The sequence below is a fragment of the Phodopus roborovskii genome, unplaced genomic scaffold, assembly GCF_943737965.1.
Source record: "Phodopus roborovskii unplaced genomic scaffold, PHOROB, whole genome shotgun sequence".
Taxonomy (NCBI): Eukaryota; Metazoa; Chordata; class Mammalia; order Rodentia; family Cricetidae; genus Phodopus; species Phodopus roborovskii.
In genome coordinates, this window is record NW_026126448.1 from 9,056,522 (window position 1) to 9,128,610 (window position 72,089).

Sequence of the window (72,089 nt, forward strand, 5' to 3'; positions counted from 1 at the left end):
TGAACAATTCCATTTCCCTGTGCTCTGTGTTTAGCAATTGTGTAGTGTGGTGCCTTTGCAGGTTGGAACACTATAAAATGACATGCAAGCTCAACTTCTGTTCAGTGGCATGTTTTGCAAACATGACATTGGCCATATGAGTGTATTCACCTTAGTAATTGGCAATCAGCACTAATCAGAAGTGCCTGGGCTTCAGCCCAGCCTCTGCAGTGCCGTCGCTAACCATTGTTCCACAGTTCTGTGTTATGAGGAGTTTTTCCTCGCCGCCAGTCTTGTCCCACTACCATGCCAGCCCCAATTAGCACCGAGACTCTGTATTTGATATAATGCTGTCGGTCAGGTACTAGTTTCTTATTGTCTAGCTCTGTCTTAATTACTAACCCATTTCTATTAATCTAAGTATTTCCACATGGTCTCATCTTACCGGAGAGTAGGGCTGGCGTTCACTCTCTCCGTTCTCTCCATGCTGACTCCTCCTTACCACTTCCTTGAATCCTCCTTGTCTCCTAATCCCGCCTATCTTGCTTTCCTATTGGCCAACAGTGCTTTATTCATTAACCAATATGAGAACCATATTTACAGAATGACATCTCCCATCAGCTCTAACCCCAACTTTTCTCACTCCTGTTGTTGATCTTCATTAGCTCCAGAGAAGCAGTCAAGGCCAGGCAGAGATTCTTCTCCACCAAGATAGATAAGGAAACAGAAGTTCAAAGAGAAACAGACAGAAGCAGTTGAGTGTCACATATAGAATGGCACAGCCACCCTGGCTCTGTTGTTTTTTGTCATGGAGATTTTATTATAGATTTATAGGGAGGAGCTCACAAGGGACAGAAAGACACACAAACACACACCATTTGCGTTAGACATAGATGTCATCAATGTGGCAGAAAAAACAACTACATGATGGAAATTAGGACTCAAAAAAGTAGATAGACTTAACAAAGCCACATAGCTACTCCAAGAAACAGTATTTTAAATAACTGCAGCCCCAAGAGATTCCCAAGCATGATCCTACCTGCCATTTGCACAGACAAATGAGCAGTGACCCAGAAGACATGAGAAATTTGGTAGGTGTTACCTATATAGTGAATGGTAGAATCAACTCCAGGGCCTGGCCACTTGTCTCTGGGGTGAGGCTGAATCTGCCATGTCTATCACATGCTTAATGTGTAAGTTCAAGATATGGGCTGTATCTGGGGTCTAACAAAAACTCCTGCTGCTCAGAGCCTGGCCTACTCCACAGTGGTCATATGACTACCCCAGAGGCCAGCATGAAGGAAAGTTAAACTCTAGAAGTTTCATTCTGTACCAGGAGAACCCACGAGCCTGAGGAGAAGATGGTGAAACTGAAGAAAGGAGAAGGCAGAACTCACAGCTCTCACAACCAGGGACACCTTAATTGGACCCCAGCTGACAATGCCTCATTAATGGACCATGTGAAAATTGGCTCATTTGGTAAGATGAACACTTCAAAAAGTTTTCAGGTTTTGTATCTGGAGACAGAAGTGATGATTACCATGACAAACAGTGAGAAGATACAGCCACAGGAAGGGACTGGCAAGTGTATTCAGAGAATGCTATCCCATCCACTCAATTCTTCATAGCCTTTCCTGCTGATGATACCTTTGATGTGAGTCCACATAAGACAGAAACATCTTAACATTATTTCCCATTTCTAAGAAGGTTACCTACAGATCTTTTCCATACCCCTTTGCTCTAATTTTACAATTATATTCCACAGATGTTCATGATCATGTAACCAACCACTGCACTCATAGACTCTTACCTAGAAGACATCTCTCCTTCAAAACCAAAGGAACAACAAATGTCTTCACCGCTATCTTCAGGCACATCCCAGAAACAAGGCACTGTGCTCTGCTATCCACTTTCAAGGGAAGCAGGCCTGTCACTCAAACCCATGTGTAACCAGCATGTTTGCTCCTCCTCTTCCAAACACCACATGGACTGCACATGGGGACCACAGGTGCAGACTGTGGAAGGGATGTAGCAGGAATAGACTTGGATTTCTTCCTTGTATAATCTATTTGTGTCTTCATGGATTACTAAAGATATCTGTGAGTGCACAATGATGGTGCATGTCTGCTATTCATGCCAGCTTTGTGACCAGTACATCAGATAACACTTAGTTCATTGGGCATTTAGGCCACATGGTAGTTTGTAGTCTTCTGGTTCCTTTATCAGAAGACTTTCTTTTGTTAAGATGCCAACACACCCTAAGCTGTGCCTCTACCACAGTCCTAGTTCCCACTTTACTGAAATTGCCAAATGGATCCTAAAATTCATGGAAAGTGAAAGGGACTCAGAAGAGGTCAAACAGTCTAGAATAAGAACAAAGTAGGAGGAATTCTGTTTGCCAATTTCAAAACCTACCACAAAGCTGTAGAAACATGTAGGTAAGCAGACCAGAACTGACTGTTCAGATTTTAATCATGGACATACAGAGCATTCAATAAAGAAAAGAGTGTTTTCAAACATGGTCTTGAAACAAATGGATGTCCACAAAGAGAATGAAATTGAGCACCTGTATTCTACCATAACTACCAAGGCATATATTTTGTTTGTTTGTTTTAACCACCTTACTACAAAAGTCTTTATGTCAGGCTCTCAGACTTGGATCTACATTCTTTAAAAATACTACAAGTTTCCTGTCCCTGTGGTATGAAGAGTTAATGTGGTGTTTTGTTGCAGTGTGTGTGTGTGTGTGTGTGTGTGTGTGTGTGTGTGTGTGTGCTTTAAGAGTGTAATATGGTTTATTAATATAATTAAAAGGAAATCTGAATTCCTGTAGAATTCAAAGTTGTATCTAAAGGCCTGTGTATTTTAAGTTATTGTTAGTATCTTTGAGACAAGAGTCCCATTGTGCAACACAGGCTGTCTTCAAGTTCAGAATACTCCCACCTCAGGCTCTGAGTTTGGTATCACAAGCACACACCATTACACCGGGTTAGACTCTTTAGTCACTTCTAGCCTTTGGCATGTTTCCTGTGCTCTTTTCTATACCTGTGTTCATGTCTTCTAACATCATATATTTTTACATATTGGTATCATCTCATATTCATTTTTATAGTTCAGAATTATAAGCAATTCTTCATAACATTAAATGTTTTTAAATGCTTCTTTGAAATATTCAACAAATACCAAAAAAAACTAAATAAATAAAGTAAATGAAGCATGCCAGCATCAAGAATGAAAAATGGAACAATACCATGGATCTTAGCCATTTAAAAGATGAATCAAATGCTATAAAAAGCATTAATTAGGGGCTAGAGAGAGGGCTCAGCAGTTAAGAGCACTGATTGTTCTTCCAGAGGACCCAGGTTCAATTCTCAGCACCCACATGGTAGGCAGCTCATAACTGTCTGTGTCACTGATCCCAGGGGATCCAATACCTTCACACAGGCATGCATGCAGGTAAAACACAAATCACATAAAATAAAAATAAATATAGTTTTTTAAAAGCTTTAGGCTGGTAAGTTGGGGGGTATAAATGAAAGAGAAAGGTGTCCTCACAAAACACAAATTACCAGAGCTCACACAAGAGAAGTCAGAGGAGCCCAGTGCCACCTTTAAAACAAAACTGGAAGCTTAAACTTTCCTAAAAACAAAACTCATTGGTAATTTAGTAAATTCTTCTTATGCTTAAAGAAAGAAAAAAAAAGCTGTTCATTATAACATATTTCCTAAAGAATAGGAAAAAACTGAAAACTACTTACTCCATGTGACAAAATTACAAGAATATTACAAAAAAAATATGTTTTTTCATATAAGCCATGTTGGAAAAGTAGAAAACATAGTTTTAGAAAGCTAGACTCAGGGCTGGAGAGATGGTTCCATGGTTAAGAGCACTGGGTGCTCTTCCAGAGGACCTGGGTTCAATTCCCAGCATCCATACGGTGGCTCACAACTATCTGTAACTCCATTTACAGGGAATCTGATGCTCTCTTGATGTGATAACACTTGTCTCTCATCAAAGAAAGATGATAGCAAATGTTGAAATGAATGATGAAACACAAATTCCCTTTCCACAAGAATTCTTACCCAGTGAAATAAATCAATAGAAAGAAATAAAACACTAAATGTTAGAAAGTAAGAAGGAAAAAATCACCTATAGATTCTATGATGGTGTAGGTAAAATAAATAAAAAAATAAATACAAAGAAAAACTGAAATGAATAAGCAAGTGTCTATAAAAAAAGAATTTACCATTGCATTCTTTTGCAAATAAAATAAAATAAAAATGGGCTGGTGTAATGACCCAGCAGGCAAGGGCACTAACCATATCCTGATCTCTGAATTCAACCTCCATTACCCACATAAATATGAAGGAGAAATCTATCTGTACAGAGATGTCCTCTGACTCCTCATTTGCACCTCTCTCTCTCTCTCTCTCTCTCTCTCTCTCTCTCTCTCTCTGCCTGTCTGTCCCTCTGTCATGTACACACACACACACACACACACACACACACACACCAATAACAAATTAAATATATAAAAATATATAAAAACAAATCTAATGAAAGACACACATGGAAAAAAAACTTTAGATAAATTATTGAAGACCTCTATAAATGATAGGATAGGTCATAATATAATGATGTAAATGTGATTTTGTAACTTTGGTATACCTACAGTCAAAATCCAAAAGCTTCTATTTTGGGAGTTTGTTGGTTTTGGCAAAAATCAACACCCCTGGTTATAAAACTAATATGGAAAACTGGAGAACCTTTAAGGAAAAAATAAAAGAATAGAGACCTATTGCACATTGAGACTGGAGCTGGGGAGGCTAAGTAACAAGGAGAGCTGGGGGGGATGCATGGATCTGGAAGGGGGAAGGTGACTGGACACAGAGGTGGGGATGGGAAGAGGAGGGATCCGGTGTGGGGCAGGGAACAATGGAGGGAGAAAGTATCCAGAGATACTATTGGAATTGGAGGACATTTGGGGGGTGATGTGGACTAGTGCAGCTGACTTCCTGGAATCTACAAGGGTGGCCCTAGGGAAGAGTCCTAACAAGAGAGGATATGGAACCTGAACCAGCCATCTTCTGTAACCAGGCAAGGCTTCCAGTGGTGGGATTGGGACACCAACCCAGCCACAAAACTTTCAACCTACAACGTGTCCTGCCTGCAAGATGCACTGAGATAATAGTGGTGAAGAACCGGTGGGAATGGCCAACCAATGACTGACCCAACTTGAGACCCATGCTGTCCATGAAAGAGAGCCCATGCCTAACATTGCCTGGAGGGCCAGGAACCAGAAGCTAAATAGCCCGGAGACCTAGGATAGAACCAAACATACCGGCCAAAAAAGGTCAATGAAATGATTCCTAAAGATACTCTGCTATACTCATAGACCAGAGCCTAGCCCAACTGCCATCAGAGAGCTCCATCCAGTAACTGATGGAAGCAGATACAGAGACCTTCATCCAAACATTGAGTTTGGGGAATCCTGATGGAAGAGGGAGAGAAAAGATTGTAGGAGACAGAGGAGTCAAGGACATCACAAGAACACAGCCTACAGAATCAACTAAACAGGGCTCATAGGGGCTCACAGAGACTGAAACAACCATCAAGAAGCCTGCATGGATCTACACTAGGTGTTCTGCGTGTATGTGATGATTGTGTAGCTTGGTATTCTTATAGGAACCCTAACAGTGGGAGTGGAGGTGTCTCTGACTCTTTTGCCTGCTCCCAGGACCCTTTTCCTCCTACCAGGTAGCCTCATCCAGCCTTGAGATGAAAGTCTGTGCCTAGTCTTATTGCATGTTGTCATGCCATGTTTGGTTGATATCCCTGAGAGGCCCACGCCTTTCTGAAAAGAAACAGAGAAGGAGTGGATCTGGGTGAGAGAGGAGGTGAGGGGAGTGGGGGAAGCAGAAACTGCGGTTGGAATGTAATATATAAGAGAAGAACATTTTTAAAAAAGAAAAGACGAGCTGAAGGTGCAGCTCATGTCAGGGCCCGTGCATGCACACAGTGTCCTGGGTTCAATCCCTGGCATCCTAACAATAGCAAGAAGTAAGCAAGGCTCGCTGTGAAGTTATAGTCATTGAGCAAACGTGAAATTTACATAAGAAGAAACAGATCAGTGGGCAGAACAAGGAAACCTCAAGCACAGGCCCATGTATAGGCAGTTGAATGATTAATGACAAATTTCATTCTACAATGCACAGGGAGAAGATGGGATTCTCCATAAATGCTGCTGAACCATGTGGATATTCCCATAGGAGAATTCTTTGTGGCCTGTCCCTACCGCAAGTGCACATGAAAGACAATTCCAGTTTTACTTTAGATATAAGTGGTAAAAGTAAAAGCAGCCAGTTTTAGGATCAAAGTCAGGAAATCCCCTTATCCTCTTAAAGAGGATTTTTTTTAAAAGATTTATTTATTTTTAACTTATGTGTGTGTTTTTAACTTATGTATATATGTGCACTACATACATGCAGTGCCTCTGGAGGCCAAAACAGTGTGGTGAGTCTCCTGGAACCGGAGTCACAGATAGTTATAAGCTGTCATGTAGGTGCTGGGAATTGAACTCAGGTTCTCTGGAGGAGCAGCTGGTGCTCTTAACTGCTGAGCTATCTCTCCAGCCCCAGGCGAAGATTTCTTAAACAGGACATACAAAAAAGTACCACCAAAAGAGAAGTCACAAACCAGAACATATAAACAAGAAGTACTAAAAACATCGATGTAGCACAAATAATAAAAACCCATTGAGAGATACTGGGCTTCAAGCTGAAGATCAGAAAAGCAAAGCAGCCAGCCACTACAGAGTTCTTACCTCTACTAAAGCTCAGACCAAAACAGGCGATCCTGTCCATAGACAGACTACAGCCTGCAATCTCTCCACCAAAAACCTCAACTGCTCTGAGCTCCTGCCTTATATTCCTCTCTAGTGCTGGGATTAAAGGTGTGAGCTCTGTTTCTCTTTTATACTGATTCACTCTCGTGTAGCCCTGGGTGGCCTTGAACTCACAGAGATCCATCTGCCTCTGTCTCCCGAGTACTGGGATTAAAGGTGTGGCCACCACTGCCTGTCTTCTGTGGCTAACTAGTAGCTTAACTCTGCACTCTGATCTTCAGGCAAGCTTTATTAGATCATAAACGAAACATCACCACAGATTGATACTCATTTTAAAGATCTCCCACGTATTAACAAGCACACAAATTCTGCAATAGAATAAGAGGGAGAGGTAAAAGACTTTTCACAAAAGAGATCATCTAACTAAGCAAAACAGTGCTCAGCATTTGGGATCTGTAAAAGAAGACTACACTGTAACCCTAGTCCTCTCTCCTCATCCTTCCACCCCCATAGACACTCAACTACCAGAAAGACCACAGTGAAATATACCCAATACTGGAAAAGGCATCTAGGACAAACAGGAGACTAAAACTTAAAAGCCATGTGTTATTCTACTCATTTTAGCTCCAATTCTCAAGAACTCATTGAGGAAAGTGTGCTTGTCTGCATCACCAATAGGTGGAAAACTAAGGCACAGATAAATAGGTGGTAAGTGGTGCAATTGCTTAGTGGATAAAAGCACTTGCTGTGTGTGCACCTAATGACCTGCGTTCAGCCCTCAGAGTGCACAGTGGAAAGAACCAAAACCCAAAAGTTGTCCTAGGACTTCAATGTGTGTGCAGTATCCAGATCCAAACTCACACAATACATATTGCATGCTTACAGAGAGAGGGGGGGATAAATTAATTTTAAATTATTTTTTCATTAAAAAAAAGGAGAATCAGGAGCCTGGCTCAGTTACCTTCCCTGCTTCTGGCACACAGGCTCCTACGTGGGATGGTGAAGAAGGCAAAGTCTTCACGTTGTCCATCTAGTAGAGCTATTGAGATCACTGAGGTCCACTGAGCACCATGGAATCACACCCTGTGTAGAATTGGAAGCAGAAGTAATGTCACCACACAAAACTGGACCAAAACCTTCCCAAGTGAGAGGGGTGAGATGGGAGGCACAAAGTACATCTCATCATAATGTGTCCTCCATCTACGCTCATACATGAAGGTTGTGAGGCCGTGAAACTGGATTGAAAAAGCGGGGGAAGTCAATGGAAATTGTGTTGGGAAATTATGAGCAATCTGGTGACATGCTGGAATTCTCAGTAAATAATTATTGGAGGAAGGAAGGAGGAAGTAATGAGAGAGGGTTGACACGGTGGCCAGCTGGGAAAGAAGAGTGGTAATGAGCAGGTGGCTAGCATGTACACACCAAAGCTTGGATGTAGTGTCCTAGCTACTGCTGGCCACCAGCCTCACAGATACCTAGATCTTACCAACAGGCTAAAGATGAGGTGCCACTTCATACCTAGTGGGTCCACAGGACTGTTACTGGGTGGCTCTTAATGGGAAAGGATCAGATCAGGAAGCCCCATGGGCAACCAAGGATCTGATCAGGAAGCCCCTTGGGCAGCCAGTCCAGGGAGTCAGGATTCCAGGCAGCTCCTTCTCCAGAACAGCCACAAGGTTTCTGAGAGTTCTCCCAGACAGCAAGCCAGCACTGCCCCTGAAGGCCTTACCCAAAGGATCCTGGGATGCAGACAAAGGAGACAGACATCTCAGCCTCCTCTAGTGGGACAAGTTGCTGAGGTTCTACAAGTCTTGCCTCCACCTACCCAACCCCAGCCCTGTGCCAAATGGAGTTCCCCGAATACTGTCAACAAGAACACACACACACACACACACACACACACACACACAAGCCTCTGGGGACAGAGAAGAAGTAAGCAAGCCATCAAGCCACAGAGAGAGGGTTGTTGAGGGATGTGAGCAGCTCAGAGCAGAGGGTATAGGACCTGGACACTGGTGGACTTACTGGTGGATTAAATCTTCATTCTGATTTCTCTTTTGATACCTAAACCCTATTGTGTCAGTTATATCATGTTTGAGTCACACTTCTACCCCTTCCTGAACTGCCCTGAGCAAATCAAAGTCCTCCATTCTCCACCTATAAAATACCTACACAGTCTAAAGATGAGAAGCCAACAGCCTCATAATAATTAGAGCACTAATTAAGAGTCTGCCGACCTCATGCCAGGTCTTGAATCAGGTTCTGGCAAGAAACATCCAGAGGTCATCAGCATCACCCCAGGTGAAAAGGCAGAATTTGAACCTAGAAAGTTCTGTTGCATGATCTCTTACCTTCCTTGTCATTCAGACTCAGTTGTTGCCTCTCTGAAATGTTGGTCATAGCCTCTACCCTCTGTGGTTGCTGGGAGAGTTAAATGTGACAGTTGAGCACCCTGGTACACGTGCTGGCCCAATTCTACAACTGTGAATAGCCATCCCAGATTGATCTGTGCTCTGTTTCCCAGCTATTCACAAGGAGATTGAACTCTGAGGCCCTTCCCAGTCAGACCATCAGAAGAAAAGTTTAGAAATTATACAATATTTCAATAAACTACACTAAAAGCAAAAGCCATGTGCCCGGAAATGTGGCTCAGAGACAAAGCACCCAGCTAGAATGCTTGAGCCTTAGCTTTGATCCCTAGAACTAACAATCAAACAAACAATAAATCAATAATGCAAAAAAAAAAAAATCACAAAAGTCCCAGCACTCTGGAGGCAAAGAGGTGGGAGGTTGTCTATGATTTCAAGGTCAGCCTGGTCTATAAAGGGAGTTTCAGGCCAGCCAAGGCTACATAGTGATACCCTGTCCCCTCCCCCAAAAACTCAGTGACACTAAATGCTCAAAACTGTTTCTATGCCAAAATGTTTTAATACTTTTTACTTAGCTTGTGTCTAGGTGCTTAACAGATATTTGGTTTACTGGATTTGTTTGGTAATGAGTCAAAATTCAAACATTCAGGGATAGAATGTGAATGCCTTGACTTTGGCCATGATATGTATATTTATACTACAGAATTTGGGAACAATTCAAATTAAAGGAAAGAAAAGAATGGAGGGAGAGAGGGGGAGGGAGTGAGGAACGGAAGGAGAAAGGGAGGAGTGGGAGAAGAAAGAGAGGCAGGGAGGGAGGGAGGGAAGGAAGGAAGGAGAGAGGGAGGGAGGGAAGGAGAGAGGGAGGGAGGGAAGGAAGGAGAGAGGGAGGGAGGGAAGGAAGGAAGGAGAGAGGGAGAGAGAGGGAGGGAGGAAGGAAGAAAGCAGAGAGGGAGAGAGGGAAGGAGAGAGGAAGGGAGGGAGGGAGGGAGAGAGGGAGAGAGAGAGGGAGGGAGGAAGGAAGAAAGCAGAGAGAGAGAGAGGGAAGGAGGGAGGAAGGGAGAGAGGGAGGGAGGGAGGAAGGGAGGGAGGGAGGGAAGGAAGGAGAGAGGGAGGGAAGGAAGGAAGGAAGGAGAGAGGGAGGGAAGGAGGAAGGGAAGGAGAGAGGGAGGGAGGGAAGGAAGGAAGGAAGGAAGGAGAGAGGGAGGGAGGGAGGGAGGGAAAGAGGGAGGGAGGGAACCAATCCTTTCCAGCACTAACCTAACTCTTTATGCATGTCACTGCCCCTCACTTCCGCATTTTTGTTTTGAGCCGGTCTCACTAGGTAGCATGCAGCACACTAGGTAAACCAAGCTAGCCTCAAACTCACAGAGCTCAGCCTGCCTCTCTCTCTGCCTCACTTGGGCTCTTAAGAGGCAGTCCAGTCCAGAACAGGATTCATCTCTCCTCAGACAGATGGGGAAACTGAGATTCAGAGAGACGGAATCACTTGCCTCGGGAAAGAAACAATCTAGGGCTATAGAGAGGATGAAATGCTAGCCACCTTGATTTTTAAATATTAGGAATATTTCAAGATAATCAAGTGTGGGCCTACCTTCCTGTTTTTCAGATAAATGAATCCAGAAGATAGGAGGAATCTGGCAAAGATCATGCAACTAGACAATGGAAAAATCAACACTAAAACCTGGCCACTTGCCTCCTGAGTCAAGGTTGAATCTGCAAAGTACATAATAAGCTTAATTACCTAAGTTTATGATAATGGCTGTACATGAACTTGGACCAAAATGTCTCCTGTTGCTGAGAGCCGTTCCCACTCCACTTTGGGTGTGGGGCTGCCAGTCCAGAGGTCAGCATGAGGAATAAGGGAGACTCGAGAGGTTTCTTTCTTAATAATATGAGCCCACAGACTCCATAGAGATGGTGAGCCTTGAGAAAGGAGAAGCTAGATGCTAATTACAATCCTAACAACCAGGGACTCCCTACCTGACCCAAGCTGTCAATGCCTCATTGAGGGATCAATGCGAGAGTCAGCTTATTTCGGTAAAATAAGCACTTCGGAGCATTTTCTGGTTAGTGTCTGGGGAGGGGAGATGAAAGGGACCCAGGAGGCTGTGAGGATCATAGAGTCTGAGAGCACTGAAGTGGTCCCTTCACAGCCCGTAAAGCACTTCCATGTATGTTTTCTCACCAGCAGGCCTAGGAGAGAAGAGATATGCTTCTCTTTTCACATCACTGTGATGATGGAGGAGGAGGAGGATTTGATGATGATGATAATGATAATGATGATGATATTAATCACTTACCATAGACAAAGAATGAAGGAGATACCAGTGCTGTGTTTGGTCATTTTACTATCTCTCAGTCAGCAAATGACTTCAAGGTCAGTGTATCCCTACTCTTGCAAAGTGAAGTCCCTCCCACAAAAGAAATATTGTCCATAGCAAGGTGTGTTAAAGTTGGAGTCCAGAGCCTTGATGACCTGGCTCTCAACTCTATGCCCCATCCATCACCCCTGGATATCCCTGACACCTTGCTTTCTAAAAGACTGAAGTAAGCAAGATCTGTCCAGCTGCCCAGCAACAATTGTCCAGTCATGAGGATCTCACCCTGTATGCCCTCATTATCTTGAGTTCTGGATTTTTACATTCCCAAGGCTATGAATCTTATAATGATCCAACAAGGAACATGGAGCTCTAAGCTGGCAGAACTGCAATCTCAATAACAATAATGACAGAAATATCAACCAAAATTATACCATAATAATGACGATAACAGCAAAATCTCATAGTGTGTCTCTTCCCGATTGCCTAATGTTTTTTTAAGTGTCTACTTGCAATAACTCATTTAATATCCAAAACATTAGCTATGAAATATGGTGTGGGTAAACTGAGTCATACTCATTAGCAGTCTAGGATTTAGCATGTGGAAATTAATACTGTGGCAAATTGCTTAATAACTAACTCTGTCTATAAAGAGTAAAGGTAAAATTAGGTCACAGTCTGTATCACTGAGCCCAAGCACTACCTGTATCCCTGATGTCTTAGCTGCTTTATGTGTGATATCATTGGGTGGTGCCGAGGGAAAGAAGCTGATTGATGTACACAGAGAATGTCATCCTATCCAACTAATTAACCAACTCTTTCTTTTTAGACTTTTTGTGAGCATTAATATGAGACACTTTTTTTTAACTTTTTCTAGTTCAAGGATGGTTATCTACAGCTCTCTCCCCATACTCATGGTCACAAAATATCTAATCAAGTTCTATCCAAGTCCCCAACTAGCCACACATCCAGCCAACTCATGGCCAGTGTGCATTAGTCAATATAGACTTTTGCCTGTAAGCCATTTATTCTTCTAAACCAAAGGAACAAATAAATACCCTGCTTGATGTCCTGTCCCCTGGAGGGTTTCTCTTTGCCATTGTCCTCAAGCATGTTCCAGAAAGACACCTGGTGTTCTAGCAATCAACTTTCGAGTAGGATAGGTACATCACATAGAACTATCTGTAACCAGTATGCACTTATTCCTATGTAGTCAGTCACAAAGAACTCATCAGGGAGACTTTAAGTCCAGGCTGTGGAGGAGAAAGTAGCAGGCCACTTGGGCCACTTCCTCATGCAACCTGCTCCTGTTTTCAGAGACGACTTGTGGTAATCCTGAAGGCAAACTGACATTTGGTGGTGTGTACCTGCTGCACATGCCAACTCTTAAAGTCAGATAACACTGGGTTTATGATGTGTGTGTAATAACTTAGTCATGTGTCAGACTTTAAATTGTTTTTAAAGGCTTATTTTATTTTTAATTATGTATATTTGGGAGATATCATGTGCATTTGTGATTACTGGTGCTCATAGCGTCCAGAAAAGGGCTTCAGACCTCCCAGAGCTGGAGTTACAAGCAGTTGTGAGCCACCCAACATAAGTTCTTCATCTTTTTTGTTTTGTTTTGTTTTTTGTTTTTGATTTTTGAGACAGGGTTTCTCCATATAACCTTGGCTGTCCCAGAACTAGCTCTGTAGATCAGGCTGGCCTCGAACTCACAGAGATCCACCTGCCTTGTCTTCCCAAGTGCTGTGATTAAAGACGTACACCATCACCTCCCAGTCAGTACATATTCTTAATGACTACCCATCTCTCCAGCCCTAACTTCAAACTGTTAAGATGTCAATATGTCTTAAACTGATTAATCAGCAGACCCAATCAATGTACTTCTATCATAATCCTAGCTACTACTTCTCTTCAAAACAGTCAAGGGACTCAGAATAGGTCAATCAACCTTGAGAGATAAGAATAAAGCTGGAGACCTCTTGTTTCCCAATTTCAAAACTTACTGCTAAGCTATAGCAGTGTGACCTGGCATAAGGACTAGCATGTAATGTAATAGATTACAACTGACAGTCTAGACACAGCCTTAAAATTTATTGTCAATTAATTTTCATCAGGGACATAGAGATTGTTCAATGAGTAAAGAATAGTTTTCAAAAATACCACTGAGACAAATGGACACCCATGTGCCAGAGAATAAAACTGGACCCTGTCATATACAATACAGAAAATTATTTCAAAATTAATCAAAGACCTAAATGACACTTTTAACATAGGAGTAAATTTTGATGCTCTTGATTGAAGCAATCATTTCTTAAAATCTATTATAAAAGTATGAAGAGAAAAAGATTAATTGAACTTTATTGAAGTAGAAACCTTTATAAAAAGAATACCACCAAGAAAATTCAACCAAGTGTGGTGTCACAAGCCTGTAATTCGAGCACCTGGGAGATGGAGACAGGGAACTCAGGAGTTCAATTCCAACCTCATCTACAAAGCCAGCCTGAACTTGGAAGTTTGACCATGCTTCAGTGGATGATCTGACAGCTGCAAGTATAACTAACAGCATGCTATGGATTCAATGGGTTATTAAATAAAAGTGTTTAAAAGAAGACACAAAGTCAGGGAGCTACAGAGGCAGAGACGGATCTGAGAAGAGCTAAAAGAGGAGGAGGTGAGGGTGAATATGATCAAAATACATTGTATGAAATTGTCACAAAAATATTTGCACATTAAATATCTGATTAAAGGCTTGTGTCTATAATGTATCTTTCACAGTCTTAAAGCTCAGGGATGAAGAAATGGTTCAGTCAGTAAGAGCACTTGCTGCTCTCCCAGGGGACCCAGGTTCAGTTCCCAGCATCAACATGGGTACTCACAAACATTAGTAACCGCGGTTCTGAGGAACCAGACCCTCTTCTGGCCTCCAATGGCACTGCACACATGTGGTGTGTAGACATATATGCAGGCAAAATAAGAATACCCATAATATAAAATAAGTATTAAAAATAAAACTTAAAGCTCGATAATTTAGACAGCGATAACTCATTGGCAAGATGGGTAAATGATTTGAATAAACATTTCTCTGAAGGGCATATATGACTGAGCAATAAGCATGTAAAAGAAGTTTGTGATGGCTTGAAAGAAAATGGCCCCCATAGGGAGTGGCACTATTAGGAGGTGTGACTTTGTTGGAACAAGTGTGGCCTTGTTGGAGGAAGTATGTCACTTTAGGGGTGGGCTTTGAGGTCTCCTTTGCTCAAGCTATGCTTAGTGTTACACACAGTTGCCCCTGCTGCCTGTGGACCAAGATGGAGTCCTTCTCCAGCATCATGCCTGCCTGCCACTATGTCTAGCCATGAAGATAATGGACTAACCCTCTGAAATTGTAAGCCATGCCAATTAAATGTTTTTCTTTATAAGAGTTGCCATGGTCCAGTCAAACACTGGGCATAGCTCAGGGAGTCCTATTGAGGAGAAGGAGGAGGGATTTTAGGAGCTGACGGGGTCAGGGACATCAGAGAAAAACCCACAAAAATGACTAGCTGAATATGAAGGAGGGGTGGGCTGGGGAAGATGGGGGAGAGTGGGTGGGAGGGGAGGCTATGGTCAGGTTGTAAAACTAATTAATTTTTAAAAAGAATAAAAATGAATAATAATAATGATTATGACGAATTTAAAAAAACAAGAAAGAGTTGCCATGGTCATGGTGTCTCTTCACAGTAATAGAAACCCTAATACAATATTCCTCATTAATAGCTGTTGGGGAAATGGAAATCAAAACCATAGAAAGGTACCATTTCACACTCCCAATGTGCTATGCTAGAATTTTCATACACTGATGGAACAATTACTTACAGGAATATGGGTAACTCATGTTCTACCGCCAAAGTCCCATCCCAACTCAACTGTCTGCTTCATACATCTATCCTACCAACCCTTAAGATCCTGTGCAGCTGGGTCAGGAGGGAACGGTGACTGGAATCTCAGATGAAGGACTAGAGAACCTCCCAGCTCCTTCCACAGCGAGTGTTAACAGCCTCGTTATCCTGGGCTTAGCTAGTAACTATGTAATAGTTACAGTGGGATAATAACAGTATAATATGATTATAATAGGGCAATTAGGTTATCCTAGAATTAGCATTGTCTGATTATTTTATTGTCTTGCCTATGGGCACGGTCTTTCTTCCCAAGTCACCACACCTGTTCTGCTTCAAGATGGTGATGCTCATGTCAAACCTAAAGAAAACAGCTACACTACACATATCACCTCAGATCAGCCTTGAAACCGTTTGAAGCATGTGGTGATATAATCCAAGCAATCGGGAAGCTGAAGCAGAAGGATCTGGTGTTCAAAGTCATCCTACTCTATACAACAAAACATTTCCTTAAAAAAAATGTCAGGCAGTGGGGCACACACCTTTTCATGACAACACTTGGGAAACAGACGAGTGGGTCTCTGAGTTTGAGGCTAGCCTGATCTATAGAGCAAATTCCAGGACAGCCAAGGCTGAAACATCAAATCAAATTCCTAGGAAGAAAGTATTATTGGCCTGTCAAAAAGGCATCCGTTCCATATCCCAAGATACACAACTCTGCCCGTACAAATCAGGACTCAAGCCCAGTCTGTCGATTCTATTGCTATTACCCTTCCCCCATACCACTCCTGATGCCAGGATCCCAGGCTTGGGCTCTGGATACTATGTGCCCTACCTACCCCCACTGCTGCCCTCTCCCAAGCCCCATGCTGCTGGTTGGGTTCAGACTTTCTGTTCATTTCCTTTGATAGCCAGGCTGTGAACAAAAGCTAATCTTGGCAGAACAGCTACCTGGCTCCATTCCTTATGGGAAGGAAGTCCATAGCCAGAGAAGTACATTGTGTCTAAGGAAGCCCCAGAGGTCCCAGGGGAAGGGACAGAAAATGCTCTCCTCTGCTAATGGGTCAGGTCAGAGACATCTGCCTACCTGTCTACCTGCCTACCTGCCAGGGACCCTTAGAGGGAGGGGCAAGAAGAGCATGATCCTTGCACAGGAGCCCATGGCCAGATCCTATCCCAAACAGACATCAGAACAAAGGGTTGTTGTGGAATAGCAGTGGGAAAGCAGGCATTCTGTAGTGGAGCAGTCCGGAGCTCTGAGGGCTAGGCTGGGAGAATGGGATTTTCCTAGAAAAGACTATCTGGGGGGAAAGGTGGGATGAAGAAGATGAGGGGAGTGGCGTCAGTTGTCACTGTCATCTCACCTGACAGGTCAGGCCTTTGTGCAGGGCTGCCTTGCTTGGCTGAGTCAATCAAGCCAGAGGCGGATTGGTGGGATAAGGGCCAAATATTGCCAGAGTGGTGCTGCTCCTTCATAAAGAGAGGATGAGCTGCTCGGAGTTCAGCACGAAGTCCGGAGCCATGGCCAAGAGGAGCGGTAAGTGGGGTCCTCCTCCAGGTCTGGGAAAGACACTGAACTAGGCATTAGGTGCAGGATGCAGGAGAGACATGGGTCAACGGACTGGGTGTAGGTCTGAGGACACCTCAGTCGGGGATCATATAAGGGTGAAGAATAAAAACTGAGACAGGGATTCAGCTTCACCAGGAGCTGGCGATGGGTCAGGGTGTTGAAAATGAATTCAATGGGGGAGGCATCTGGAGGATGGGTCTGGAGATTGTATCCATCCAAGGGAAAGTACAGAGGGACCAAGAAACAAATGCGGATAGCTTAGGGGAACTGTAAGGGCTGGAGACTGGATAGGAACACTGAGGTAGATCTGTGGAGTGGGGAGAGGGATGGAGACTTAGGGGTTCTCTCGCTTGGGCCTGGTGATGTCTCTCCTCTTTTCTAGTGAGCTATCCCAGTTGAAGGCTGTCTTGGCATTGGGAAGGGTCTGGTGCTCCTCCTCAGCTGGTAGTCCCTAAAAGTCCTCTTCCTTGGAGGAGCTTCAGTTGCCTTGACATTACAAAGACCAAAGTAAGGGGTCTGTCACCAGCCAACAACTCATCTTCTGGATGAAGCGGAGAGTGACAGCCCTTGCCTGGTCTACTTGAGAGCAGGTGACACTGAAGAAACCACAAGGCCCTTCATGTCAGACAAGACCAGCTAACTGAAAAAGAGAACCAAGTCACTCAGGGCTTGTTTTATGGTAGTCATTGACTATCTGAGTGATGAGTCCCAATCTTGACATCACATTAAATACCTGGGAAGCCTGGAGAAACCATAGATGAGGTTATAGAAAACATAGGGACTGCCTGCTTCCCACTCAGAAAGCTGAACCTTCCCCCCTCACACACTCACCTGTTCACAAGTGTACACACACCTCTCACTGGCTGGCTCACTCTCTTCCCCGCACAGCTCCACTTTCCAGAAGCACTCACAGAACCCACACAAGCACCCACTTTCTCATACATCTCTCACAATAGATCCAGCCTAACTCACATGCCAGTTCTCATACATCTCTCCCTCACTCACAATAGATCCAGCCATGTTCTCAGTCCATCTCCCTCCCCCCATGGGTTCGTACACACTGAGACAACCACACTGTTCCACAGAGGCAGCCCTCACATACAGTCGTGAACTATGCAGTCATACGAAGCAAGAGCAAACTACAACCACACTCCCACCCGCAAAGTCAGTTATACACAACCATATTCCTTTACACACAGGTGAGCACACATGCACACTCCCCATGGGGAGCAGACACATGTAGCGTCACCTATGAATCTCCCACATCCATGAGCTTCCAGGGTGCAAACTGTGTTCACACTCAGAACACTACACAAATCACACAAATAACACTACAGTTCACAATGGCTTGCACAACACAATTGCCTTCATATAGACATAACGCCAAACATTCGTATCTATAGTCACACACTTGTCAGACACTGCCCTCACATGACTGCCCTGCGCCAGCTCCCACAGTCAAGCTCATCCTGGATAAACAGGTCCCAGAGCCTGGGCTCCAGAAAGACCACTTCCTTGCTTTCTCTGCCCCCCCAGGCATCTTTATTTTGGGTATCCTGCTATCCATCTCCAGCTGCCTTGCCTTCTATGAGGACCTTGACAAGTGTTTCCAGGACCCGGATTATAACAACATCCTCCTCACAGCCCAGAATGGGCTCCATACCACCCCACTGCCCAAGAGAGTGGTGGTAGTGGGAGCTGGCATGGCAGGCCTAGTGGCAGCAAAGACCCTACAGGATGCTGGTCACAAGGTAAGAAGGTCTTGAAAGGCCTCGAGCATCAGCCTCCAGTTTGCCTCCTTGGGTGGAAAAGGGGTGAATGACCTCACAGGGAACGATGTACAAGTGCATGTAGCCACTAGTCAGTGTAGCCCGTGGCCCTTAGTCATTGCTAACTGCCATTCATGTTCTTATGGAGACAAGAATGAAGACACATGCTACCAGGCAAGGGCCTCAAATAACTCTGGATCCTCAGGAACAACAGCCCCAGTGAAGTTATCCTACATGTTCATGGCCTCCAAGCCAGAGCCTATGGCTACTGGGAGGTGAGAGCAGGATGGGGAGAAAGGACAGCATTTCCTAAGAATGACAGCAGCTTCTCTGAACGTCAGGTAACCATCCTGGAGGCCAGCAACTACATCGGAGGTCGGGTCCTCACAATCAGAAACAAGAAGGAAGGCTGGTACTTTGAATTAGGGGCGATGCGAATCCCAGAAAGCCACAAGTAAGTCCTATACGGGAGAAGGAGCAAAAGGAGCATAGTGGGGATGAGCAAAAGGCAGAAGGGACCGCGAGGCCATGGTGTCTGAGAACTTTCAGACTCACTGTGTCATGTGATCCAACACGTGGGGGATGATACTCAACTCCCAGTTCAGAGAGAAAGCAGCTGTCACAGAAAGCCCTGGTCACGGGAAGTGATAGATCCCAAACTGACAATGGCAGTCACTGATGCCAACTCATCAAACTGCAGAATGTAAATATGGGAAGTTTCATATTTGTCAGTTACATCAAAACAAGCTGAGAAAGTATAACACATTATTACTAATAATATCTACTTTGCTCTAGATCCTATCTCCACAGATGTTTCTGTTTTCTTTTTTATTTTTTGCATTTAATATAAATTGAGTCAGCACTCGCCCTCCAAACCACCAAGAACATAAACAACTGCACCAGCCCCAAGTGGAGCCATTAATTACTGCCTCAAAGCCACTTAGAAGTGCATGGCATTGTCGCAAATGCTGCTGAAACAGAGGACAGTTGTCTATACTTTTGAGTCCTATTAGCTGGGACTTCATAAAGGGCCTGAATTCAATGAACTTCTAGCCCTCTGTAGCCTTAGGAGGTGGGGAGCTAACACCTACATTAAATGAGATTACAATTGGACACGCAGTCAGTTTGAGCTTCCTAGGCACAAGGTTACTGTAGTTTCACCAGAAACAGTTGCTAATATGGGACCGGAAGGAACAAGGATATTATTCTGCCTATTTCTGCTCCAGGCTAACCCACACCTATGTCAAGAAGCTTGGTCTGAAGCTGAATAAGTTCATCCAGTATGATAACAACACCTGGTACCTGCTCAATGGACGGCGTTATCGTGCCTGGGAAGTCAAAGCTAACCCCAAGATCTTGGGCTACCCCGTGAGCTCCACAGAGAAGAGCAAAACTGCCCAATACCTCTTCCATCAAGCCATCACTGAGGTGCCTGATGCCTTTCCCAGCTGGGATCAAGTAGGAAAGGGGTGGTGCCTAAGGTCCCACAGCAAATCAGTTCATGGGTTCAGGTCATTTGACCCCACCCAACATTGTTATGATTGGTCCACCTGCCTTATAACAACGATTAATGATGTCACCGCCCTCAACCCTTCTCTTCTGTCTTCAAGAAATCTACAGAACATGACTTGGTCAGCAGCAGTGTAAAGAAAGGGTTAACTAGATTAGACAGCCCTTGGTAGTGAGTCAGTCATCCTAGATGACAATGAAAATCTTACCTTAAAGTGTCTGTGTGTATGCATGGGCGCATGTGTGCACATGCGTGCCTGTGTTTGTGTTCAGGTAAATGTCGGTGCATGTGCATATTTGTGTAGAAGCCAGTAATCAACAACAGCTATCTTCTTCGTTTGCTTCCTACCTTGTTTTATTTTATTTTTGGCAGAGTTTTTCCACTGAACTGACCTTGCTAATTCTGCTAGACTGGCTGACCAGCAAGCCCCAGGAATCCCACTGTCTCTACCTTCCCAATGTTGCCATTGCAGTCATGTGATATCGCACTCTTTTTTTTTTTTTTTTTTTTTTTTTTTTTTTACATTTGATGTGCATTGGTGTTTTGCCTTCCTGTATATCTGTGAGAAGGTGTCAGATCCCTGGAACTAGAGTTGCAATTGTGAACTGCTATGTGGGTTCTGGGAATTGAACTCAGGTTCTCTGGAAGAACAGCCAGTGCTCTTAACTGCTGAGCCATCTCTCTAGCTCCAACACACCCTACTTTTATATGGGTGATGGGACTAGAACTCAAGTCCTCAGTCTCATCCAGCAAATGCTCTACCAACTGAATATTCACCTTTAATTTTTGTCTTGAATACGTCTTTTGTTTCAAGTCAGGTGTGGTAGTACAAGCTTTAATCCCAGTTCTTTCGAAGCGGAGGCAGGAGGAGCTAGAATTGAAGAGCAGCCTCAGCTGTGCAGTGAGTTTGAAGCCAACCTAGGTTTTGTGAGACCCTTCCAACAAAAGCACGAGTGTCTTTAAATGAAGGGAAGGAGCAGCAACCAAGTGCTCTGGGAACTGCCCTTTTCTGGCTTTTTCCAGCCTTTCCAAGGGACATCCAAAAAAAACCTGACTCTAATCTAAAGTCATGGGAGGCATCTGTCACTCTGTGACCTTGTCTATGACAGCCTAGGTGTCCTGGTCACCTGGAGGCCCAGCTTATTAGTATCTCTCCTCCCCTTCTGCAGATCAAACAACGGATGAAGACATTCAACTGCAGCCAACTGATATCCCTTTATGACTCTTACTCCACCAAGGTAAGTGAAATAAGAGGCCCCAAGATGGAGGTGGAGTGATGGGCTCTGTGCTAGGCCAAGGCTCTGTGTCAGTGTCCAGCCCACAAAATACCCTCTTCCTACTGCCAAAGCGTTGTCTCCCTCAAGCCCAGATATAACCTTGCTGGGCTGAGGCCCCTGCTAAAGCTTTCCTATACGTTAGACCCTCTGGACCATCCTTGCATCTATGGTGCCCCCTCCCCACAGGCTTATCTGACGAAGGAAGGAATGCTGAGCAAAGGAGCTATCAAGATGATTGGGGATGTGATGAACGAAAACGCTGGGTACTACAAGTCCTTCCTGGAGTCCCTGAGGAGTGCTAGCATCTTCTCCGGAAATAATGAGTAAGGCTGACTTGGGGCTGGGAAGAACCTGGTCCCCAGCATTGGTTTATTGGGTATTCACTATGCAAGGGGCACTCAAGTAGCAATGCCTGCCTGACACAGGGCTGTGTATTCATAAAGACAAAGTTTATAAAGTGTCTCACACAAGAGTACAGGGAGGTAGGTTTTTCCCTTTTCAGACCAGAGGAATGGCCAGTACTGGGACACATAGGTCTGCTAGCATCTCCCGACTCATCTTCCCCTCTCCACCCCTGCAGATTTTCAGAGATCATCGGTGGCTTTGACCAACTCCCCAGTGGCCTCAGTGCCAGCCTAAAGCCTGGCACCATCCATTTGAGGTCCAGAGTGGAGACCGTGGTGAGAAAGGGGCCTACGGTTGAGGTTATGTACCGCACCGATGGCCCCACCTCTCCGCTGCACAAACTCACTGCTGACTATGTCATCAACTCAGCCTCCGCCAAAGCCACACGGCTCATCACCTTCCAGCCACCCCTGTCCTCAGACAAAACACACGCCCTGCGCTCCGTGCATTATACCAGTGCCACCAAGGTGGTTTTGGTGTGCAACAAACGCTTCTGGGAACAGGATGGCATCCAGGGAGGCTACTCCATCACAGACCGTCCCTCACGTTACATTTACTATCCCAGCCACAGACTTCCAGGTGGCAAGGGTGTCCTACTGGCCTCTTACACTGTGGACGATGATTCCTTCTTCTTTACTGCCATGAAGCCCAACCAGGTAGTGAATATAATCCTGGATGACCTGGCTGCAGTGCACCACATACCCAAGGAGGAGCTAAAGCACATGTGCCCAAAATCAGTGATCAAGCATTGGTCTCTAGACCCCCTCACCATTGGTGCCTTTGCTGAGTTCACACCCTACCAATTTGTGGACTATTCGAAGAAGTTCTTCCAGCCAGAGGGTCGTGTCCACTTTGCTGGAGAGCATACCAGCCTGCCCCATGGCTGGATAGACACTGCCATCAAGTCTGGCATCCAAGCTGCCAAGAACATTCAGGCCATAGTGGACAAGGAGGCTATTCATGGACAGAGGCCTCTCTAGAAGCCTTTTACAAACAACTGGGGTTCCCCCCCCAAGAACAGTCTCTAGGAGAATCTGGCAGAGTAGGCTGGAAGATGAAAGGCAGGAGAGGGGTCACCACTGGTCCCTTGGTCTCCAATCAGGAATCCAGCTGGGAAGCTGGCAAGAGACATCTCTTTCCTATCTCACTCTCTGCCTAGCTCTCTACAGGAAACCACAGAGCTGCAGTACATGGAGGCATGGGTGGAGGTCAAGCTTGGAGAATCCTAGAATCAGCCTTTAACATGTCTCCTGCTTCGGAACAATAACAAACAAGAAAGAAAAACTTCTGTGCCTGATTTGTGTCACTCACAACTAGAGTTCCTAAACAAGCAGACAAACCCCAAGGTACCCGCAAATTGAACAGCAGACTGACACATTCACTCACAACTACATACACGCAAACTCCATTGCTGTGTGCCTTAGCCAAGGGCCTCTCATCTTGGCCCAATGTGGGTGGAAAAGGAGGCAGGATTCTTAACTGCTTTTTTTTCTACTATGCATTAGTGGGATCTCAGCTACCCTGAGATACTCTCTCCCCCTCACCCCTACCCATTGCTATCATAGTCTATACACAGTCCTGAGGGGACACCATGCTCCTTCTTTACTTGTTCCCTCACTAAAACTCACTTGTCTTTACAAGACCAGCCTACATTATCCTTCCTCCCCTCTGAGCCACAATTCTCCCTCTCTAGAATGCTAAATGGACTGAGAACCTTACTGAGATCATGTCCCCAACCAGCCTTGGAGAACCCCTAAGGGCTAAGACCACAAATATTTTATGGTGTGTGTGTAAGTAAGCTATTCCCTTTAGCCTGCCAATACTTACTGAACATGCCATGTACTGGGTACCATAGGACACCTGGCTGAGAAGCAGAAACACAGAGAGTATGAAACAGTGAAAATCAACCCTCTCCACCTGCCCCCCTATGTGGTCAAAGATCAGTTCCCAAATCTGACTCAATTTTTGTCCCAAATTCTTAGAAACAAAGAATCATTCCTGAGTCTTGGAGGATCGACCTAGTAAAAAAGAAAGGTAAACTGAGTCACAAACACTCCTCATTTGACAGACCCTGGGGGACCCGGGAGGCAAGCATGGTGAAGTGCTGGTTGGAGTTTTGTGGAAGACTGGCATATGATATGGGAGGGAGAGGGAAAGAAAATGCACATGTTCTACAGCAACCCAGCCCATTGTTAAATCTAAACATCTCTTTTCAGATACCCAATTGTCAATGACAGTCAGGACATTTTTAGTTCCAAGTGACAGAAACCAAACTGGGGCTTTCGGTGGTGCAGCCTCATGTCCAGAAGTCCAGGAGGAAGCTGCTTTTATCAGAACAACTAGACTCCAGATTAGAAAAAAAAATAGTGTGAAGGGCCCACAATCTAGATCTAAGTGTGCCCTGCCCTCTTCTCCAATGCAAACACCTGTGGTATGACACAAAGACACAAAAAGTGTGCAAACAGTCAGAAGATGCACACCTGGTTACTGCAAGCAAACCAGGTACTCTCTGTGGCCTGGAAATACACTCAGACACCATGCCTGGGGTTATGCTGCTGTACCTGGCTGCAGGAATCTGAACAGGGGAACTCTCTAGGGGGTATCTTGGTGACATTAAGCAGTCACCCTTCCTTTGAAAGTCCCCCAAGGTGAGCTTAGGCTGGTCCGGTCCCTTTTACAGATGTTAGGGTTGGAAGTGGAGCTTATTGTTTGATTAGTTCTAATCCCAACATAATATGTGGATTTAAGTTTATGCATAGCCAGAAGTTTCTATCTATGTCTGGCTGGGAATGGTTAAGAAACAGATACTCTCCATCTAGGATAACAAACTCCAAAATGCTAGCTTCTGCTGCCCCTTGACTTATCCTTAAGGTTACTGAGGGAGTTCCTGGGCTAAGTGGGGATTTAGGGCTTATTCTTACCACCTTGGAGGGGGTTGTATCTCAGGGATGCCAAGATGGGCTGGTTCAGGTCAATGGCCCATTCAGCCCAATAGGCCAGATGACCCTGGGAGCAAGTTTCTTTTGAATAGTACATTTCTGTCTGGGTTTGGACTTTTCAGGTATAACCTGACTCCTCAGGTTCTACCAGTTTCCCAAAAACGGGCTCCTGCCAAGCCCTAACCTATATGGATATGAGATTGCATTGCCAGTGGCCACAAGAAGGTGATGACGGTTTTCTCACTGATCTATTAAGAGATCTGTGAGCCCCGAAGAGGACTTGGTTTTGCAATGCTGAGCACAATAGCATTTATTCTCCTGACTTCTGGCAGCTGGGGGGGGGGCGGGGGTAGGCACCATGGGCATCAGCCAGGCAGGCATGGTACTGGATAGATCAGTGTTCCTGCTCTTTACCAGCGGACCCACAGCCTCAGAAGTGAGTGAACCATCCCGCAGGAGCCTCTGGTTGAACAGTTTACAGAAATATGCCTGGAAGGTGGGTTGGGTCTCAGTGGATAGATTGGCTATGAGCTCCCCAGTCTTGGTCGGTCAGTCCTGGCTTATGGGGGTTTGGAGCCTTTCCCACAAAGAAACAAAGAAAAATGGACAGCCATAATTGTAAGTAACACAGCAGTCATATCTTTGGGGGGTCAGAGAATGTAGTGACCCATCTGTGGTTATCTTCTATAGCCTCCTTCAGCTGGGTCTGGTATATTCACGGGGTAACCAGCAGCCTTCACCACTGTGGGGGTGGTAAGGACCAAAGGGCAAAGGCCTTTCTACACTGGCTTCAGGCTCTGAGTTGGGATCCTCTTTACTCACACAAGGTCTCCAGGCTGGAACTTGTGGGCAGGCTCAGTCTTGGGCAAAGGTGCAGCCTCTTGAACCATCTGATGAATAATCCTCTGGGTCTGCTGCAGAACCTGTAAGAACTCGAAGAGGAGATAGTAATATCTGCCTTATAAACAGCTTAAGGAGGGAGAGGGCGGCCACCCAAATGATTTCAAATAGGATGATGGGGGCCCTTAGAAGGGCATATGGTAGGAGGTTGGTCCAATTTTAGCTAGTCTCCAGGACACACTTAATTAAAGTCTCTTTTAAGGTCTTAGTCATCCTTTGTTCCTGCCCTGAGCTTCGTTTCAAATCAACATTTAGGACCTTTGTCAGATTTGGAGAAACTTTGGTCATGAAGGCCAGACCATTGCTGGACCCCAGGGAGAAGGGCAACCAAAATTAACTCTTGGAGGAATTTCTTGGTGACCACTGAGACCACTTCCATTCAGGTGGGATAAGCTTCCACCCATTCGGAGAATTATCTATGACAACTAAGAAATATTTATGCCTAAGAACCATGGGTATATTCCACTTCCCCATGTTCTCCAGAAGTGCTTTCTTGGGTGTGGATTCCTTCCAGGACATTTTTATTTTCTTTCTTTGGTGTTCACTTGCACACAAATGGTCCATCAGGACACCGTGTCTTTGAAAGGATTTCTAGTTGAGGGTGTAATATATGGGCCTGAGTAACTCAGCAGATTTTTTATGCCCCCTGGTGGGTGGCTTGGTAGAGTTTGACAACCACTTGTCTTCTGAAAACAGCAGGGAGTTGAGGTCTCCCGTCCCATAAGAACCAACACCCATTTGTGTCCTGCTTGACATCTTCCCTTTCTGCCATTTGGTTTCTTTCTATGTGCAATTTGGGCATTGGAACAATTCAGGTTCAGACAGGGTGACCAAGATCTGGAGAGGACCCACGGGTTTTAGGGCCACCTTCTGGGTGGCTATGTCTGCTATGTCTGCTGCCCTGGGCCTCCTGGGTTCTCCTTTTTGATGCCCTTAGCAATGGGCAGCATTGAGCTCTTTTGGCAGCTTGGGGCCTTTAGTAGGGCCAGCATTTCATCTTCATTTTTAATTTCCTTTCCGACTAAGGTAAGGAGTGCTCTTTCTCTACAGAGGGAACTATGACCATGGGCTATGGCAGATGATACAGACCGTGTACCTTGCCCTTCTCCCAGTGAAGCACCTGGGTTAATGCCAAGAGCTCAGCCCTTTGAGCTGATGTCCTTCAGCTAATAGACAGGGCGGGCCCATACTGTCCTGTCCAAGGTGACAACTGCAGCCAGCATACCTGATTTCATCTTGAATAAAATTGCTCCATTGGTATACACTGCCTCTTTGGTTTTTCAAGGGGGCATCTGTTTGTTCAGGTCTGATGGATTGGACCATATCAGACACTGCCATGCAGTTGTGAAGAGGCTCTGCAGGGTTATTATCTGGCAGTGGGCTGGCTGGGTTGAGGCTGAAGTTTTCAAGAATTGGATACTAGGCTGGTCTGCAAGAAGTGCTTGATAATGTGTTATTTGGCCATTGAACATCCACTTCTCTGGAGTCTCCCTCAAGAGTGCCTCTACAGAGTGCAAGGTGGTTAAGAATAGTTCCTAACCCAAAGTACATCTACCTTCTTATAGCTTCTTATAGCATGGTGCTAGCAGCTAACCGACAGAAACAGGATCAAGTCTTTTGGATAAGTAGGCCACTGGCCTCTTCCATGGTCCCAGTGCCTGGGCAAGGACCCCCTTTGCAATAACTCATGTAGGAGAGGGCATCTCCTCTTCCTTTGCAGGGTTTGAAGCTCCCCCATGGGATCTCTTTTACCAGTCTCCCTGAGACTGATCAATCTTTTGTTTTATCTCCTACAGAGTCAAGGTTATTATGAGCTGTCTGAGAAATCTCCAAAAGTTGTGACATATTCAAACCTTCAACCCCTTCTAACTTCTGAAGTTTCTTCTTTATTTTTATTTCATGTGCATTTGGGGTTTTGCCTGCATTTATGTCTGTGTGGGGGTGTTGGGTTCCCTCGAACTGGAGTTACAGACAATTGTGAGCTACCATATGGGTGCTAGGAATTGAACCCAGGTCTTCTGGAAGAACAGCCAGTACTCTTAATAACTGAGCCATTTCTCCAGCCCCCTGAAGTTTCTTTCTAATATTTGGGTCTGACTGCATAACAAAAGCAATGCCAGTTGCTTGTTAGGGTTTTTGTTTGTTTGATTGATTGGTTTTTTGTTTTGTTTTGTTTTGTTTGTTTGTTTTGTTTTGTTTTGTTTTTGTGTGGGTGTACAGAGATGGGCACTGGGTAAGTCTCACAAAGGTGTTCCAGGAACCAGCAGGTGATTCTTGAGATTCTTGTATTACCTCACCCATCTTAGAAAAGCTGGGGGGTTTTCCACCAGCTGCCTTTGATCCTCCTAAAAGGGCCTGATGAAAACTGTCCAGAACCTCCTTACCTTGGTCAATGTTGGGGGTCCCAGTCAGGTTTGGCAAAGGGGAATCCACTCTATCTGGGCTACACTGTTGGGCATACATCCCCTGCCCAGCACCAGGACAGCTTTTCTACTCTCAAGCTGGATTCTGTCCCACTCCTTGGACATGAAGAGATGGCCAAGAGCTTTTGGCAATCATTCCAGTTTGCCTTGTGGGTATAAAAGACTGTCTTCGGGTGACTGATGAGAGCCTGAGGGTTTTTAGAGAATGATGGGTGCTGAGTTTTCCAGTTGTACAGGTCACTGGCTAAGAGCAAGACAAAAACCATAAAGGAGATGAAGGGTCCAGGTCTTGGGCCCTCTGGAGGCAATTCCTTTAGGTGGACAGGGATTGCCTCTGACCAGGGGAGTTCCTTACAGAGCTCCTATAACTACAGCCACTCTGTGTGTGTGTGTGTGTGTGTGTGTGTGTGTGTGTGTGTGTGTGAGTGTGAGGAGGGGAGAGGGAACCCAAGGTATGAAAAACTACCTCTCCCCACACACACACACTGCAGCACATCTAGAGAAACTATCTCCCCCTCCCCTGGTGCAGCTGTCTACTGGAGTGAGCAAATGGAGTGTGGGGGCTGGGAACTATTTCCTCTTCCCTGTGCACACTCCACATAACAGCCACACAGATGGCAAGAAGGGTCCATGTAGATGCATTGAGGTGCCAGACTGTGAAGGGCTAGAGGCCCCAGATGAGAGATCAGGTCTCTCCCCACCTTCACACGGGAACACTCGACAAGGGACCATGATGTGGGATGTCCTTCTGTATGCTTTTATTGGTTGGTGGATAAAGTTGTTTTGACCTATGACAGGGCAGAATATAGCTATGTGGGAAATCTAAACAGAGATAGAGAAAGAAAGAAGACAGAGTCAGGGAGACACTGGGTAGCCACCGGAGAAGCAAGATGTGAGGTTAACAAACCATGAGCTTCGTGGAAAATTCCAAACTAAAGTTAATTAGTTTAATTTAATTAATTTAATTTAATAATGAGAGCTAGTGAGTAATATGCCTGAGCCATTGGCCAAACAATTACAATTGATATTAAGCCTCAGAGTGGTTATTCAGGAACTGGCAGGCAGGAGAGAAACCTCCATTTACAGGACCATGAGCAGGTGTGTAGAGAAAGAACCAGCAAGTGAGACAAAGAGAGAACCCACTCAGGCATTCTTGGAGTCAAGACAAGGGAGACAAGGGTGAGGGCATATGTCCAGCACCGTTCCAGGGAGCAAACACAGCAGGAGTGAGAGCAGAAGGAAGAGCTTCGCAGTGGTGTTGGAGGGAAGCTGAAGGGACTATTCACCCCATCATGGGCATGATCCCCACTGGGGCATATGGGAGGGGGAAGTAAATGTTCTCCAGTGTGGCTGGCAGAACAGGTGGACATTTGGGGTTTCTCTGTTTGACCTGGAGGAACCAAAAGGAAGGAGGATCAGATCTTAGGCCAGGGGTGTGGTCCTAGTCTGTAAAACCTCCCTTGAAGAGTTTTAACATGCACGTCAATGGTGGCTTGAGACTGCTCACTTCTCCTCCCACTTAATTCTGTCTCTCCAACCAAAGTACTGGCAGAAACACGGAGGCAACAATTGAGACAACCAGGGTGGCCACCACACAGACTGAAACCAGTGACATATCTCAGGATCCCAGACACTGGGATTAGGGGTGCATCCAGCCGTCCCTAAGTATGCTATTCAAAAGGTGCCAAAAACAGACTCACCGCTGGAGAAGACAGATCCAGATGATTTTCTGTAGTTTCCCATTTAGGGTGGAGGCGTCATGAGTCTCTGGATTGACAGAAGCAGAGACAGAATCCTGGGATTCTGGAACTTCTCAGGGTGTGCATCCCCTAGGAACTGTCGGTTCCTAGTGCTCCGTCCCAGGAATCCAAGGTCTCCAGTGTCCTGGAATCTCAGTTTCTAGTAATCAAAGAAAGTTTGTATTGCTGGCTGGCAGCTACAAGAGACCTTGCCCAAATCATGCAGCCCCAAGCCTCATTGTCCTTGGCCCTTTATGCACAAAATCCACCTCCTGGCTGACACACTTCAGTTAGCAAGAACAGTTAGCAAAAAAACCAAAATACAGAATCCAAAAGGCAAAGGTAGTACATTTAAGTGCTTTCCTGGATCTTGGAACTATGGCTAGGTCTTTGATGGATTCAGGTGCTGTTGTTGTTGTTGTCCTTTTGGCAGGAACTGGGTCTGTGTGCTGAGTTCTAAGGTCAGACTGGTGCTACCAACATAGCATCAGTTTTATAAAATCTGGGGACCTGTTAGATCCAGCCCAGTGGTCATCAAAGATAAGGAAAGAAGCAGTTTTAAAGATTGTGGGTAAATAAAATCAACAGACACCCAATACAGATTGCATCTCCCTTGGATCTCAGGGTAGAGCCAAGGAAATCAGCTGAGCCCCTCCAGGGCTTGAGGGAGTCAGCTCTCTTGGGTTTCCAAGGTCAGCCAGTTCACCATAGACAAGGCCACATGACCATGCAGGACCAGAAACCAAATAAATGACACCCTATGATCCACCCCATTGAGGAAGGAGTGTAGGTGAACTTTTCTGTCCCACCAGCCAACTCCCAAATAACCACACAGAGACTTATTATTAATTATAAATGCTCAGCCGATAGCTTAAGCTAACAAGCTACTAGCTCTTTTAACTTGAATTAACCCCTATTTCTTATCTACAATCTCCTACATGGCAGCACCTTTTTTCAGCATGGCATCTTCATCTCCTGTTTCCTCTTAAACCAGAGAGTAGTACATATTCACAGTATACAAAAGGATTATTCCACAGCAAAGGAGTCTTTTTCAAATCATGTCTTAGGCTGTTCAGATTTGGCAAGCCCTCACCTACAGGCTCATGTCAAAGGCAACGTTTCCTTGAGATGCTCAGGTCTGTTTGGTAGGAATTCTGATTCAGTAGAGTTCAGCACAAGAAAGAAGCATAAGGCAGGACAGAGGAGAAAAAGGACCTTAGGGAAGACCTTGTATCACTCTAAATTCCTAATAATTCACAGTGTCCAGAAGAAACAGGTCAGGAAGCAGTACCAGTACAGACTTGGGTAGCAGGATGTTCACAAACAATTTTTCTCCACCCACTGGACCCAAGAAGCACAGACTCAGCTGCACAAAGAAGGAACAGGATGAGGGGAGAATGGACAGAAGAATATTATTCAATCAGCAACTTGGAGGCAAATGACTCAGGCATTTGTATGGAAACTCGGTGACAGCTGGAACTCTCACAGGGACACAAACCCGCCATGTGAGGCTCTTAACTACAAACAATGGAAACAGAATATAAAAACAGAAAGAAACAGGAATACCAAGAAGCTTTGAAAATCAATAGGAAGGCTCAAAGTGAATCTTAGAAGTGGACATGTGTCAAGCCTGAAAGATAATGTCATAGTCATTGAGCACTGGGTGTGGACTCCTTGCTCACCACCATAGGCCAAAAAAATGCTTCCACTGCTAACATAACTGATTATCAACTGTCTGCTGCTTTTTTAGGTCATTTTTCAGATAGAAATATATAAACAGCTAAGTCTGGACTGGTGCCTGTAGTTATTTGAATAAAATGGCCCCCGTAGGTTCATGTAGGTTCAAAGCTCAAGTCTGCCCAGTGTAACACAGTACCCTCCTTCTGTTACCTGCAGATCAAGATGCAGAACTCTCAGCTCCTTCTCCAGCACCATGTCTGCCTGCATGCCACCATGTCCAGCCATGATGATAATGTAATAAACTTCTGAAACTGTAAGCAGGCTACCCCAGTTAAATGTTTTCCTTATAAAAGTTGCCCTGTTGGCAGCCAGGAGCACACCTTTAATCCCAGCACTCAGAAGGCTAGGCAGATGGATCTCTGTTAGTTCAAGGCCAACCTGATCTACAAAGCAAGTTGCAGGACCCTGGCTGGGGCCAGGGGAAGATGAAGTTGCCATGGTCATGGTGTCTCTTCACATCAATAAAACCCTAACTAAGACATTGACTGGGGAAAGATTAGGGGATGCAGCCTTGTTGTTGGAGGAGGCATATCACTGAGAGTAGCCTTCGAGATTTCAAAAGCCCATGCAATGCCCAATCTCTATCTCACTGGCTCACTCATTCCCTCCCTCTGTATCTCTATTTCTCTCTCCTTCCCTCTCTATCTCTATCTCTCCCTCTCCCTCTCTACCTTTTCCTCCTACCTACCCCTCCTTTCTTCTGTCTGCAAATCATGATATAAAGTTCTCAGCTAGCAATCCAGTGCCCTACCTGCCACACTCACCGCCATGAGAGTCATGGACTTGCCCTCTGAAAATGTAAGCAAGCCCCCAATAAAATTCTTTTCTGTTATAAGTTGCTTTGGTCATTGAATCTCCTCATAACAATAGGAAAGTGACTAAGACAGTTCCAATGGAATCAACCAATAACATCTTTTAACTTTAGATGTGTAGGGTTGTTAGTTTTCTATCCTATAACAAGATACCTGACAAAAACTACAAAAGGAAGGAAGATTCACTTTGGCTCATGGTTTCAAAGGTTTAGTCCATGTTTACTTGGTTCTGATGTTTCTGGGCCACTACAAAGAAGAATGACATGGTAAGGTGGGATCATATAGCAAAACAAACTGCTTACCTCATGACACAGAGAGTATGAAGAAAGGGCCCAGGGGTAAAATATATCATTTAGAAGCATGCTCGCATGATGCACTTCCTCTAGTTCCCTCTGCCCAGCAAGCCACTCTGCTCTAAAATCATCAATGATGAAGAGCTCTAGCAGGCCCAAGCATGCCAAACATGAGTCCTCTCCATCCTCACTACCTTGCTGAACCATTAGATTACATTCCTAAAGCTAGCTACCAAGGTCTATTCCTTTATTTAGCTACTTCCTCCTCCTAACGCTGACCACCAATGTCCAGCTATCAAAGTATTGAAGTTCAGCTACCCTAACTAACATTTAATTGGCTACCCCGATTAAAATTAAACACCTCATCCAACACAGGGTCTCCCTTTATAAACTTCCTTTTGCCTATGGACCATGCCTGTCTCCTCTCTATCCAGAGGCAAATATTTGTCCCTCTGGGACAAATACCCCTTCCTGCCTCCTTTGTCCTTTTCCCTTCTCCCCTGTCTTCTATTTCTTGTCTTTGTCTTTTATTTTCTGCCCTGTGTCCCTCTGGGGCAAATAAATCTCCTTTATGCTGAGAACTTGATCTTGGGGTGTCTTGTACCAACGTCAAGGTCCTTTCAAATGGATTTTAACCATTTGTGCTGTTAGTGCCCTCATGATGTAATCATCTCTCAATAGGACCACCATCTTAGGACAAACCTTCAACACTTTAGCTTTCTTGGGAGCATCTTCAACAAACTATAACAAGGAGTGAGGGAGCAGTTTCCATGAAATCCACAAGCATAGAAAACAACTATATTGATGCTGAGAATATGGTGTATAACAAGGTAAGACTTGAAATGATGGATACAGGCTACTTTTGGTCCATTAACCTTTTAAATCCTCTGAGTTTAATGTATCATCTGAACAATAAGAAAAACATTATGTTGCATTCAAGAGAGTTTGAGATCCTGTAAAAACACATCCAGGAATTATGTCATAGAGCATTTGATAGGTCCTCAACCTCTACTCTGAGAGATGGATTGTTCTCCTTTTACATGACTTGACAATGAAGTCAGGGCTATCTGCCTCTCTAGCTCACTCCACAATGTAATGCTGCTTCTAGTTATAGACAAAAAAAAATACTAGCCTAAGGAAAAAGAACAAATTCCAGATTTGGGAAAAAATTCTTTATAATATTCCAAATTTTTTAAATGGAGTCTCACTATTATTCCTGACTGGAATGAAATTCACATAGACCCACCTGCCTGTGCCTTTCAAGTGCTGGGGATAAAGGTATGCATGATCATGCCTGGCAAATATTCTAGAAAATTTTAAAGCTAACTGGGCACACCAAAAAGACAAAGAACTGTTACCCAAAATTAAGCCAACATTCCATGCTGCTCCTAGACCCTGACTCCTAAATTTAATGCCAGGGTCTGGTTCATATTTGAGCAAAATTCTCAGGGAACTGAGGACAGAAGGCCCTTCTATGTTCTGGGAAATGTGACACAAAACAATTAGCCTTGCCCCGGGAAACACATGAACAGGGAAGACTCTGGAAGTTTCTATAAACAAGCTAATGATTAGATCAATAAAAAACATTCGAGAGAAACACTGTGTATTCAAACAGGCACCATGGTACAAATAAGGAAATGGGAGAGAAAGGAAATTCACAGTTCTAGAACATAGTGAAGCCCACTGTCCAAACTCAGTCTGCTTCCTCAGTACCTCTACTGGCTCTCAGAATTCACTCCTTAACCTAAGCAACAAAGTGAAGCCTTTCTCAGTCTTACTCAGCTCAGTCCCCTCTGAGTCTCCAGAGTACAAATGGGTCACTAGATCAAAAGCTAAAATAATAATAATAAGTACATTTGCCAACAGCACAGTTTTCCAGTCACGTTTCTCTGTCTTTTACATCTACATGGGTGACCTTCACACACCTCCTTCAGGAGGGTGCTTGCCCTGTCCTTCCTTAGGGTGATGAAAATTGAACCACAAAGAAAAATTAGTAATTCTCACTGTCTTAGTCATGGTTCTATTGCTGTGACAAGACACCATGACCAAGACAACTCTTATAAAAGAAAGCATTAATTGGGGGCTTGCTTAGAGTTAAGTCCACTGTCATCATGGCGGCAGGCATGGTGCTGGAGCAGTAGCTGAGAGCTACGTTGTGATTTTCTGGCTGAGAAAGAGAGAGAGAGAGTAAGCCTAGTGTGGGCTTTTGGAACCTCAAAGCCCATCCCCATTGACACACTTCCTCCAACAAGGCCACACTTCCTAACCTTCTAACACATTCAAAGAGTTCCATTCCCTGGTGACTAAGCATTCAAGTACATGAGCCACTAAATTCATCAAGCCACACAGTAAGAACATGACAGCTTTATAGTTCAAGCCAGATAGTTATCTATAAAATCTGATCCTAATCATATATATAAAGATAAAACTTATAATAACAAAAATAATAACAACAAGCTGGGTATGGTAGCATATGCCCTTGATTGTAGCACTTGGGAGGCAGAGACAGGTGTATCTCTATGAGTTCGAGGCCAGCCTGGTCTACAGAGCGAGTTCCAGGACATCCAGGGCTACCCACAGAAACCCTGTCTCAACCAAAAAAGAAACAAGAAAAACCAAGTTAATAATGATAATAAATAGATAACAAAAACTTCTAGAACTCTCTGATAGAGATATCAACAAGATTGAACAAAAATATCAGGCCCTCATTCCCCCTAGAAAAGTAAACAACAGATTGACTGGAAATAGCCTTGTGGGGGTTCTAGAAGCCAGCAAAGACTTCAAGAAACCAAGCTGTGATTTGTTGTGGGGAATCCCTGGCAGTGGACCAGGATTTATCCCAGGTGCATTGTAGAACCCTTTTCCTGTGGAGGGGGGTGGTGGTACCTTGCTCAGCCTTTATACTGAAGGGAGGGGCTTGGTCCTGCCTTGACTTGGTATGCCAGACTTTGTTGACTCCCAAGGGAGGCCTTTACCCCCTCTGAAGAATGGATGGGGGGTTGGGGAGAGAGTGAGAAAAGGGAAGGGAGGGGGAACTGGGGTTGGTGTAAAATTAAAAAAAAAAATTAAAGGAAAAAAAACTGATGTTCAATCAGGAAAAGCAACAGCTTTTTATTCTTCTCTTTTAATTTTTCTGTATTTGTTTTTGGTTGGGTTTTTTGGCTTTGGGTCTTGTTGTTGTTGTTTTGTTTTGTTTTGTAGACCAGACTGACCTCAAACTCAAAAAGATCAGGCTGCTTCTGCCTCCTGAGTGCTGAGATTAAAGGCATGTGCCACCATAATTATTTTTACTTTATGTGTATAACTATTTTGCATACAAGCCTGTATGTACACCACACATGTGCTTATTGGACCCCTTGGGACATAGATGATTGTGAGTCACCATGTGGGTGCTGGGACTCAAATCCAGTCCTCTGCAAAAGCAACAAGTGTTCTTAACCACTTAACCATCTCTCCATGCCCAAAGCCACAGCATTTTAAGTAGGAGATTTCGTGACATTTTTATACAGCTTTGTCTAAGCCCTTTCCAGCATAGCATAATTGGGAAGCAGCAGAATTCTCCATTTCCCTCAAGAGAAGATGGGGTGAATACTATTTCCATATTATGGTTTGTCTGAATCTTACAGAAAGAACTGATTTTTGTCCTGTGTGGCCCAAAGGTCAGACAGCAGCAGTTGTATAACTTGGATGTTAGGTGGAAGCAGCTAAACGCAGTGAGTGGTAGGTGCAATGCTTTTCCATGGTTGGTGGTAGCTGAGGCTACAGATGACAGACAACAAAGCATCCAAGGCTCTGGAGGGGGAAAAAATAGGATGAGGCCCTTAGGGAAAGCAAAACAGTCTGGAAGATCTATCAGGACTGGGCATGACAGCTCTATAGCTCAAAGCATTTGTGTGATCATGGAGAACAGAGTTCAAATCCCACCACCCATATAACAAGTCAGCTATCCTTTGCAAACCTGCAGCACCAGCTCCAGTGGGTAGCAGAGATGGTAGATTCATGGATCTTGACAGTTCCCATTCTACCTGAAGAAAAATGATCCCCAGGGTTAAGGAGAGACTCTGCCTCAAAAGGAATTATCAGAGTAACAAAGGAAGATACCACTATCCTCTTCTGTCCTACACACACAAGCACACAAATAAATAAATAATTAAATAAATCAACTGTAATGATGTGTGAAGGACCCACAGATGATGTTGCCCTCCATTGTGAAAGACTCTTATTTCGACATTAAGAACAAGAAAAAAATGCTTGTTTTCAACACTTTAGCATAGTACTAGAGGTCCTTGCCAGAGCAATTAGGAAAGAAAATCAAAGGTATCTATTGTAGTCACTGTTTTATTGCTGTGAAGTCACCATGAGAGATGCTGGGCCTGACTCTCATGGTGACTTCACAGTGAAACCTCAAAGCCCACTCTCAGTGGGCTCTACCAAGCCACACCTACTCCAATAAGACCACACCTCCTAATCCTTCTCATGTAGAGCCACTCCCTAATGACTAAGCGTTCAAATATACGAACCTATGCAGACCATTCTTATTCAAACTACAAACAGTATACACATTGGACAGATAGAAGCAACATTGTCTCTATTAGCAAGCAACATGAGCAGCTGGAGAGAAGGCTCAGCAGCTAAGAGCCTGTCCTGCTTGTAGGGAAGCTCACAAACACTGTAACTCCAGCTTCAGTAAATCTGATGCCCTCTTCAAGCCTCGGAGCACACCTGCACTTATGTAAACATTCTCACACTAAACACAAGTGCATAAATATTTTTTTTAAAAAAATCAAGCAACATAATCTTATACATAAAACTACCAAAAATGCTAATAATAATAAATGACTTCAGCAAATCTACAGGATCCAAAATCAACACACAACAGTTAGTTGTGTTCCTATGTACTAACAATGAACAATCCAAAGGGGAAGTTAAAGGGAAACACCCCTTTACAACAGAATCACAAAGAAGGAAAATGCTTAGGAAAAGAGTTAACCATGAATGTGAAGGACTAGCACACTGAAATCACAAAACTGCAGAATTCAGTGACATCCTTATGTAGAAAAACTGTGTTCATGACACAATATTAAGATATCAATACTAAATGTTAAAATCAAAAGGGGCTGGGGCTAGAAATATGATTCCATGGTTAAGTGTACCAGCTGCTCTTGCAAAGGACTTGGGTTCAATTCCCAGAACCCACATGAGAGCTCACAACATCTGCTTCTGACCTTAGCAAGCATTGCACACATACATGCAAACAAAATCTCATACACATATGAATAAACACATTTTTAAAGATGCCAGCTCTACAGAAAATAATATACAGATTCTATACAATTGTATTCAAAATTCAGTAATTTTACAAAAATAGGAAAATCAATCACAAATACAGATGAATTCTCAAGGGGCTGTGAATAGCCACAATACTGAAAGTCAAAATCCAAGGTGCCACACTTATTAATGTCAAAATATACACACAGCTACAGTTATCAAGACAGCACTGGGTTGCTATGAAGACAGACCTATAAACCATAGAACAGACCAGAACTAGCAAAAAATAAATCTCTGAGGATGTGATTAAATGATTATATGAATTTCAACAAGAAAACAGAGACTTTTCAAAATGGTGATGACAGAACTGGATATCTAATTGCAAAAGAATGATATTAAACCTTATATCACAAGAGCTGATGGATCTTACAATGGATCAAATACCCAAACATAAGACCTGAAACTGTGCAACTCTTAGGGGAAACATGGGAGGTGGGGGAGCATCATGACACCAGGCTTTGTATATGGCACTGATACCACAGTCAACAAAGGAAGAAATAGATATATCAGAAACCCCAAATTTTACAATAGTGAGCATCAGATGACACAAAGCACAGAGAGAAAGGCAGCCACAGAACTGATATACATATATATCGTTGGCCTGACAAAGGGAGCTATCCAAACACATAAAGTTTACCTATCATTCAACAATTTTTAATCCAATTACAAAGTAATTAGTGGGCCATTGTGACCACTCACCTGATAAAGACACCTGTCACTGAGCCTGACAACCTGAATTCAATCCGCAGGACCCACATAGTGAAAGGAGAGAACCAACTTCTTCAGGTTCTCCTCTGACCTCCATACATATATGGCTGCCTGTAATTGCAGCTCCAGAAGACCCAGCACTCTCTTCTGGTACAGGGAAGACAGCACGGGGAGAAGAGAAGGGCATGCACAAGTTGCCATAGAAGGAGACTAGATTCATGCCTACAGATCCACATTCACTACCCCAATTGGACTACCAATGCCAATCAAAACAATCTGGTACAGAGATGACTCAACAGTTAAGAGCACTGGCTGCTCTTCCAGAGGACCTGGATTCAGCTTCCAGCACTCATGGGGTGGCTCACAACCGTCCGGGGGATCTGATGCCTTCTTCTGACCTCTGTAGGCACCAGACAGTCACATGGTACACCTATATATATGCAGACAAAACACTCATATGCACAAAATGAATAAATATTTTAAACAAAACAACAATCAATGCAGCACTTAATAAAATGTTCGTCATAAATCAGCCCCTGGTGAACCAGTCTCTGTGATAACTGAATTAACTGAGTAAGTGGTTTATTTGAAAATCTTCCAGCCAGGTGTTGGTCACACACGCCTTTAATCCCAGCATTCGCCAGTCAGAGGCAGGCAGATCTCTGAGTTCTAGGCCAGCTTGATCTACAGAGCTAGTTCCAGGACAGGCTCCAAAGCAATACAGAAAAACAGAGAAACCCTGAGGAAGCCATCTTTGTATTTAGCACACAGAACTTAGGTTTTATTTGGCACAGACGGTTGTTTCTAGTGTTTTGTTTCTCAAAATGAATGGGACGTTTATGGGACTGAACAACCAGATCTAGTGTGTGGCTCGGCTTAAGGTGCGCTAGTGACACCTGATGGCAGGTTACCTCCATAGCACAAGCGAAATTTGAAAAGCCTTTCAGAATGCAAGCAGCAAACTCAGAGTGCTGCACAGACACTAGGCACAGACATTGACTAGACTCTCAGGAAACTTCACAACAGTGAAACTTGAGATTCAAAGCACTAAATGGCTTCAGAAAACGGGCCAAGCTGTAGCTCAGTTGGTAGAGCACCAATTTAGCGGTCACAAAGCCCCAAGTTTGATGTCTAGCTCCTAGGTTTGATATATATAAATCAGGCCGGTACACATCTGTAAGCCCAGCACAGAGGCAGAAAGATCAGGAGTTCAAGGTCATATGTGGCAAATTCAAGGCCAGACTGGAATAAATTAAATCCCTCACATCTCTCCTAACAACAAATCAATAAAACTGAGAGGTAATGAAAACAGGATTCTTCTACAAGATTACCTGACAGCAACTATGATAAAAAGATGCCAGAAACACCACCATTTTGCACAGACATCACCACAACCTCACACAAAACACTCTTCGAGGACATATGCCTGGCAACTTACTGTATGTTCATCCTCAACCTGATCTCACTGTGGCCAAGGACGACTGTTTTATCTTTAAACGTCTTCCCTATTCTCAACCTATCTGGATATGCTCAGTACACTACACTGCTGTTTCCAAATACATACCATTGTCATTTATGTAACCCTCTCTGGTTTGTTCTGTGTTTAAGATGTAGTAGGCCCTGGTGTAGGCCAGTTCTCACCAACAGTGGCTAAGGAAATAAGTAAAAATTAATGTGGTAACTGTTTCCTCTTTCACTTTAATAGACTTCTAAAGATTTGTTGTTGTTGTTGTCATTTTAAACAAGCTCTCTCTACATATCTCTGACTGTCCTGGAACTCTCTATGTTGACTGTCTCACAAATTCAAATGTGGCTGGGCAAAGAGGAATATAAGGCAGGAGGAGATAGGAGCTCAGAGCATTCAGCCTGAGGATTCGTAGAGACAGGATCTCCCTTTCTGTCTGAGATAGAGGTAAGTGGCTGGCTACTCTTCTTCTCTGATCTTTCAGCTTGCACCCCAATAATTGACTTCTGGATTTTACTAAGACCAATTAGAATTTGTGCTACAGTAGACCAGGTTGGTCCTGAACTCACAGAGATCCTTCTGTCTCTGGAACGTGCCACCACACCAGGCTGATTTCTTTAAAATTTTGATTTATGTGTGTATGTGTACTGAGGGTATGTAGATGCCCACATGGGCCACCAGATGCTATCAGAGTCCTATGGAAGAGCAGGAAGCACTTTAAGCTCTGGGCTATCTCTCCAGCCCCTTCAATAGACTTCTTCATTTGGAACTGAAGAAACGGTTGCCTGGAATACAGACAAGCCTTCAGGTTTCCCTAGGAGTTAGGCATGCTGCTCCATAATATATAAGCAGGTTTGTTGTTTGTTTGTTTGTTTTTCAAAAAAGCCTCAAGAAAAATGCTAAACTTGACTGTATGCTGTCTTCCTCCATCCTTCTTCCACCTCCTGTCTAGCAGTGTGTGATGGAGGTAGTGTGTATGCTCTCACAGCACCCTCCATGCTTAGCAGTGAGCAGAAAGCAGCTGGAATTTCAAGGGCTTGGCAAAGCCACCATCCCAACCCTTTACTATTTCCTGACACCATCTAGGCAGGAAAAACATTAACCTACCTAACTCTGAGTTATTTTGGATTTCTGTTACTTTCCCAAAGTTCATCTTAACTGGTACAATTCAAGCAAAACAGCCCTTGGCAACTCTAGGCATTTAGAACATTAAAAAGCAGACTGACTGTGGTGATGTTTATGGTCTAATAAAACCACTGAAGATCAGAATGCAAAGCCAGCCACAGACATAGAAGCTGGGCAGTGGTGACACCCATCTCTAATCCCAGGACCCAGGACACAGAGGCAGATGAACCTCTGTGAGGTCAAGGCCACCCAGGCTACATGAGATTGGATCAGTCTAAAAGAGAAACAGAGCTCACACCTTTAATCCCAGCATTAGAGAGGTATATAAGACAGGAGTAGGGCATTCAGTATTCAGTCTTAGGCAATTAGTCTCCAGCCACATTGAGGACAGGATCCCTCCCCCAGCCTTGGTAGAGGTGAGGACTCTCTGTGACTGGGATGTTTTTCTTCTCTGCTCTTCAGCTTGAACCCCAATATCTGTCCCAGGGTTTTTATTATTTGTACTACAACTGACTCCAAGAACGAACGGTAAGGGGCTGAATGAAGTAGCTTGAATGTATTTCCCTCATAGCTATGCTCTGTCTCCTTGAAAGAGAAAGGAGTAAGTACGCAAGAGAAGACAAGTTTTCCCAAAATTACTGCCACATAGACACACTAAGGAGCGGGGTCTGCCAGATGCCTGAGTGTCCACTTCAGATCCTACTGTCCTATGAGCCCTTGTCTTATCTCACGGGTGACTCCTTCTCAATGTTCTCCACTTAGCCACTTCTTCCTTTTCTAATTTTTCAAATACTTTTCCCTCTATTCTTACTATTATGTTTGAGTGTTTTTCCCTCATGTATGTTGTCATACCACATACATGTAGTGATCAAGAATCCCCTGAAACTGGAGTTAGAGATGGTTGTGAGCTGCTGTGTGGGTGCTGGGAATCAAACCTGGGTCCTCTCTGAGAACAACCAGTGCTCTTAGCCACTGAGCCATCTCTCCAGCCCCCAAGCTACTTCTTTCTCTCTATATTGTTCCTGTTTCATGTTGGGAGGATGAGGACAGATTTCTGAGTAGTGGCCTAGGCCTTGAAACCAGGCAGCTGGATTAGGAAGCCAGTCCCTGAGCCAGAATCCTTATGGCCTTGAGCAAATCACTTCTTGATTTAAGCCTCCATTTCCTAATCTATAAAATGAAGATGACCCGGATCTCACGTGGTTGCTGAGAATAGAGAGGGCAGCCCTCAAAGAATGACAATGAGTGGCCATGTGGGCTAGGATTCTCTCTCTCTCTCCCTTCCTCCTCCCTCCCTCCCCCTCTCCCTCTTCCTCTCCCTCAATGGACTGAAATTGCCTTCTTCCTGACTTCAGCATAGCCACATTCCTTTGCCTACATCATATTCCATGCTGTTGTCAATGTATTTTTTTTCTAGAAATGGTGAGCTGGGGTTACAGCTTGTACCACCATGCTTGCCTTAGAAGGATTGCCAGGAACAGACTGACAGTCAGAGCCTAGAATAGCCACATTCGCAAGAGCAGTAAACTAAATAAACAATCCTGGGCAGACAGCATAGCTCAACAGGTAGGGTTGCTTGCTGCCAGCCTGACGACCTGAGTTCAGAACCCACACAGTGAAAGGAGAGAACTGTCTCCCACAAGTTGTCCTCTGAAAAGAAAGAAAGAAAAACCAGGAAGTAATGGCACACGCCTCCCATCCAAGCACTTAGGAAGCAGAGGCATGTGATCACTGAGTTCGTGGCCAGCCTGGTCTTCAGAGCAAGTTCCAGGACAGCCAGGACTACACAGAGAAAACTTGTTTGGGGGGGGGGGGGTGTCCTCTGACCTCACCATGTGGTCTGTGGCTTGTGCATGCCCACACATATATGTACACAATAAATACATGTATTTAAAAATACCCATATGGAGCTTATCATCCTCTAGAGGAGAGCCATACTATAAACCTTTTACTATCTGACTCTCTGACCTCATTTGACTCCTTTGCAGAGTTAACTGTGAAAGGATACCCTCCAGAGGTTGATGTGGTTGTATAAACACAGCCTTGAAGCCCAAATCCCCAGCATCAAGGAGCTCATCCATTAACATCACTGTCTGGATGACTGTTGCTGTGGATATTGACATTATTACAGACACTTACATCATTAAATAAATTAGTTATATATAAGTTATCCGAACGGCTTGGTGCAACATCTAGGATAAATGGAGGGAGGCGGGGGAAGGGGATGGGAGGAGAGGAGGAAGGAGTAACTGCAGTCAGGATGTAAAATTAATTGATTAATGTTTTTAAAAGTCACATAGAAATCTGTGTATGAGAGAGAGAGAAAGAGAGAGAGAATGCAGGGGGATCGTCCTAGACTACAGCAGGGACAACACGGCTCTTTTCCAAAATGACAAAGATGATCTGCCACAGGTGCCACAGCAGCCTGCACACCCACATTATCCACCCCCACAGGAAGCGAGGCCACACCAACAAGCCCGGCCCCCAATAGAAGACCAAGTAAAGGAAAGGGTAGCCAGATGGGCCAGTGGCCCTGGGACTGCAGTAAAGAATGAAAAGAGAAAAGAAACAGTGTGATATTTGACACAGAGCCAGGACTGCAATAACAGCTGGATGTGACTAAGAAGCAGGCCCACAGAGCCTAATATTTTCACAAAAATATACACAGGACAAAAGAATCTTTTCAATGCATTATGCTGGGGAATGTGGATGCCCTCGAGTAAAAGGAGATCCAATCTTGTCTTAGTTAGGATCTCTATTGCTGGGAAGAGACACCATGTCCACAGCAACTCTTAGAAAGGAAAAACATTTCATTGGGGCGGCTTACATTCTCAGAGGTTTAATCCATTATCATCAGAGTGGAACATGGTGTCATGCAGGCAGACATAGATCTGGAAAAGCAGCTGAGAGTCCTACATCTTGATATTCAGGCATCAGGAAGTGATCTCAGACACTGGATGTGATTTGAGCATAGGAGACCTCAAAGTCCACCTCCATGGTGACACACTTCCTCCAATGAGGCCACACCTACTCCAACATAGTGTCACTCCCTTTGGGGGCCATTTCATTCCAAACCACCACAGATCACTCGGCACCAAAATCAACATAAGTGGCTTGAAGAACTTCACATAAGGCATGAAACATTAGGAAAGCATGTCAAGATATAGCACAGATAAGAGCTTTCTGGAAAGGACACCAAGAGCTGCAGCACAGACCCCAGGAACTGAGGTTGTGAAAATGCTCCCACTAGACTGGCCTGTGGACAAGCCTGTAGTGCATTGTCTTGACTGATGATTGATGTGGGAGAATCCAGCCCACTGTGGGCAGTGCCACCTCCTAAGCTGGTGAAATAAATCCCTAGGCTATAATAAAGCAGGCTGAGCAAGCCATGAGGAGCAAGCCAGTATGCCGCACTCTTCCATGGCCTCTGCATCAGCTTCTGCCTCCAGGTTCAACCGTCCAGTTTAAGTTCCTGCCTTGGCTTCCCTCTGTGTACTGTGACTCCGGATAAGCCTGCCAAATAAGCCTTTCCTCCCTCAAGTGCTTTTGACCATGGTATTTCTTCACAGCCATGGCAATGCTACATCACAGCCAGAGCATCCCTGACTAAGAGAGAAGAAACGGGAGTTACAGAGACAGTCTTGCAGAGGACAGGAGTTCACTTCCCACATGGTGGCTCACACTGGAACTCCAGTTCCAGGGCTCTGATGTCCTCTTCTGGCCTCCATGTAGTAGGAGTAACAAAAAACAAAAGAAACAAAAACAAACCCAGAGACAGATATTGGGCTTCAAGCTGAAGATCAGAAAAGCAAAGCAGCCAACCATTAGAGAGTTCTCACCCCCATCAATGCTCAGACTGAAGGGGCGATCCCCTAAACCTCAGACTGCATCTCCAGACTGCACGGCTCTCCACCAAGCCTCAGAATCCTAGACTGCCATCTGAGACTGCACTGAGCTCCTAACATACTCTCTAGTGCTGGGATTAAAGTCATGAGTTCTGTTTTTCTTTTAGACTGATTCATTCTCATTGTAGCCCTGGATGGCCTTGAACCCACAGAGATCCATCTGCCTTTGACTCCTGAGTCCTGGATTGAAAGATGTGTGTGTACCACCACTGCCTGGCCTGTATGTCTGACTAGTGTGGCTAGCTTTATTAGATCATAAACTGTATATCACCACATCTCCACTCTTACCTGAACACACATATCTGCTCTTCCTGAGGACTGGGATTCAATTCCCAGCACCCACATTGCAGCTCACAACTGTCTGTAACTCCAGTTCCAGGGCATAAAATACCCTCATACAGACATACATGTAGGCAAAACATCAATGTGCATAAACAATAAACAAAATGTGGCATATATTCACAATGGAGCATTATTCATTCATAAAGAAGAGTGAAATTGGGGCTGGAAAGATGTCTCAGTGGTTAAGAGCACTGGCTGCTCTTCCAAAGGATCAGGGTTTGATTCCCAGCACCCACATGGTGGCTCACAACCATCTGTAGCTCCATTTCAGGGAATCTGATGGTTAATTCTGGAGTCCTTGGGCACCGGGCATGCTTATGATACAGACAAACATATAGGCAAACACTTATACACATAAAATAATAAACCAGATTTTAAAATAAGAATGAAGCTATGTCACTTGCAGGAAAAATGTACAACTACAAGCCAGAGAGCATCCTGTGATAGCCAGTTTTCTCTTTTCAGGTGGTAGGTCCCAGAGGCTGAACTCAAAACACCAGGTGATGGGAGATGGCATTCTGTAAATATGTTTCTCTTATTGGTTAATGAATAAAGCACTGTTGGCCAATAGGAAAGCAAGATAGGCTGAACTAGGAGACAAGGAGAAAAAGGAAGTAGTAGGGAGGAGAGTCAAGATGGAGGACGGAGAGAGAAGAACACCAGCCCTTCTCTCCAGTAAGATGAGACCACGTGGAAATACTTAGATTAATGGAAATGGGTTAATATTTAAGCCAGAGCCAGCCGATAAGAAACTAGTAACTGACCAACAGCTTTATATCTAATTCAGCATCTCTGTGTATTATTTGGGGCTGCACGGCTGTGGAACCAGGCCGGCAGGGAAAAACTACACTTAACAACCAGGCTCTGTCCCAGGCTCAGTCAATCCCAGGCTCAGTCCCAGACTCAGTCAGTCCCAGGCTCCACCCCAGGTGCCTTCATTCATTGAGTCATCTCATCAATGGCCTGAAGACTTTTATTTATTTGTTTTGTTTTGTATTTCGAGACAGGGTTTCTCTGGGGCTTTGGAGGCTGTCCTGGAACTAGCTCTTGTAGACCAGGCTGGTCTCGAACTCATAGAGATCTGCCTGCCTCTGCCTCCCGAGTGCTGGGATTAAAGGTGTGTACCACCACCGCCGAGCATCTTCCCATCACTATAACAAATTCCTGAGAGAGGCAACTTACATGTGGGAAATGGGAAGGTTGGGAAGAACATAAAACTTCATTGACAGACATTTAAAAGGACCAAAGGAATGCTTAACCACACCATTTTCACAGACAGGAAGGCTCAACACTGTAAAAATGGCATGGCTCCCCAAATTAATCTATAAATTCAATACAAATCCAGTTACAATTCCAGCTGCCTCTTTCGATTTCTGACTTTCCAGTCTCACTTGAGGAACTGTGGGAGATGGGAAGGGGAAATCCTGGAGAGAAGCTGTGAGCACAATCACTGGCCCACTAACTGACAAAGAACTCCAAAGACATGGAGAGGATGCTGCAAGTCCCAAGCCATGTTATCTTGGGGCATCTTTACCCTCTCAGTAGCCACCTACCACACTCCTCTGTGTGTGACCTAACATCTTTGTGACTCTCAGAGAATCCTTTGGGTGTACAGACCTCTAGGGCCTTAGCTTCCTAACCAAAGGGCTAAGAATTCCAGTCGACAGCACAAGGCTTCCAGCTGGACCCATCGACTTGGCTGCCACCTGCCCGATGTTCCCACCAACGTAAATGAAGTGCCTTTATCTACAATTTCCTTTGTTCTGTTCCTATAGAACTTCATGAGCCTGTTAATCAAGTTGGACTAAGGTATTTGTGGAAACCTAAATCTGTGTTCTCAGGCCCATGGTCCCTCACACTTGATTCCACATCTTCTGTTCCTTTGAGGGAGGGCTGTTTCTTAGAACACAGACACTGACATTGCCCACATACTCATGACCTTTAGGAAACACCCAGTAGGGACTGGCCAGATGACTCGGTGCTCAGTTAAAAGCACTGGCTGCCCCTCCAGAGGACCTCGGTTCGATTCCTAGCATCCATATGAAGGCTCACAACCATCTGCATCCCCAGTTTCAGTGGCTCTGGCCTCTGCAGGCATATATGTGGTGCACAGACATTCATGCAAGCAAAACACATAAAATAGAGTCAAATAAAATTTTATTTTTTTTAATTAAGACATAAAAGCTTTTGTAGAAGCAAAAGGGAAACACTCAGCGGTGAGCTCGGAGGTGGGGCTAGCCAGCATTGTAATAAATGTGGGGGCTGTCTTGGTTTTTGTTCAGACATTTTTCTAAATTTAATTAGGATTTCATAACAGTGCCACACGATTAGGCAAACTGGGCAGCAGTTTGGGTAAAAACCAGCCCCACACCCACAACTATACGCAGGAGTTTCCCGGAGGAAGGAGTGCTGTAGGTTAGTGGGAAATACTAGTCACTCAAAGGAAGATCTTTTAAATTACATTTCCTCTTTACACTTCTCACATCCTCAGTTCTGAGAAGAAAGTAGAACTCAGCCAGTCATGGTGGTACGTGGTGGCACGTAATGGCATGTAGTGGCACGTGCCTGCCATGCCAGCACATGGGAGGGAGAGGCAGGAAGGTGAACCATTACCTGAGACACTGTCTCAAAGAAAAACAGTGCATTTTTTTGCAAGTTAGTAAACACTGCAGCTCTGAACTCGGGGTGGGAAATGGTTCCCCCCACACACAAGCTAACCTGTATCTAGCAAAGCAGTTCCTCCCAGGAGGAAGTCGGCAAAAACTTACAAGATTTTGTAATGTCCCAATCCCCCATCCTAAAACATCACTGTAAAAATCAACAAAGCCTGGTGTTGCTGCTCTGAACAGAAAACAGTTTACAGAGAGGGCCTGGTGCGTCACAGGAGGAAACCAAGAGCTTTTCAAAGGCAACTCTGACATGCAGGAAATGAACCAAATGTGGGATTCCCGACAGGATGATCCACTAAATCAAAGCAGAAATCTGTGCTCTTCTGAAAAACCGCCAACTTGATGTCAATCAGGAAACCCACACAGTGGGGACCTCACACAGTTGGCTTCAGGGGTGCCGAGGTCCCATGGAGACTTGATTTCCAGGCTGGTGGGATGGCTGAGGGGCTAAGGTGTTCACTGAGCAAGCCTGACAGTGTAGTTCAGTTCCTAAAACATACCGTGGAAGGAGAGAACGGATTCCCACAAGCTGCCCTCTGACCTCCTCACACTCGGTGGGGTGTGCACACATGATCAGCTATTGAGTGTACTTTTTAATTGGTTTTTCCAACTACAGTAGGGTCACTAAAAGAACACCATTATCAAGTGTGCCCCGGCAGCCCCATAGCCTCCTGTGCTCTGCATTTGAACTGAGATTTGCTAGGCATCCTGGGGTTGTTCCCAGCCTGGCCAGCCTGTACTCCTTCTCCCTCTGGAAACCTCTCCCTCCTTTGCAGGAGACATTACTATTATTATTATTATTATTATTATTATTATTATTTGGTTTGGTTTTCAAGACAGGGTTTCTCTAGCCAGTCAGTGGTGGCACTTGCCTTTAATCCCAGCACTCAGGAGGCAATGGCAAGCAGATCTCTGTGAGTTCCAGGACAGGCTCCAAAGCCACAAAGAAACTGTGCCTCAAAACACCAAGAAAAAAAAAGGACAGGGTTTCTCTGTGTTACCCTGAAACTCACTGTGTAGACCTTGCTGGCCTCAAACACCCAGAGATCTACCTCCTACTGCCTCCCAAGTGCTGGGACTAAAGGCATGAGCCATCATGCCCTGCTGTACATGTCTGGTTTAAATCAAATACTGTGAGTATATCCTGAGCTACTGAAAGCACAGGAGAACACACCCTTCGAACTGTGTTTGCGGGGGTAGTTTATATTTTTTTCCAGGAGTTAAAAATTCTTGCACTGGTGTGTAACAAACATCAGACACGCACTGGAAAAACATTCTAGGTATGAGGAATTTTTGTTACACATTCTTGTGTGAAGGCACAGAGTGTACAGAGAGAACATTTTGTCTTTGCAGAACAAGAAATCAGTATGATCAGAACTAAAGGTCCCAATGTGGAAAGCAAATTCAGAGAGGGAGGCAAAACTATGAATTATTAGGTTTTCTGCTTTGTCTAGTTGGGAACACACCCTCCTCCAGCCCTTCCTTTAAGGTAGACCTGGCTCATCCCTTTGCACCCGTTTTACTCAGGGGTCAATGACATTCCACAGATTTCCTCAGAGCAGATTCCTTGTCTCTGGTACCCTGCGGGGAAAATTCTCCTCCCTCAGTCTTCCCCAGTCTTCTGCTCTGTCTCAACTCAGGGACATCACCATCTATTCTCAAGTGCTAAGCCTTGTCAATCTCCTGCCCTTGCTAAGCATAGACAACTGAGAGATTCTTCCTGCCTGTCTTCCCGCTCTGGAAAATCACACTCTAATTATGTTTAATGGCTGGAAACTATTGTTTCATATAATGGGAAGATAGATCTGGCTTCTGCGCATCACCCTGACACTCCTGGTCCCACAGCTGTTCAAACTTCTAGTGTTGTATTAAACCCTTAGCTCCCGGAATGCACGGCATATCTTCTAACAAGATTCAAGACAAAGTCTTCTACATTGGATGTGTTCTGGAATTCTTTGCTGGTCTCTCATGCTGTAAAGTGGCAACAGGACTTGTTCATATCAGAAAAAGAGGGCAGTGTTAGTCCACAGCATGCAATGTCAGCATCTGCAAATATTGCAGCCAAAGACCTTTGGCAAGCAAGGCTTTCACACACCAAGCATATACAGTCTTAGAACATCATGGTAGAAATAAAGAATGTGAGGGCTGTGGGACATGTGGGTCCTCCGGGCATGCTGGGGAACTTAGCAAAGGCATATGACGAAGTCAGAGCTTCCAACCCTGCAAAGTACATGGGCAGAATGCAAGAAAACATGGTGTCTTAAGGGAATGCTTATGTAACCCAGGCTGACGTCCAACTCACAATCCTTCTGCCTCAGCCTCAAGGGCTGGGATGGCAGATGTGCAACACTGTGCTTGGAAAGGATTTTATTTCTTATAATGTAAATTCTGGATTTCTGAAACCCCCAAGCCAGAATCTGCTTTTGTGGTTGACCAAATTACATATAAATTAAATTCGTCTCCCTCTCAGCATGATTGAGACCATATTGTTGGTAAAGAAAACAATGGCTTATAAGATTATAATGGGAATGTTGGATGAACTTCAACCCCTTTCAATCCTCAAATTATACTAGTCTATGTTCCTTCACCAACGAAAACAGCCCCCTCCACCCATCTGAAGATGTCAGCTGAGGCATGTGTGGTGGCACAGACCTTTAATCCTAGCACTGGGGAGGCAGAAGCAGATCTCTTGGGCAGCAGAGTGAATTCCAAAACAGCCAGAGTTACATAGAGGTATAATCACCTTGTATGAGGTAGCCACCTCCAGGGGGCATTATGGTTATTCTTCAGACCCACAAACACTTCCAGACACGTTGCAATCCTAACAGATCCAAAGAGAAGGACTAAGGAGGGTGACTGGAAAACAAGTCCTAGAAGTGAAAAACGTTAGGTTTTATCAGTTTGTATCAGAAAAAAATTCTGGGGCATGTTTATCTAATTCTAAGGATGTTACAGCAAAGAGAAAGAAATGAATTTTTTTACATTTAGTATTTATTTGTTTGTCTCAGGACTGGAGATAGCGCACATGGAGAGACATCAGAAGACAATTTGCAAGAAGAGTGTGTTCTCTCCCTCCACAATGAGGGTTACAGGTTCAGGTTGTCAGTCTTGGTCCCTCACCTACTGAGCCATCTCCCCAATCCAGAATCATAATGTTTGATTGTGCTGAACTTACTGATTAGATATGGGAATGTGAGTGGCATAAGAATGTTCATCTACAGATGCTTACTGACATGGTTGGCTGAACCCTTAACAGTGGACCTACACTAAGTTAAGAAGAAATGCCCGCATTCCTTGCCACCCTGAAGAACAAGATCTCCAAAGGCTCTGAGAACCCTGAACCCCACTCAGCAAGAAGCTCCGGCCACAGAGAGCGTTTACCTGGCAGGGTGAACAGTACACCTCCATGCTCTCCACTGAACTGAACCCTCTCTCCAGCCCTCTGTCAAAACTGAACTAGCAAATAGTGCCTGACACACTGGTGAGGCAGAAAGTACGAGAGAGGGGCATTCCACAGAAATTAAGTCACCAACCATTTTGTGAAAGTTCTTGCTTTCAGCTGTATCTGATACTTCCAAGCATCGCCTCCACCCACGGTGAAGGAAGACAAAGACTCGAACGGACTTTGGCGAAGGGAAGCACTGGGTATCTACCTATCCTACTACAGCCTTCTTAGTACCCTGAGGGTGCCACAGGGTGGCAGCACGGTGCCTTAGAAAGTTCCCTGGTTTCAAAAAGACCAGAGTGACCTTGAGTTTCACTTACTGTGTGGAAAGCAGCTTCAAAAAAAAAAAAAAAAAATTACAGCAATTATAAAATAAAGCCACAGACAAAAAAACAAAACAAAACAAAAAAACCCTCTGGGTGTCAGTGTAAAAATTGCCCCAAATGGATTGGAAACACACGCACACGTGTACAAAAAGCGGTGGGGTGAGATGGTAAAAGTCCTTCTGAAATGAGCCTGATAACTAGAGTTAAATCTCCCAGACCCACGTGGTAGAAGAATTGACTCCAGCCCTGATATCCTCTCTGACCTCCACACGCACAAACACCCGTGTTGCGCGCACACACACACACGCAGATGTGCATGTACACACACGCAGGTAAATGTGTACACACACTAGCGTGCACATGTTCCAGCAATAAATAAAAATTTTGAAAGAAAGAGCAATGTAGTAGAGCTTTAAAAATAACGATAACGCAGGCACACCCGTCTAGTATTTGAGCTAGAACGCAGGCAAAGTAGCCATTTAGTTCTGAAATAGGACACTCACTTCGGGAGCAAATGGAACCTGGAATTTATCCGCTGCCTGCCCAGAACTGTTGGGTGAGATGTGCATTCGTCCTTTCCAGCCGCTGGAAGGCTGAACTAGACTCAGCCATCCCCTCTCTAGTCAAGACAGATTGCTGCTCTTCCCTTCCAGAATGTACCTACGCTGACCAGCAGGGGGCGGCAACTTCCCACTCATGGTCCAGTGCTCCGCCCGATGGCTTCTGTTTCAGAAACCTGAGCTTCAATCACAACTGAACAATTTGGATCTTGGACTAGGGATCTCATCTCTCCAAACTATGGTTTCCCTATCTGGAAAGAAAACATTGAACTGATCCCCTGTAAGGTCAGGGAGATGATATGGATAAACAGCAAGACATTTTCCAAACATTAGTTGTTCTTAAACATCAAAATAACAAAACTGACTTGATTCCATTCTCACCAGACAAAAGACAAAAAACATGGTTCCCATTTTTCAGATGAAGAAATTGAGGCTCAAAGGAATTCCAAAAGACCTGAAGGCTCATGAGGCAAACTGAAGTTTTGCACTGTCTCTATAGACTCTGTATTTTACAGTAATGGAAGTCCATCCACAACCCTTCTGAGATCCTATGATCCCAAGGCCACACAAGCAAGTCAGTGGCCAACTGAGGACCCAAGGAGTCGACGAACTGAGTCCCCAGGCCGGTGGTCAGTCTGCCTCCTGCTGCTTGTGAATGCTTGGGTAGCAGGACCGGATTTCACTGCGTGCCCTCAAACATACACATGTAGACAGAAGTTCAGGCCAGGTTTGGTGGCACACACTGGACATCCCAGCTCTCAAGAGACCTGTGTGCTTGAGGCTACACAGGAAAACCTTGTCTCCAAAGTACAAGCAGTTCCAGGCTAGAGAGTTGGCTTGGTGGCTGAAAAAGCTTGCTGCTCAATCATGAGGGTGAGAGTTTGGAATCCAGCACCCAAGTTAAGTGGTTCACAGCCACCTGGACCCCAATGCCCTCACCTTCCCTCTCCTGCCCTCTTCAGAGCATGCTTCTAGAATTCTCCAGGGAGTGTGTCTTACCGGTAAGACCACAGCAAACAATTGAGATGTGTGTTACATCCATCGCTTTCAATTTCCCACTTAAAAGATTATGACATTGAGAATCAAGAATGAGGCTCTGTCTGCTTCACTGAGATTTTGTACAGGCCCTTCAGCTGCCCTGGGCCTCAGTTCCTCTTCCTGAGTTGTAGGGAGTATGAGCTCTACCCCACATCACCTGGAGGTTCACCATCTTGCAGCCTCCCTAGGCCTCAGCCAAGCTTCTGGGCAGAGATAAGACCTGTCTCTGCTAGAATTCTCACTACCCTAATGAAGTCCTCAGCTGGCCACAGCCTGGCGTTTGCCCTGCTCTGCAGACAGGAATCCGCACACATCTCCACATTGTCTCTGCAGCAGCTCTCAAAGCTCCCCAGACTGGGGCTGTCTGTAACCCTGACTGGCTCGGAACTTCCTATGTAGACCAGGCTGGCCTGCAACCCAGAGAGCTGCTTGTCTCTGCCTACCTGGCGCTGGGACTAAAGCATGTGCCACCACATCCAGCAGTCCTCCTTGAAACAAACTAATAAAGTCTTCCGGCTTTCCTTAGCCCCTCTGGCTGCTGCTCTAATCTTGTGGAAGAGTACCCGGGACCCATTCCTGTCTCTTTAGTCCTTTAGACGATGTCAGCCAAACCTGTACTGCCCAGCACCAGGGAGGCCCTCACTCTCACTTCAGCTCCATCTGCCTCTCGGAGCCTGGGCCTGGTAGCAAATGTATATGCAGGAGGCCTACCCTCTGCCAAGCATGTCAGGCTTTCTAGGTGTAGCCACACACAGCCAAAGTCCAGGCCCACTCAATGGGAATTTTCTGCCACCTTTCTATGGCTTCCAAACCCTCTGAGGACTCCCCCAACCCCTTATTCATTCACAGTTGTCATTATGAACCTCCAGACACTCAACTCCAGGGACCAGCTCTCTACTGGTTTCCTGACTTTACTTCTTTATTCTGGACTGGCCAAAAATACCCGTAGTGGTGGAGGTTTGATTGTTTTAGGGTTTGGGGTTTATTTGTTTTAAAGATTTTTGTTGTTGTTGTCGCTCTTCGAGGCAGGGTTTCTCTTTGTAGCTTTGGAGCCTATCCTGGAACTCACTCTGTAGACCAGGCTGGCCTTGAACTCACAGAGATCCACCTGCCTTTGCCTCCCAAGTATTGGGATTAAAGGTGTGTGCCACCCACACCTGGCAAGATTTATTTGTATTTTATATGTATGTGTATTCTGCACGCATGCATGCAAGTGCACCATGTGTATACAGAGCCTGAGGAGGCCAGAAGGAAATGTCAGATATACACTGGAACTAGGGTCACAGCAGTCTGTTAGCCATGAGTGCCGGGAACCAAACCTAGGCCCTCTGCAAGGGCAACAACAACTCTTAACCACCCAGCCATCTCTCCAAACCCTTGTTCTGTTTTTGAGACAAGGTTTCAGTTTTGAAATAAGTTCTCATGTAACCCAGGCTGGGCTCAAACTTAGTCTACAGCCAAGGGTGACCTTGAGCTCCTGCTCCTCCTGCCTCCTGTGGCTTTACCTACACTTCACTTAGTTATTTACCCTTTGGCAACCATGAGAAAGAAGGACTGCCATTAGCTGAGTATTGAAGCGACCCAATCAGGGTCCCACAGTTAGCCACACAGTTCCCACCCAGTCCTGCACCCACGGCTGGCTGACTGCAGAGCATTGAGCATCTGCCCTTAGCCACTCGGCTGCATTGTGATTTTGCCTCTGAGCTGAACAACCAACAGGACGGCAGCCCCTCTATCCCCCTGGCCTCTGAGGACCCTCTTCAGTAGCTGGACCCTGTCCTGCTACCATTCCCTCGCTATCTGCTGGCCACACCCTTCACCTGCCCACCTAAGCCATCTGGTGTAGTTGTCAGGTCAACTCTACCTCCATACCTCAAAGGGTTCCTTCCCATCCTTCAAGCCAGACAAAATGTCTTTTCTTGACTGTGCTAAAAGAGCCATGGTGTGGGACAGGCTGGGGGAGACAGTGGGTCTGAGAACACGGAAGAGATGGGACCAGATTATTACAAGCACCTTCTTGATCTGAGGGCTGAGAACCCTTGCTTTCAGGAGGCCCTTGTAACAAAGGTAGAGTTGGCCTTTAAAGTCCTTTAACATTCACAGAATGAAGAGAATGTCAGGCCTGGGAAGGGCTTCAGAGGAAATAAATCCCACTCCCTTCACTTTCCCCCCAGGGATGCCTACGCCCAAGGAGGGGCAGAGGCCCAGCAAGCCATCTGGCCAGTAGTGGGAGGAAAGGCTGTGCTCCCTTGCCTGCAAAAGGACCCATCTCAGCAGGTCCCCAGCCCGCAGAGAAAAGAGTGGGAGGAGTCTGGAAGAGTAAAATCAAAAGCTGCAAACCTGGCTCTGAGCCGGCCTGGCCTGCTCGCTCCAGAAGGCCTCGGTAGTTTTCCATAGCCACTGGGGCCAGCAGCCCGGGCCATGTGCTCTCCTCTCCCCTTGCCCTCCACATTCCTCTGCAACACACACAGTGGCACGCAGGGCCCTGCTGGAGATGGAGAAAAAGCAGGGATAGGGGCAGAAACCCAGATACATGCAAGACTTCCAGATAAGGGTTTGGCCAGAGATGCACAGGTCAGGAAAGACCACAAAGATGTCAGTAAGGTGAAGGGTCCCAGACCCGCAGGGCTACACACAGCCATTGCTCATCGATGCAGAGATACAGCAGGCCCATTCTCCCATGCAAGGTACGCACAAAAAAGACCACCACAGATATGCACGTCCACACCACACCACACCCCAGACCATGTCTCTGCTACCCGCAACTGTTTCATCTGTAACAAACATGAGACAAAGAATGTGGACAGGTCCTGAGCCACCTGAGGTCTTACTCAGCACAGAGACAGCACCATTCCTTAATTCCAGAAATTTCGCTGGAATTCCTTATTCTGTCCCTGGGAGCTGGAGTGAATCCTGACATACCTCCACCACTGTGGCCCTTTCTTTGTCCCCCATCTACATGGACAGAGTAGAGGGACATCTGTGAAATCCTCTCTTTGGTCCCCTCCAATCCCCTCTCTACTCCTGTCACCCACTCTCACCTGGTTGCCCCCTTCATCCCTATGGTTGGTACCTGATACAAAGGCTGAATACATTTATAGGATCCACCACACAGAACGGTGGGGGACAAAACCTTAAGCACACCAATCTGTGACTCCCCACCAGGCCAGAACCTCCCTCTAGGGAGCATCTGGGGGCTAGCTGGCTGCCTACACTTAGCTTTGGGGAGGGCAAAGGGGAGTCAGAGACCCTTTGAATCTCCCATCTCTAGTTTGCAAATTGGAAAATATAACCTTAACTCTCAAGGAAATACAGTTGATCATGAGGGTTACTTTAGTGCACTGACTTCAATCAAACGAGAAGCTAGGCAGAGTCAGCTGGTAATGCAGCCTTTCCTAGTCTCAGTTTCCCTATTTGGGGGAACGTTAACACTGAACCTGGTATTTGGAATCTCTGTCCAGAACAGAGAGCTCTCTGCCACAGACTCCCCACCTCCACACCCACATCCCCCAGCCACGCCACTCATTCCCATGCTGCCCAGTCAGCCGGAAGGGATTTGAAGCCTCAGGGGATCAACAGGGTCTGTACTGAGGCCACTTTGTCCCAGGGGGGCCCTGTGGTCACGTTGCCCTTGCCCACCCCACCTCTGCCAGGCCAGGCAGCTTCAAGGGCTCGCACCAGATTTCCTGGCCACATGCCCAGCACCCTGTGGGCTGTTTGGGGATACATGGTGTAAGGGACAACAGGGTCTCTGAAGGAGGTTCCCGCCTAACTATCCCTGCCCACTTCCAACTGAGTGCCTGAGCTAGATTCCCAGGACCACCCTAGAAGGGTGTAGACCAGGCCTTCGGCCCGCCCTACCTGTCCTGTCCTGGGCAACCTAAGAGAGGAAGGATTGCTCCATAAAAGCCTTGGAACTTGAGAGCTCTCAGGATGCAGCTCATCCAGGAAAGGTGGGGATAGGTGAGCTGGGGGAGTCAGTTTTCAGTGTGGCCTGCTCAGAGCTTTCTAGATGAGACTGGTGGGTAACCTTTGGGTCTGGCTGCTCTGGGTCTGGGTTAGAAGAAGCTAGTGCAGATATACCAGCTCCAAATGTCGGGATCTTATCTCAGTGTTAAAAGTTTGGGAGTTGAGAATCCTCATCTGTGTATGGGGTCCTGGCAGAGTGTCTGAATTCACAAAGACATGTCAACGAAACCAAGTTGATGTACCTGGTCCAAGGATTGCCATCTTTTCTCAGGGGTGTGATTTCCCTCCATTAGGTATTTGGGGTGCTCTGTAGATTAGGTGTTGGAGCCCCGTCAGTATACATGATCCAGGGCTGTGAGCTCACTGGCTGCTCCATGCTCTGGGTTTGAATCTGCCCTGGTGGATCAGGTTCAGATGTAAGCACACACTCTGGGACAGTGTGGGAAGGCAGACATCACTGAGAGTCAGTCCCCTGTCCCAGCTCAAGACTCCCCTGGACCAGCAAAAGCAGGGAGCAGGGCAGCTTAGTTTGACACCCTTCAACTCAAAACTCGAAGGCAGAAGCCATGCCGAAGCTGGTATCAGTCATGAGCTCACTCTGAGCGGAGGCAGTTGCTGCCCTTGCTTCAGTTTCCTTCTGGAAGAGCCAGCTTTGGGTCCTCCAGGGTCCCCAGGCCACATCTCACTGGAGTGTATGCAAATATTCACGGGAGCCTGCATGCTCCCAGACACACATTGCTCACTCCAGGCTGCCCAAGCTTCCTAGAGTGATGGGCCGGTCCCCCTGGAATGCCTTTGGCTCTCCTTTCCCTCCCCTGTTTCTAACAATCCCTCAGGCGCCTCCTGTTCTGAGAACTATGCACGCGCACACCCCCCCACACACAGGTGTCTTTTCAGACCATGATTTGAGCTGTTCTTGCTCTGATGTCTCAAGCAGCCCCAGATCCAGCCTGATCTTCCTGGTTCTGTCTGTTAGCTGCGAGTTCCCTGAGATCACAGTCCTATTCACTCCTGGCTCCCATTCTAAGGCCTTATTCTGGATTGCCATGGGATCCCATGCTTGGCTGGGCCACCATCCCATGCTGGCAGGTGACCCTTTAAGAAGAATCTATTTAGCCTCTAATGCCCCGGATGGTGGGGTAGGCACTAATCGGATTTTGGGGGCCTGTCTCCTGCCCACACCAATCCTCCTTTCCAGGCCAATGGACCCATGTGACGGTTAGTCTGAAGTGGCAGAAAGTCTTCAAGGCCACGTGGGCCATGGGGTGGGTAGCCAGGAGGGTGTCTGCCAGATTCCAGTTCTTCTGGTGAGAAGTGGACAGAACCAGAGTCTTTACATCACAAAAGTCACAAGGAGCAGTTACCTGGCTCTCTAGGCCACTCTGGGAGGTTGTATCAGTGCCATGTGCAAATTTCCAAGTGCACATACACACAGAACCCTCACAGAGAGGCTTCTGGGCCAGATTCTTGACCAGGCATTCTGCAAACGATATTTCTGGCCTTGCTTGACAGAAAGGAAAACTGAGGCTCAGAAAGGTGTGCGAAGCTGCACAGATGCTAAGTACAGAGTCAGAATTCAGGGTCGTGTCTTGCACAGAAGCACCTGCTGCTCACTTAGGGACACACTCCTTTCACATCCTTGTCCTCAGACCCCAAACTTGTAGTTAACTGTCAAAGGCTTAGCAAGGAGCAGAAAGGGCGACCTTGTCCAGTCATGCCATTGCACAGGAAGAAAGAAAGGAAAGGATGTGTTCCAGTTCTCAGCTTACAAAATGACAGAACCAAAACTACACTCTATGTCTCCATTGTCACATAGCCACATGCGTGCATAGCACATAACACACAGTTTAACCAGATACTCTTTTTTAAAAAGGTTTACTTATCTATTATATATAACAGTGTGCTACCTGCAAGTATGCCTGCATGCCAGAAGATCTAATTATGGATGGTTGTGAGCCACCATGTGGGTGCTAGGAATTGAACTCAGGATCTCTGGAAGAGCAACCAGTGCTCTTAACCTCTAAGCCATCTCTCCAGCCCTAGCCAGAGACTCTTCACAAAGCCTGTCCCATGTCCACACGCAATTATGCCTCACATATATCTGCTTGCATGTGTATACCTGCACATACAGCATCACACACATGCATCCAGCATATACAGACACAAACACATATGTAGATATATATGATCACAGACGAGACCCATTTATGTAAACTCACTTGTACACACGTGCTACACTCACCCTCAGGCAAAGCACACATCCAGGCTCCCTCATAGGATTAGATGCCCCCACCTCCTACTACAGAAGGGAAAGCTAACCCCGATTAGACACAATTAAGGACAGAGTCTGGTAGAAGCCAGACCTTAAGGTGTTTTTTTTTTTTTTTTTTTTTTTTTTTTTTTTGGAGGGTTCTTTCCTTTCCTTTTCTTTTTTTGTTTTTGTTTTTTGTTTGTTTGTTTTTTGTTTTCTGAGACAGGCTCTCTCTATGCCTCTCTGGATGTCCTGGAACTAGCTATGTAGACCAAGCTGGTCTTGAACTCACTACCTACTTCTGCCTCATGAGTGCTGGGATTAAAAGTATGCACCTCCATGACTGGGTAGACCCTGAGTTTTTAAAAGGGAACCTGACATCCAGCATGGTCTTTTTGTGGGTACATGCTGGCATTGCCATTAGCATCCCTGGAAAATGTGACCTGACACCAGCTCCTCATAGGCCCAGGCAACTCACAATACATCATCTTGGCCAAGCCAACAAGTAGTCCCAAAAAGTGCCAAGTCATAAGCCAGGGCTAGCCAGGCCAGACTTGTCTTGTCTTGTTTGCTGTTTGCTTTCTGCCCAGAACCCTGCTATGGACTCTCCTCATCAGTGGGCCAGACCTTGAGTCATAAGGTGGCTTCCCCACCCTCTGAAGAGAAGGGTCAAGGTACCTAGAACCACTGATGTGGTTTATACAACTTGGTGAGCCAGCTAACTCAGATTTCTTAGTGACAGGTTGAGATGGATTATTTGGGCCAAGCAAGTCTTTCTGAATGACTAAAGCATATGAACCTACCAGATATAAAGGATTCTCAAAACCTAGATGGTTCCAGCTGTCAATCTTCTAGAGGAACATGGACAAAGAACAGCTAAGCTGGGCCAGAGGTGGGGCCACTTGAGTTGGGCCCTGAGTAAAAAAGTAAGAGTTCACCAAGAAGTTTTCAAGCAGGATGGTGGCAGCACCTGCCTTTAATCCCAGCACTCGGGAGAAGGAGGCAGGCTGATCTTTGTGAGTTCTAGGACAGCCTGGTCTACTGATCGAGTCCCAGGACAGCCTCCAAAGCTACAGAGGAACTCTGTTTCTTGGAGCAGCTTAAGTATGGGATGGAGTACAGGGTCATCTGAAAGTACAAGAGTTGAGACCAATCTGAGGCCACCACTCAGCACTTATCAGTTACCTACTGTAGCTGGCTTTTTGTTTTGTTTTGTTTTGTTTTTACTCTTTGCCCTTTTAGGGGTCCACCACCTAGTTCCCAAATAAATGCAAGGAGATTTATTTTTACTTACAAATGTCCAGCCTTAACTGGGCTTGTTTCTAATCAGCCTTTCTTAACTTAAATTATCCTGTCTACCTTTTGCCTCTGGAATTTTATCTTTCTCCTTCCTATATATCTTTTGGGGGGGGGTTGTTTTGTTTTGAAGATTTATTTATTATGTATACAGTGTTCTGCATTCTGCCTGCATGTATGCCTGCACACCAGAAGAGGGCACCAGATCTCATTACAGATGGTTGTGACCACCATGTAGTTGCTGGGAATTGAAGTCAGGACCTCTGGAAGAGCAGCCAGTCCTCCTAACCTCTGAGCCATCTCCCCAGCCCCCCATTCTATATATCTTTCTTTATATTTTACTCCGTTGCAGGTTGTGTGGCTGTGTGTAGCTGGCCCCTGGTGTTCTCCTTTCCTCCTTTCCTTCAATCCTCCCTCTTCTCGTTTTCCCCTTCTATTTATTCTCTCTGCCTGGCAGCCCCACCTATCTCTCTCCTGCCTAGCTATTGGCCATTCAGCTCTTTATTAGACCAACCAGGTGTTTTAGGCAGGCAAAGTAATACAGCCTCACACAGTTAAACAAATGCAACATAAAAGAATGCAACACATCTTTACATCAATAAATAAATATTCCACAGCATAAACAAATGTAGCACATCTTAGGCCAATATTCTACAGCAATCTACTATATGCGACATTATGACACACCACACCATCCAACCTGACTCTTGAGAACTCAGGTTTAGGGATCTCAAAGTCAAGTGTGTTGGATGCCAGGCAAGCAGTGCGGAAAGATGAAAGGGACAAATGCAGGTCAACCAGTGGTCCTGGCTCAGTCTGAAGCTCAAGTCAAGGGTACCTGCCTGTGCTGGGGAAGCCAAGCAACCCCTTCAGCTGGGCTGAGCTCAGGGGTGGTAGACCTTGCATTGCAGTTCAGGTTCTAGATTCTAGAAGCTAAACCCAAGATCTAGAGCAGTGGCTCTCAACTTTCCGAGTGCTGCAACCCTTTTCATATGGCTCCTCATGTTGTGGTGATCCCCATCATAAAATTATTTTTGTTGCACTTTATAACTGTAATTCTGCTAGTTATGAATCGTAATGTAAATATCTGTGTTTTCTGGTGGTCTTAGGTGACCCCTGTGAAAAGGTCATTCAACACCCAGTGGGGTCATGAACTGCTAATCTAGAGGAAGCCAAATTGCTCATACAGCTGAGAGGTTTGGGTCATTCTCTACAGTTGGGTCTGAGAACCCACAGGAGGGAATATGACTCACAAGAACTTCCTGAAGTTCACTATGGCCACTAGACTGGTAGAGCTCTTCCTAGCCTAGCCCTGTCACAAGCATTTCCTGGCAAAGGCCCTCTGTCTTCAGCCAACCTTCATCTTTACAGCATCTCCTACCCCATCTCTGAACTGTCCCTTGCTATGCACATCTAGAATGCAAAAGTGGTCCCTCCACATTTCCATTTCTGACCAAAGGCCCTCCATAAAGGACATGACAACACATACTCTTAGACTGCTTGGCAAGACCTTTGAGTATAGGTACCAGGGAAGCATCCCGGATTCTACAAAGTAAAGGAAGGAGAGAATGGCCAGGGTACAGGAGAGGCCATTAAGTAAGCAACCTGTCATTGGATCATGTTGATGGAGTATGGTTTTGGCCTTACAGTGTGAAAAGGTCACTGGACATGGACTCAGGAGCTCTGGATTCTCAGTCTGACCTCAGATCTGCTGAATGGCCTTAGAGAATTCCCTGCCTCACTCTGGGTCTCAGTTTTGCCTCTAGAAAGAAGGCCAGTGAATTAGGCCAATGGGTCTGTGTGTTCCATGTCTTATTGGAGTGTCACAAAAGCCTCAGATATGATGTGCATGTTCCCTGCAGTTCTTTGAGACTCCTGAAGACCAGACTATCATCCAGGCAAGAGTGAGGCATCCCTGGTTCTGATGCAGTTTTCCCAGTGCACAGGGAGTAAGGGTGGTGCTTTCAAGCACATAGCACAGACTTCTCCCTCCCTCCACAGCACACACAGCCCTCAGACGCTGAGCTGAGGGACCTGGGAGTAGCCCTGTCCACAGACTGGCATCCTTCCCACTCCCCAGCAGCCAACCCTCTCTCCTGCAGCCTCATTAAATTATTCTGCCTCACTAGCCCCAGGCTCAGGCTCAGGCTGCCTTTGATGTGTGCCCATATAGCTTCTGAGGCCAAGACCAGACCCCTCACACTAGGCCAGGATGATGGGCTCCGACAGCTTCCTGGGGCCCCAGTGGTGGTAGGAATACCATGGTGCACACTCACAGCACAGGGACAGGATGCTCAGCTGCTCACTTGCACTCTCTCTCTCTCTCTCTCTCTCTCTCTCACACACACACACACACAAAGCCATACAGACCATACACTATGGCACACACATGCAAACACAAATACCCTAGAATGCAAAAATTCACTCCAGCAACCCCCAACCGCCCTACTTAAAGATCTGGAATGAAAACTCCAGCCTAAGGAAGTTAACTACACTCACCAAGACATACTCAAAAGATAATCCCACTTTGTAGGATCCACCCCCCAAAAAGTGGGGCAAATATACTCACAATACCTCTGACAAAAACAAATCTAAAATGAGAATTAAAGGTAATGGTCCTTACTTTCCCTCAAAATTAATGGTCTATACTCTCAAATAAAAAGACACAGGTTAACAGAATAGACACAAAAGATTCAGCCCTTGCAGTCCCCCTCCCCTCTTGTCTCTCGCATGCTTACACACCCATAGCAACTCCTAGGCTCCTCTACCTTTTCCTTGTCCCTCCATTGGGAAGCTAAGGTCTTCTGCAGTCTCACTCAGGGCCTCCTTACCTTTCATCTGAACTGTCTCATGATCAACAAGTTCCATCAGCCTGACCCATAGTTTGGGTTTATAGTCTGTGTTAATAAGCTGAGCAAATGACTAACTTCTCTGGACTCTATAGCCTTGCCTGTAAAATTAGAATAACAGTGCATCCCTGTGCCTTCCATGGGTTATTATGGGGATTGCAGACAGGAGATGTAGAGGCAGGAGGACCAGGAATTCAACGTTATCCTCAGGTACATAGGGAATTCAAGGCTACCCTGGGCTACAGGAGGCCTTGTCTTTAAAGGAGAGGGAGAGAGACTTAAAAGATGTTCATAGGTGTGGTGCCTCACACCTTTAATCCAGCACTTGGGAGGTAGAAGCAAGTGGATCTCTGTGAGTTCTAGCCCAGCCTGCTCTACAGAGTGAGTTCCAGGGTAGCCAGGGTTACACACAGAGAAACCCTGTCTTGAAAAACAAATAAAGAAAAAAAAAAGAGGAGGAGAAGGAAAAGAAGGAGGAAGAGGAGAAAAGAGGAGGTTGTTCAGGTTAGAATTCAGATATGAAGACTCATGAAAAAAAAAAAACCTGGGCCTGGCCATGCAAATGCCTACTATCTCAGCTCTGTTGGCATCAGAGAGGGTAGGATTCCTGGAGCTTGCTGGCCACCAGCCTAGCTCTAAATTCTGTGAGAGACCCCGTCTCAAAGGAATAAGACAGAGAATGATAGAGCAGGACACTCAGCATCCCCCTCAGGCCTCCACACCCAAGTGTGTGCATACATCACACACATCACACACACCACATTAAGTTCATTGCTGAGTAGAACAGTGTCTGGTGTGTAATAAGAATGCAACAAGTGTTGGCTATGTCTTTTGCCCATTCCCTCCCTTACCCTTGGGAGCCATGACAGACTCACCAAGCTTCCTAAGCCTGTACAGCAGCCCCATGCTTCTGACCATGCACATGGCATTCACCTGGACTATCACTGCCCCACCCAATTCTCTCTACTATCCATCTGGAGAGCACCTGTTGTCTTGAAACCCCTGCTCAGGTGGCTGTGCCTTTGGGAAGCCTTTCTTGCCACCACCATCCACTCCTAAAAGCAGAGGAACTTGTTACTGACTCCTTGTGACTCACCCATCCCACCCCCTCCCGCCCTAAATTGTCTCTTTCCTTGGATAAGAGCAAGAACGGGATATGGGCCATATAAAGTTCACATCCTGACTCCTGCACTCTGGACACCAGTCACAGCCAGCATCAGTGATGTGTGAAAGAGCAAATGATGCTGAACACAGTATAAGTGAGAGCACTCACACAACTGATTGTAATAGTCTCAGCAGCACCGTGGCCGAGGGCATAAATAGTAATCATATACTAGGAGCGGCTGCTGACTGCTAAATGGGAACCTCCAGGCAGGCTGGGATTAAGGGCTCTCTGTTCAGTCCTCTCTAGAATTCTGTCAGGCTGTGGTGTAGATGTGTCTGTCGCTTGGGGTGATGGATATGTGAAACATCACGTGCTTTGGAAAACACACCATGCAGCAACCAACCAGAAGAGATCGATTGGCCCAGGACAAGACGGGGATCTACAGACTGTGGCTCTGAGGAAGAAAAGAATAAGTGAGGGAGATGTATGACTCAATGCCAGTTTTTCAAAGGCCACCCCCTTTGGTGCAAATTTTATAAAGACAAAATGTGTCTGCTTGTTCGGGGCTCTAAATTTTATTTTCCTCTTATGTGTATGAATGTTTTTGCCTGAATGTATGACTGTGCTGTATGCCTGTACACCACACATGTACATTGCCTGTGGAGGGCAGAAGAGGCCTGTGGAGGGCCTAAAAGTCACAGATGGTTGTGAGCTGTTATGTGGGTACTGGGAACTGAACCTGGGTATTTGGAAGAACAGTCAGTGTTTATAATTCTTAATCTCTCCAGTCCCTTTGTGTAAAGGGTCTTATTTTTTTAGTCAGATTTTCATGAAGACTTGAGTCGTAACCCAGGCTAGCCTGTAACTCACTAGCCAAAGAATACCTTACCCTCCTGCTCCTCTTGCCTCTGCCTCCCATGTACTGAGACTATAGGCATTACATACACTTCTCAAGGACATGTTTAGTAACACAGCAGAGTAAGAAAAGGGGTGGAAGTGAGAAGCACGTGACTAGGAAGGAGGAACGTGAAACACCCCTGCACCCGAGAGCTGAACAAACACACACAAACAATCTATGGACTCAACCGTTCTGGCCTCTTTTCCAGCTGAGGACATCAGCTACTTACATCACCACTCTTTGGTGTAGATCTTGGCTTTGTTGCATCTGGGCAGCATTGCTGCTGACAGTTCTCTTTAGTGCAGGGAAAAGCTGAGCTTGCGTGGCATGTGCCACCCTGTCAAATCGCATGCATGCACAGGGTCATACAAGAGGGCCCCAACTGAGCCACATTCCCACAAGCCCTACGGCAGCTCCCCTGACTGAAGGACTAGACAAAGAAGGGAAAGGGGGAGAGGAAGGTAGAGGGAACTGTGCCAGAAGAGGCTAGCGCGTTCCAGGTCAACCTAACCTAAAATCCATGGCCCTGTCTCAAAGGTAAACAAAAAAAAAAATATTTTTTAAAAGAAAACTAGGAGTGAAGAAATAGAACAAAGATTCCATAGACATCTCAGCATAGGAGGAGAACATTCTTGAATTTTCTCTGCCCCTATGGTCACAGATTCCAGGCTGGGGCAGAGGCAAGGGTATGAGGGCTAGAGGCAGGTCTGCTGAGTCCATCGACCCTGAGCTGCTGAGGAATGCTTTCTCTTATCTGGAGGCAGCAGAGACTGTCATGAGATCTTGAATTCTCAAGATAGCAGAACCTCAGGGACCCAAGAACCTACTAAGTGGCATATGACTGCTCCCGGAAAGGCTCTGGTTTGACCTTTGTGCAACAGCAATAAGAAGGACAACAGTGCACACTTTGTACGGGGTCCTTAGTGCAAACTAACATGATACTTCATGTGGGGTCCTTAGTACAAACATGATACTTTGTATGGGGTACTTAGTGCACACTAATATGATACTTTGAAAGGGGTACTTAGTGGAACATAACATGATACTTTGTACCGTGTACTTTATCCCTGTAACCTCTTTGACTCTCATATCGGGAGAGCATGCTAAAAATATCGCCATTTTGCTGGAAAGGGAGAAGTTAAAGATCTTCTCAAAGTTACCCCATGCCTGATAGTAGCAGTGACCATCCACTTTCTGGATGTCTGTTCTCTGCCAGCCTCTCTTTAGTCTGCTTGCATCTTGTCCCAGTCATCCCTCAGGGCAGCCCATGAGCAGCATAGTCCCTTACAGATGACCCAAAGATGCGTCTGTACAGCGGAACAGCGGAGCATGGCACACCCAGAAAAAAGAGGTTCAGTGATCTGACTTGAGTTTACACTTTGCCCCAGGGCTATGTTGCTGTTTGCAAAGCAGAACCAGGGTATGAATGTCAGAAAAACCTGCCCTGTGGAATGGGGGCAGCTCTAGCCTCAAACTCTTGGGGAGCCTGGCTTCCTCCCGGCCAAATGGGAATCTCTTGAGAATAAAGAACACCCAGGACATACAGGGCGAGCCACTGGCTCTGCTGGGCTCCATGGTCTCTCCAGACCTTCTGAAAAATATCCCTAAGCCTGGGGTGATGGGAGAGGCTGTGCCCTCCCCCTTCCCCAGCCAGAGCTGTGTGAGTTAATCCCGGGAAGAAGACACATTAGTCTGGGAGAATTGGTCCCAGCCTGCTCTGCTGAATCAGCAGGAAGTACAGCCCTTGCTCCAGCAGCTACGTGAGCCCCTGCACACCACCAGCCACCAGCCTGTCTGCCACCCCAGTGCAGGGCCCCACCATTGACATGCCTCACATGCCTCTTTGCTGCCTACCTCCTTCCGGCAGCCCTCTCCCGTGTGAGCAGTCCTCTCTGTCCATGTTCCCAGACACAGATCTGTTTCTCACCACTGCCCCCCCCCCCCGCCCTGGCCCCCAGAAGACAGACACATCTCCTGCACTGAGAAGGAATGTTGCCCAGGATGTAGCACGTGAGACGGGCTTAGGTGAGACGGGCTCAGGAGAGGTGGTAAGATGTCCCCTAATCTCTGTACCACCAGCTTAACCGGGGAGCTGTTGTCAGCTCATGGACACCACCACTCTCGAGTATTCACCATCATCCTAGTGTCCATCTCTGTCTCTGTCCTCCCTGTTACTGCCACTATTGCAATGGCCACTACCATCACCACAATAGCAAGTTCACCATTGGCACAGCCAGCCACACCACTTCCAATGGCGCCATTCAGTTCATTTTCTGTCGCTGTAACAAAACATCTGAGACAGGCAACTTATGAAAATACAAGTTTATTTGGGCCCAGTTCTACAGGCTAGCAAGTTCAAGAACAAGGCACTGACATCTACTGGGCATCTAGGGAGAGCTTTCTTGCTGCGTCATGACACAGCAAGACTCTTACTAGCATGGGCTGGGACAGAGGCTCATCATGCTGTAACTCAGGAGGCTGCTCTCAACATGATCCTCCTGCCTCCACATCCTAACTTCCCAGATTACAGGTGTGCATCCCTATGCCCTGCAGATCCCTTCCTTTTCTTATTAAGCTGTAATGGCACCATGGGCCTACACTCTCCTGACACCATCCTACTTACCTCCAAAGGCCCCAACTCCAAATCCCACAGATTGTCTTTCAGGATTTAGTCCCCAACACACGAACTTTTGGGAGGACATACCCATACCACTGACATCACAAATGTCACCAACACCACCCAAAACATTGCCACCAGTTCTGCCACCATCATGTCTGTGAAAACAAGTGCCATTAAGATAATTTGAATCAACAACACCTCTATCTTCTCCCCAAACCCACCATCCAACCACTGCATTTTACCACCCAAATGTGACCATTTAAACACCAGCCCACCCTTGCTCTTACCACTCTCTGTGCCCTGACATCACTGTGCCCATGTCTGTCTTCATTATCACTACTGTCACACTACCCACCATTATCACCACCACAGTACCAACCTGAGACTTGCATCCCCACAAGCCGCTGCCACCAGCCACAGCCATAATTGCAGTCAACACCAGCATTGCTGTAACCCATCACACACCAGCTATTTGAGAAACCTGCTGTTTGCCTCTGCCCATTTCTCTACAGAACAGAAAACAGTGGTTGTGTAAATGCAGAGTTCTTCCTGTTGTCTTGACTCTATTAATGGCATTCCCTTTTGCTTCCCATTAATGACTCCCTCATAATAGATGCAATTGTTCCACTAAATTGGTCCACTAAGCGATTCACTGGGGAAGAGTCATGCATGCCTGGAAAACACAGGAGTGATTTTGAGAGCCACCTCTCCCTGCTTGTGACATCAAGAAGCTTGGCTCTCAATGCTGCAGACCCTTCTGCCTTCCACCATACATGCTGGGCCATTGTAGATGTATCTGTCCCTCCAATGTATGCTTGCCTTTGCTCCCTAGACCTTAAGTTCCTCAACAGCGAAACCATTCATGAAAAGAGCACTGGGAGCCAACACCCTGGACCCCAGCCTTGCTTGCATCCTCACCTCTGTGTGGCCTTGAGAAACACTCCTCTCCACCACACAGGCCTGAGAGATAGTATCTAACTCTGGGACTGTACAGGTTTTGGGGAACTGAGACTCTTCCTGACAGGTCTGAGCCCTTTTCTCCAGAAGGTTCTTCTCAATGGGAAGACCAAGGAAGGAGTCAGGTATGCTTGGCTTCTAAGCCATGAGCCTTGACCCCTGATGTCAACATCTGCCAGGAATAGCTTCGTGAACTCAGAGCAGATGTCACCCATGCACGGCGGAGTCTGAAGGGTTAAGCCAGCCAGGGCTTCTGAGCAACCATCTCAGATGAAAGGTTGCTTCAGAGAACGCCATGTGGCTGTTGTGGTTGGCAGGTCAGGGGCAGTGGGACCAGGCTAGGTCCCGAAGGAAACCCCCTCCTGGTCTCACCAGAACAAAGTGGTGTTTTGCAAAAATGCCATTGTTCTTGGCTAAGTCTTTCCCATCTCAACATAAACCAGGAAGCAGGGCTTCCTTTCTTGGGCGAGACCCTAATGTCCCCCACCAGTGGGGGCGGAGGGAGAACAGTGGTCTGCCACAAACTCCAGCTGAAGAGTACAGACCTCTCTACCTGGCTAAAACCAATGCTCCTAGTGTTGGTGTGGGGGGTGGGGTGGGGGGGTGTATATTTGTGTGTGTATGTGCTTGTATGAGTCATGTGTGTGTGCATGTGTGTCTGTGTGGTATGTGTGTGTGGTGTGTGTGCATGTGTGTGTATGTGTGTGCATGTGTGTGTGCATGTGTGTGTATTTTTGTGTTTGTGTGTGTGTATTTGTGTCATGTGTATGCATGTGTGCGTGTGTGTGTGTGTGTGCGCCCATGGGCACACACACATGCATGTGCATCCCCACTTCACACCCCACTTGGAGTCACAATCTCCAAGGATAGAAAGCCATTTCCTTCACACTCAGATCAGGACAGTCCCAGATTTGAGCATCCACACAATCCATTTTCTGAAACAAAACTGAGGCAAAGAGTCTGGAAAGTTCTGACAGGGGCACAGGCCTCGTTAATACCAACAGGGGAAGAGCTGAGCTTGCTGTGAGTACCCTGGCACCAGCACTGCTGAACAAGCCCCATCACCCAGTTTCCAAGCCGAGGCATGGCCCCGCTCTGAACCCCTTCACATACAAGACTCAGCACATCCAGCCTCCATTATCTGCACATCCTGGGATTCTCCCAAGCCATTTGTTGTCCCTTCCTGAGATCAGTCACTCAATATCCAAGGAGAGACTTGTCTTCCAGGGCTTTTGCCCAACTGAGGAGGGCAGAGCTACTATCTAACCACCTCAGCCCACCACTCCCCTACTGCAAGTCCCAACCCACAGACACTGGCGAGGAGGGTGCAGGCAGTAACTCTGGGCCATCTGTAATAATCTGTAGAAGCCAGAGGGCAGCTTTCTTCGCTTCAAACAATTGTTATGTAAATGTAAAGAGTGAGGAAGCAAGTAAAAATGTTTCCTTATATGACTTCAAACAATTAAAGCAAAAACTAAATTTTAAAAAGTGTCAGGATGTCTATTTTTGTTTCTATAGTTTTTTTTTTTTTTTTTTTTTTCCTTTTGGGTACGGCAGTTAGAGACAGGGTTTCTCTGTGTAGCCCTGCCTGTCCTGGAATTCACTCTATAGACCAGGCTGACCTTGCCAGCCTTTACAGCTTTTTCTTAAACAAGAGTGTCATTTGCTTAAATACTAATAGATAAATAGGTAATGGCTAGGCTGTCTCCTCTTGGCACATACTGGAAGGCTTAAATGAGCCAGGCTTCCCCCCCCCCCAGCACAAGTGTCTAACTAATCCTAGATCCCTGGAAAAGCACCAAATGGTCATCAGATGAGACACTGTCACTTTCTAGGCAAGGACTATTTGACATTGTGCCATTAACAAATGTCCTCCAATCTGTAGGATCTAGGTAAAGTCCGGTTTACACACTGCTTTCTTAAGGCAGTGGTGGTGGTGCACTTTTCGAAGCAGAGGCAAGCGAATCTCTGAGCTCGAGGCCAGCCTAGTTTGTACAGAGTGAGTTCCAGGACAGCCAGGGCCACACAGAGAAACCCTGACTAGAAAATCAAAACAAATAAACAAAAAACTTGCTTTCTTGGAGGCTGGAGAGGTGTGACTATAGTTAAGAGCACGTACTGCTCTTGCAGAGAACCCAGGTTCGGTTCCCAGCAGGCACCGGATCATTCATTAATCATCTGTAACTCCAGTTCCAGAGGACACAGCAATCTCTCCGGCCTCTGCTGGCATACACACAACACAGTACAAATACATACATGCAAGCAAAACAGTCATATACATAAAATAAAAAGAAATAAAACTTTAAAAGAACAATGTTTTCTTGGACTAAAGAGAGGGCTCAGCAGTTGAGAGCTCTTACTTTTCTTGCAGAAGACCCAAGTTTGGTTCCTTCAGTGTATCCTGTATAGACACAAACATTATACATATGTATATATGTATGTATATATATACATATATGTG

At 45.7% G+C, this 72,089-nt stretch overlaps 1 protein-coding gene across 1 annotated transcript; it reads left to right on the forward strand.

The window, feature by feature from the left end:
* The first annotated feature begins 16,916 nt into the window (after positions 1-16,916).
* On the forward strand, positions 16,917-22,981 carry LOC127225078 (L-amino-acid oxidase-like). Its single transcript, XM_051188338.1, has 7 exons — positions 16,917-16,932; positions 18,502-18,716; positions 19,076-19,188; positions 19,961-20,162; positions 21,414-21,482; positions 21,708-21,844; positions 22,102-22,981. Exons 1-7 carry the CDS (start codon positions 16,917-16,919, stop codon positions 22,904-22,906), a joined length of 1,557 nt encoding a protein of 518 aa, XP_051044295.1. The 3' UTR covers positions 22,907-22,981.
* The last annotated feature ends 49,108 nt before the right edge of the window (positions 22,982-72,089 follow it).

Coding starts and splice junctions, on each gene's coding strand:
- LOC127225078 (XM_051188338.1), top strand. Junction 20,163..21,413: donor TCCATCAAGCCATCACTGAG/GTGCCTGATGCC, acceptor CCCCTTCTGCAG/ATCAAACAACGGATGAAGAC. Junction 21,483..21,707: donor ATGACTCTTACTCCACCAAG/GTAAGTGAAATA, acceptor CCCTCCCCACAG/GCTTATCTGACGAAGGAAGG.